The 72,089-nt window shown below is 34.8% G+C and overlaps 1 protein-coding gene, 1 long non-coding RNA gene and 1 other non-coding gene across 3 annotated transcripts; all 3 read right to left on the bottom strand.

The window, feature by feature from the left end:
* Positions 1–49,196: 49,196 nt before the first annotated feature.
* Positions 49,197–56,455, bottom strand: LOC108476795 (cytokinin riboside 5'-monophosphate phosphoribohydrolase LOG5-like). Its single transcript, XM_053030990.1, has 5 exons — positions 56,336–56,455; positions 49,794–49,891; positions 49,657–49,687; positions 49,452–49,557; positions 49,197–49,342 (listed from the first exon to the last, which is right to left on the bottom strand). The coding sequence occupies exons 1-5, from the start codon at positions 56,453–56,455 to the stop codon at positions 49,197–49,199; spliced, it is 501 nt and encodes a 166-aa protein (XP_052886950.1).
* Positions 52,316–53,681, bottom strand: LOC128295566 (uncharacterized). The gene is made up of 4 exons (XR_008286088.1): positions 53,409–53,681; positions 53,212–53,274; positions 53,076–53,130; positions 52,316–52,471 (listed from the first exon to the last, which is right to left on the bottom strand). It is a non-coding gene; the product is annotated as an uncharacterized LOC128295566 (long non-coding RNA).
* Positions 56,456–64,401: 7,946 nt separating the features above from the next.
* On the bottom strand, positions 64,402–64,508 carry LOC128295985 (small nucleolar RNA R71). The gene has a single exon (XR_008286533.1). It is a non-coding gene; the product is annotated as a small nucleolar RNA R71 (small nucleolar RNA).
* Positions 64,509–72,089: the final 7,581 nt, after the last annotated feature.

Below are 72,089 nucleotides of genomic sequence, written 5' to 3'. Positions count from 1 at the left end.
TGTGGTCACAGGGTCGATCGCGTCCTCGTCTAGAAAAGCCCGAACGCCTCTAGACCGGCTCGCATCATCTCGAAATCTCTTGATGCTTGTTGAAGAGACTTTCCGAGGACCTCTTCGAATTCTCCGGTTCCCACATCAGCTTTTTGTTTCTCTTTTCTAAGCTCTTCGGCTTTACAAGCTCGCTCAACAAGTACTACGAACTCTCGTATCTCGAGAATGCCAACAAACATCCTTATATCATCATTCAGCCCATCCTCGAAGCGTTTACACATAATAGCTTCGGACGAAATGCATTCTCACGCGTACCGGCTAAGCCTCACAAACTTTTGTTCGTAGTCGGTAACGGACATAGAACCTTGCTTAAGATCAAGAAATTCCCTCCGCTTTTGGTCGATGAATCTCTGACTGATATACTTTTTTCGGAACTTCGGTTTGAAAGAATTCCCAAGTCACTTGCTCTCTAGGCACCACAAGTCGAGTACTCCACCAATAGTAGGCGGACTCATGTAGCAAGGAGATGGTACACTTTAAGCACTCATCGGGTGTACAAGATAGCTCATCGAGCACCCGGATAGTGTTATCCCACCAAAATTCAGCTCGCTCGGCATCATCATCATCCGTAGCCTTAAATTCAGTGGCCCCATGTTTTCGAATCCTATCGATTGGGGCTTACTTGACCTTATTTGGTCATCACCGGAGGTATTGTAGGTCGGGGTTGCATTTGTCGGGAATGGAGGTTGTGGAACAGTAGTGTTAGTTCGAATGTATTGATTAAACCATTCGTTCATCACACTATAAAAGGCTTGCCTAGCCTCGTCATTCGGATTGTTGGCCATAGGTTGAGAGTCCGCCGGCACTGTCCCTTGCGCGGGAGCGGGCGCCACACTCTCCACATCATCAACTATCGCTCGGTTGGGATCGGGATCCATTGCTATAAACAAACACAAAGTCAAATTGTCAGAAATCACCACACTATCGATTCATCATTTAATGGCATGTATAGCTAGCCCCAAACACATCACGGTAGTCCTAGAATCGACTAAACCGTGGCTCTGATACCAATAAAATTGTAACACCCCGAACCCGAGACCATCGCCGGTGTCGGACACGACGGGTTAACAAGCCAAGTTCACATGTTTTGCCCACCAATTTGACATTTCCAGTCAGGCTGGAAAACTGCATCACTGTCGCCTTAAAAATCATATCTCGAGTTTCAAAACTCAGAAACTGGTTTTGTAAATTTTCCCTGAATTTAGACTCATATATCCATCCATGGATTTATTTCTAGAATTTTTGGTCGGGCCAATTGGTACAGTTTATTAGTTAAATTCACCCATGTTACAGGGATCGACTGCTCTGACCTTCGCGCGTTATAACTTGAATATCTCTCTGTACAGGGCTTTAACACTGGTGTCTTTTGTTCCTAATGAAACTAGACTCAAAATGTAATCTGTACATATAAGGCATGACTCCTAATTCTTTCTGGATAATTTATAGTAAATTTTTAAAGTTGCGACAGGGGACCCAGAAACCGTTCTGGCCCTGTCTCACAATAGCCTTAATATCTCTTAACATGTAACTCCTATGACCATTTCGTTTCTTCCATATGAAAATAGACTCATCAAGGTTCATTTACATAGCTTATTCACTATTTAATACCATTCCTACAAATTTTGGTGATTTTTCACATTCACGTCACTGCGGCTGGCAGCATCTGTTTTAAGGTAGGTCTTACCTATTTGGTAGTCTCCATGAACCAACTAGTCTTGCCATACATAGGTTCATATATGATCATTTTAACCATGCCAATGGCTGATCATGTGACCAACATTCCCATTTCCAATCCATAGGCACATCATGACACCAAATATATACATACAAACCACAAATAGTCTAAGTTCATGCTTCCTTTTTGAGCCATTTTCGCATGGCCGTACATATATACATCACAACATATTTAACCAACAAGGGGTAGTCCTATACATGCCATCTCAAGTTCAACCAAAATTTATACCAAAATGGAGGCTTGATAGTGTGGATGACTTCGACTTCAACGATCCCAAATCCGATTGCTTGACGAAATCTAGAAAACCGAGAGCCAAAGCAGCGGGTAAGCATTTTATGCTTAGTAAGTCTCAAGGAATATAATCAACTCTAATTACAGCAATACATTCACATAGCCAAATGCATCATTTCATTAATACACATTCTTACTTCACACTTCATCATTATATAATTTCACAAAGTATCAATCAATTCAATAACTGAAATTCATTAGTCGATTGAGCGAATGTTGCTCAAACATGTCGACTTTCCAATGCACATATAAACGCATACCTCATTCTTTGGGCTTTTGAGTGTACTCATTGAATTTATTACAGCAACCAACACTCACCTCCAGCCCAAGATTCTTGAATATAACCGGATATAACCATGTGCACAAATGCCTTGGGTCTTAGCCGGATAGAATGTCTCGCACGAATGCCTTGGTCTTAGCCGGATGTAGCCACTAGCACAATTGCCTTGGGTCTTAACCGGATATAATTTCCAGCATAACTGTCTTGATTTAGCCCGGATATCATTCAATTTCCCATGAACACATACATCAATTATCATTGGACATACATAATTCATTTTCGTTACTAAGGCTCAAACACAATTATAGTCACAAGCATATTCGCCTTCGGGACTTAGCCGGGTAGAATTCAAATACTCATGCACACATAATCAATAATCAATACACATCCATACTTTATTTCACACAATTCAAGTAGGGTCACTTCTTGAGGACTTACCTCGGATGTTGTCGAACGGCTTTTTCGGCTATTCGATCACTTTCTCCTTCCCTTGTCCAATTGTGGCCCTCTAAGCTCTTGAGCTAATTCAAACAAATTCAATTTATTAAAACCTCATTGTGCTAGCTTATGGCGAATATGACAAGGAGTTTAAATGGTCATATGGCCACCCTTTAGCTTGAATACACAATGGTCATGCACATTTTATACTACATCAAGCAATTCAATACAATTTATTCGAGCATCAAGGAAATGCTAAGGCCTTCAATAGGCTACCCAAGGCGAATATTCATGTACATATTGAGGCCAATTATGCACTTAATACCTCACAAAAACAGCATGCATTTTACTAGTTAATGCTTTGCATATTGTGGCTCAAAACTTATAATATAGCATCAAGCACTTATATGTGTGCTAGGCGAATTGTGCTTGCAAATTTCACAATTATTCTTCAACATCTTCTTCTTTAAACAAACTTATTCATCACTTCCTTCATAACCAAAACATCATGTGCAAACATATATATACATATATGAGCATGGCAATTTCAAGGTGTCCATAGCCATCCAAAACACAAATTTTAACTAACATGCAAGAAGCATGAACCATGCTCATGAATGCATCATGGCGAATATGACAATCATGCTCCTTTTCAACTTCAATCATGATAAAACAAAAGAAAGCTCAAAATCTTACTCAAGAGTAGACAATCCATCATTGCATGCATCATCATCAAGCTTCACACTTAGCATGCAATGGCTTTATCACCATAACAACTTTGGCCAAATACCATTTCCATGGCTTAACAAAGATTTGAGCCATGGCTAACATGCACATCAAGTTAGCAACCAAAACATGCATGAAACTCCTAACATAACCTCATACATACCTTAATCTTGATGCAAACTTAGCCAAATCTCCTTCTAGATCTCTTCCAAACCAAGCATGAAGCAAAAATCCTCCTTCTTCCTTAGTTTTGGCTCAAAGAAAGGATGAACAAAATTTTTTCTTTCCTTCTCTACAACTCACTAAGCAATGGGGGGAATGCCTCACTCACACACATTTTTTTCATTCTTTTCTTACCCATACACCTTTGTTTATTATTTCTCCCTAATGCACCAACAAAACATGTTTCATGACATGTTTTGCCCATCCTCTCTGCCATGGCCGCCACTTCATGTTGGGGGAATTTGACATGCAAATCCCTTATTTTTGCATGCATGAGCAACTAGTCATCACACATTTCCCCATCATACTTTCAAAGTTCACTACTAGGTCCTTTCTAGTGAAATTCGCATTTATAACATTAAATCGAAACATCAAAAATGTCACACACAAATTAACACATATCATAGGCATCAAAATAAATTTTAAATTATTTTTATGCCTCGGTTTTGTGGTCCCGAAACCACATCCCGACTAGGGTCAATTTTGGGCTGTCACAATTTGATGGGGAGATCATGTAGTTTAATGTTTACAATGCTATTAGTCATCCAAGCGAAATCTTGAGTGTAAACCGTGTTGACATAATTGACTCATTAGTAGAGAAGACTTTTGAGTCCATTTATGAAGATAAATCTGAATTTATATTTGATGATTATGAATCTGTTAATGAATTATTGTCTCATCAAACACTAAACTTTTACCTTCTATTGTGCAGGCTCCAAATTTGGAATTAAAATCGCTTCTCGAACATCTTAAGTATGCATTTTTTGGGAAAGGTAATACCCTACCGATCATAGTTTCGAATAAACTCTCTATACTCGAAGAAAAAAGTTAGATCCAGGTGCTAAAAAATCATAAGGAGGCGATTGACTGGACCATTTCCGATTTAAAAAGGATAATCCCTTTGACATGCACACAAAGAATCTACTTGGAGGAAAACACAAAACCAAGGCGAGAGGCACAAAGACGGTTGGACCCAAATATGATGGAGGTGGTAAAAAAGAAAGTAATCAAGCTGCTAGATGCTGACATAATCTACCACATTTCTAACAGCAGATGGGTAAGTTCGGTACAAGTTGTGCCCAAGAAGACAGGCATGACAGTAAAGAAAAATGCTGAAGGTGACTTGGTACCAACTTGAGTGCAAAATGGTTGGCGTGTCTGCATTGATTACATGAAGTTAAATTTTTACACTAGAAAAGATCATTTCCCTCTTCCTTTTATAGATCAAATGCTTGAGCGTTTAGTTGGTAAAACTCACTTTTGTTATCTTGATGGATACTCAAGTTTCTTCCAAATCTCTGTTGCGCTGGAGGACCAGGAAAAAAACCACTTTTATATGCCCATTCAGCACATTTGCTTACAGAAGGATGCCATTCGGACTTTGCAACACACCGGCCACCTTTCAGAGATGTATGATGAGTATATTTTCTGAATATGTGGAAAAAAATTATCGAAGTTTTTATGGATGATTTTACTGATTGTTTTGATGAATGCCTTAAAAACCTCACAATAATTTTTAATAGGTGCATAGAATTTAATCTTGTCTTGAATTATGAAAGGTGTCATTTTATGGTAGACAAAGGTTTGATTCTAGGTCATATAGTTTCAGCTAAGGGAATTGAGGTCGATAAAGCTAAGACTGACATTATAAATTCTTTGCCACATCCCTCTACTATAAGGGAGATACGTTCTTTCCTTGGCCATGCAGGATTTTACAGGCGTTTTATAAAGAACTTCTCCAAAGTAGCTAAAAACTGTGCGAGTTATTGCAGAAAGATAAGAAATTCGAGTTCAGCCCAAAATGCAAGGAGGCTTTTGATACAATCAAGTAGAAATTGGTTTCCGCTCTTATAGTTCAACCACTGGATTGGAACTACCCCTTCGAAATTATGTGTGATGCAAGTGAACGTAGTGTGGGGGCTGTGTTAGGGCAAAAGATAGACAAAGAGCTTCATGTCATTTGCTATGCCTCAAAAACCCTAGATGTTGCACAAAGCAACTACACTACCATAGAAAAAGAACTCTTAGCTGTTGTATTTTCTTTGGATAAATTCTGATCATATTTATTGGGATCTGAAGTAATTATTTTTTCTGAACATACAAGTCTCAAGTAGTTGATCACGAAGAAAGAAGCAAAACTAAGGCTCATTAGATGGATTTTGCTACTCCAAGAGTTTGACATCGAGATTCGAGACAAAAAGGGGTGCGAAAACTTGGTAGCCCACCACTTGGGTAGGTTAAAAATACATGAAGATGACATTCTTATAAAGGACGAGTTCCCTGATGAAAGCCTATTTTTGACCGAGGTGCATTTCCCATGGTATGCAGATATGGTAAATCTCCTACCCACATGATTATTGCCATCAGGGTTAGCACTCTCCGTGAAGGACAAGCTTAGATGGGAGGCTCGATATTACATTTGGGATGACCCATACTTATGGAAACACTGTTCAAATCAGATAATAAGATGATGTGTTCCAAAAATCGAGGTAACCTCTATCCTTACTTTTTGTCATGCAGAAGCTTGTGGAGGTCACTTTGGCCCTAAACGGACTGCTCACAAGGTATTGGAGTGTGGGCTATATTGGACCACAATTTTTTGGGATGTATATAATTTTTGTAAGTCTTGCAATAAATACCAATATACAGGTAACATCACTAAACAAAATCACATGCCCCTATCCCCGATTCATGTATGTGAGATTTTTGATGTATGTGGCATTGATTTCATGGGCCCATTTATTTCCTTATTTAGAAATGTATATATAATTCTTGCAGTAGACTATGTGTCTAAGTGGATAGAAGCAAAGCTTACTCGTAATGATAATGCTAAAACTGTTATGGATTTTTTAAAACAAACTATTTTTTCTAGGTTTGGCACACCTCGAGCTCTGATAGTGATCGTGGCACCCTCTTTTCCAATAAAGTCATGAAGGCACTATTGACAAAATATGGAGTTCACCACTGTATAGCTACAGTTTACCATCCCCAACAACCAAGCAGAAGTATCGAATAGGGAAATCAAGACTATTTTGGAGAAAATAGTTCAACCCAACTCAAAGGATTGGAGCCTTCAGCTTAGTGACACACTTTGGGCTTATCAAACAACGTCTAAGGCACCAATTGGTATGACCCCGTATCGACTTGTTTTTGGCAAAGTGTAACACCCCTTACCCATGTCCGATGTCAGAATAGGGCATGAGGCATTACCGGACTTAATTGTTCACAAACATGTAAAAATTGGGCTACAAAAATTCTTTTAATTCAAAACTTTTCATACACATGCATAATGTCCTATACACGGGCCTACGAAGCCCTAAACATGTATTGAAAGTAGTTAGGGACTAAATCGAGAACCTTAGCAAATTTTGGGAAAACTTAGAAAGTTTTTTTCCACGAAACAGGGTCACACGCCCGTCACATAGGGACAAGCCCGTGTGCCTTCGACACGCCTGTGTCCTTAGACCGTGTAACTCTCTGTCTATGACATCAGCGAATAGTTTGAACCACACGGCCAAGCCACATGCCCATATGCTAAGGCCGTGTCCCCCACATGGTTGAGACACACAACCGTGTCTCGACCCGTGTAGTCAACACTTAGGCTATTTTCCAAGTCTTCATGTTACCCATAAACCCTTACAACCTTATACATATTTAAACCACAATCCATGGCATCATTTTAGTGATTAAACACTCTTTATTAAGATGTATTCATAACATTAACATGTCCCCTTATAAGCAATGTATCTACTCATGCAATACCAAGTCTAGATTCCTTAATTCACATTCATAAGACTTTTCATTTTGATGATCACTTTTACCATTATACTAGGGTTACCAACTTATCCATCGAGCACTCATGTTCAACCATTATCATGTTGTTTTTATAACGTGCAATTACTACATGGCTAGACCACCTCAATTGGTCATAGAGCATATATCCAACACACATGTCATATTCCCAACCATGCATGGCAAACAAACATAATCATATCATCAACCTTAGACATGACATGAATAGCTAGGTTTACAAGCCATAATGAATATGAGTCACATCTCATGGCCATATATATATAACTCAATATAATCCAATACATTTTGCCAAAGCATAATAACACATGTCAATAAACTAGATCCCTATACATGCCACTCACTTGAAATTTCTAATATATGCTTCATTATTCCAAAGGTAGTGACTTGATAGTGTGATGCTACCTCTGAAAATCTCCAACCCCGAGCTAACCCGTCAACACTAAAGAAAAGGAAAGGAAGAGAGTAAGTTTTATAGCTTAGTAAGACTGTATGAAAATAATAAGCAATTTATCAACTTGCTTCTCAAGGTAATACAACCATATTTGCACTTTTACTTATGTTCATGTCAAGTTGTTTTCTCGAGTCACGGTCACTAAATTATTTATATCTTGAGCTACGGAACTCCAAATTAAGATCTACTAATTTTTCCTGAAACTAGACTCACATATCTTCTTACCATAAAAATTTTCAGAGTTTTTGGTTTAGCCAATTAGTACAGTTTATTCTTCAAATTCACCCCTATTCTACTACTTGACAGCTTCAACCTTACTTTACTAAAAATTAATTATCTCCTCACATAGGATTCAAATGATGTTCCCATTTATTTCTTTTGAAAATAGACTCATCAAGGATTATAATAATATAAATTGTAATCCATAACTATTTTTTTTTACAATATTCAGTGGTTTTCTCAAATCAAAATAGGGGATTTCGAAATCATTCTGACTCTGTCTCACAGGAATTTAAATATTTCATAATATGAAACTCTTTTGCTTAGACCGTTTCTTTTATGTGAAACTAGGCTCATTAAGATTTAATTTAATATTTTATTCAGCCTCTAAATCAATTTTCACAATTTTTGGTGGATTTTCAAAGATGGACTATGGTTGCTGTCCAAAATTGCTTTAGTGTAAATTAATGATACTAAGTTTATCACACCTTATTAATTTATTTCCACCACATTGGTAAAGATACATATTTATACATCATAAGTATAGACTTATAATCACAAGATCATCACAAATCATTCTCATAGGCATGAGTTACCTACTTACATCTTTACCAAATGTGCATCATGAAACGAAATCATTTCTCATGAGCTTGACATACATACCTATGTTACTCAACATGCTCATATTCATTCCTTACTAATCATACAACATGAATTGAATTTACATTTCATTAATTTCATGTAAGTACCTGTACTATTCACAACATAGTCATAAGCTGTAAGCCTTAAATTTCTCATTGAACTATTTGGAATACCACAGGATAATCACTAAGCCTCAAACATAGGGTACAATGCCGATGCCATGTTCCAAACATGGTTTTACATTGGCTTACACATCTAAGTTGATGCCATGTATCAGACAGGTCTTACACTGACTTCCGTATATCGAGGCCGATGCCATGTCCCAGACAGGTCTTACACTTATCACACCTTATTAATTTATTTCCACCACATTGGTAAAGATACATATTTATACATCATAAGTATAGACCTATAATCACAAGATCATCACAAAATCATTCTCATAGGCATGAGTTACCTACTTACATCTTTGCCAAATGTGCATCATGAAACGAAATCATTTCTCATGAGCTTGACATACATACCTATGTTACTCAACATGCTCATATTCATTCCTTACTAATCATACAACATGAATTGAATTTACATTTCATCAATTTCATGTAAGTTACTGTACCATTCACAACATAGTCATAAGCTCTAAGCCTTAAATTTCTCGTTGAACTATTTGGAATACCACAGGATAATCACTAAGCCTCAAACATAGGGTACGATGCCGATGCCATGTTCCAAACATGGTTTTACACTAGCTTACACATCTAAGTTGATGCCATGTCTCAGACAGGTCTTACACTGACTTCCATATATCGAGGCCGATGCCATGTCGCAGATAGGTCTTACACTAGCTCTCATCTATCGGTGTTGATGCCATATCCTAGACAGGTCTTACACTAGCTTGTATATCTAGAGGCTGATGCATGTCCCAGACATGTCTTACACTAGCTTTCGTCTCAATGTTGATGCATGTCCCAGACATGTCTTACACTAGCACATATATAACCCAATGTCATGGCATGAATATCCAAATCTATTCCTAATGTTCAACCGGGAGTCTTTATTACATTAATTCTATTCATACATACTCATATTCACAATCAACAATTTATGCTATAACAATTCAATCACATATGTTAACAATGTAGTTGCGTTATTGACACCCAACTTACTCGTTTCAATGAAATATCATATTCCATCAAATTTCCAATGTATTCAATCAGTACCCAAATGTTATTAACATTTGGCATCACTTTCTTATGTATAATATCATCAACATATAATTCAATACAATGATAGCAAGATAGGTTTAAAGTATATTAATAATAACATGGATATCATGCTTATTTAATCACACGGACTCACCTCGTTAGGACAATCAGTGAAAAGGACTTATTCGTCATACTCTTTGTTTTTCCCCCCATTCTAAGTCTGAATCTCGTCTTCCTTGATCTATTACAACACATTTAATTTATTTACTCACGATGCTACTCAAATTTGCCCAATTTCACTTTTTTGGTAAAATTACATTTTTACCCCTAAACTTTGTCATATTTACGCTTTTACCCCTAGGTTCGCAAAATGAAATTCATTCAATTTCTTTGTTACCTATGCCTAGTCGAATCTTTTTCATGTTTATAGTAACCCACATTTTCATTTATTTAACATTTCAACCACTAAATTTACACATTTCACAAATTAGCCCCCAATTGCATTTTCATTAAAAATCATTTAACAAAACTTGTATATCTATCAACAAGAATTCATAATCTATCAAGAAACTTCACAATACATGCTTATTCATCAATGGAATCTTTTAAAATCTTTAACAGTTTAGACATTGAAGATACGGGCTAACTAGATTAGGTTGCAACGATCTCAAAAACGTAAAAATTATTAAAAACTAAGCAAAAACTACTCACCAATTAAAGCACAAAGCTTGGCCGAATGTAGCTTTCTCCATGGTTGCCCATTTTGTTTTCATATTCGGTTCAAGAAGAAAAGAGAAAAAGATGATGCCTTTTTACTATTTTTGTCTTATTATACTTATTAACTTAATTACAAAAATAACCTTTGATCAAAACATAAAAAACAAAATTCACTATTTCATGTTCTGCCTAACTGTCCACTCACAATATCAATGGCATAATTACCATGCAAGTACTCCACACTTCCTTTTAATAGCCATTGAACACTTTTAGCAAATAGAATGCAACTTTTGTATTTTACGCGATTAAATCATTTTATCAAATTAAGCACTCAAACGGTAAAATTACTTTACGAAATTTTTAGATAATAATTCCATCATGCTGTAAACCTTAATAAATTAATAAAATAAATTTTTTGAATTGGGGTTTGTGGTCCCGAAACCACTATTCTGACTAGACCCAAAATCGTACTGTTACACAAAACTTGCCATCTTTCGGTAGAATTGGAAGATAAAGCTTATTGGGCTGTTCGACAATGTAACATGGAGTTAGAGCCCACAGGAAAGACAAAGAAATTAGACATCCAAGAGTTGGAGGAAATTCGTAATGATGCCTACGAGAATGCTTGCATTTATAAAGACAAGACAAAGTTGTTTCATGACAAGAAAAATAGCTCAGAAGCATTTTTCGGTAGGACAAAAAGTTTTGCTTTATAACTCCGTATTAAAATTATTCCTAGGTAAGCTTCGGTCTCGGTGGCAAGGACCTTTTATTGTGACCAAAGTAGTCACACATGGTGCGGTTGAAATAGAGAGTGAAGAATCAGGAAAGCGGTTCATAGTTAATGGCCAACAATTGAAGCTATTTTACGAGAATTTTCAAGGCCACACGGTTGAAAAAATTCATCTGGAACCACCATAGAACTATTCACGGGTCAAGCTAATGACGTTAAACAAGCGCTTGTTGGGAGGCAACCCAACCAATATTTTTATTTATTTTTCTTAATTTCTATTTTATTTTATTATTTGTTATTTTATTTTATTATTTATTATTTATTATTTTATTTTTGGACATTGATAAAATTCTCTTCTTCTGTCAAGGTAAACCGAAGCAAAAATAAGGAGAAAAAGGAGAAAAACAAAAAAATTTGCATGCAAACAGCCCTTATCCTACTACTATTCCAACCAGAAATAACCTATCCCTGCTCCATGACTACCCTAATCCTACAGCCAAACGCCCACCTTTTAGCATAATACAACCCCAAACCCTAAAATTTTTTACCCATTTTTTTCCACTTGCCGCCGAAACCTCTCCCTCCCACCTCCCATCACCGATTTTTCATGTCCATGGTGAGAACCCATAGCCTCGCTGCCGCCAAGCCACCTTCCATCGTCAACTCACGTCTGCGCTGTTTCTTCACCCACTAAACCGTTGATTTGGCTGACAGTGTGTCATCCTCATCGCCATCTTTGCCACATGACTCCTCTCCCCTGTATGACGAAGTGTCCTCCTCCTCCTCTTCCTCTTCTTCGATTAACCCGACTGGCACAACGACACCTTCTTCTCTAGCCGACTCGCGCAATTTGCCCTCTCCCTCCTCTATTCCACCACGTGCGACACCCGCGCGCTATTCTTCTCCACCACACACCGGCCACACACCATCACATTTTCTTTGCCTTCCACCACCGTTGCCCCCACCCCTTGCTTCGCACGCCCCGATGCTACAACCAGATTTGACCCCCGAACCTTCGCGACGCCGGTGCCTTCAACATCCAACACGCCCCTCAGTCTAACCAATGCCATCAATTGTCGGTTCTTCCTCCAACACCACTTCCAACACTCCAAAATAGCCCACACATGCCGACTGCTCTGATAATCCCGACGAGCACCCGCCCAATACCTACACGTGGCCGAACCTACCGTTCTAAAGTGAATATCCTGCCACCGGAATGCCATTTACACAGTAATCTCACATTTACTTCCACTACCAATCGGGATAGGTATGATCGTCTCAGACATAAACAGATAGTGCCTTGCAAATGTTTATCAATATCTGTTTTGGTTGCTTTGAACATTGAAAATGCTGTTATAGATTATTTTTGCAATATTAGTCGGGTTGGAAATTTTGATATTACTCACTGTGCTTATTACGAACTAGTTTTGGAGTTCTATTCTACTTTTCATTTTTAGCAGCACAGAAACGTTTCATTGGACACACCGGGTATTATAAAATTTTGGTTGCTTGGTACAACACATAGTTTATCCATCACTGATTTTAATAGTGCCTTAGCTTTTGTTCAGACGATTTTGCTATGTCCGCCGATTATGCGAACAACCTATGTACTTTTCCTGCAGAGTTTAAGGCTGTCGAGGCCTTTGCTTTATTAACAGATAATATCGAGACCATGTAGAGCCCTAAAACATAAAATGATTTATGGTTTCGTAACCCTACCTTGTGTTACATACATCGTTATTTAGCTTATAATTTTTCAGGCCAACGAGATGCTCCGGCTACCGTCTCAAAGATTAAATTATTCTTATTATGGTGTATGTACACTGGTCGTCCGGTAAATTTGGCCTATTGGTACACACTTCAATTTGAACATGTTCTAAATGCAAAGCGTCCTCTCATTTTAGGTTGTTTTATTACACAGCTGTTATTTTCTTTACATGGATCTAACGCTACTATTTCAGACTTACATGTTGCTTGCCAGGCCGATCCATTAGATGCTCGCTACCTCGACTCAATATGATTGCTTCTTGGCTGTAACACCCCTTACCTGAGACCGTCGCCAAAGTCGAGCACGAGGCGTTGCCAAATTTATCTTACTTGTTCGGGGCATAAAAAAATTTACATTTTTAAAAAAATTAATTCGCTCACATTCATCCAATAAATCCCTAAAAAGGGCCCTCGAGGCCCTAAAACATGCAATTAGAGCGGTTTGGGACCAAACCAGGAACATTAAAAATTTTCCGATTAGTTACACAAATCAAAACAATTTATTTCACTATTCATAATAAAACTGTCCATCTGCATAACAGTCACTAAATTAATTATAACTCGAGTTACGGAACTTGAAATTTAAATCCGTAAATTTTTCCTGAAACTAGACTCATATATCTTCTTACCATAATTTTTCTAGAATTTTTGGTTAGGCCAATTAGTACAGTTTATTCATTAAAAGTTCCCCTATTTCGCAATTCAGTGGACCTGACCTCTCTTCACTAAAAACTGATTATCTTATTATACAGAAATCAGATAACTTTCTATTTGTTTCTAATGAAAATAGACTCACTAAGTAACCTAGAAATATAAATTATGACTTATAATTCTTTTTGTACAATTTCTAGTTATTTTCCAAAGTTGGAAGAAGGGATCACAAAGTCACTCTGAACCAGTCTTACAGAAATTTAAATATCTCAGAATATAGACTTCCTTTTCTTGCTCTGTTTCTTTCCTATAAAAATAGACTCAATAAGCTTTAATTATATAAATAGTCTCAATAAACTTTAATCTTACATCTTATTCACCATTTAATTCCATTTCTATAATTTTTAGTGATTTTTCAAAACCATGTCACTGCTACTGTTTCCTAACTGTTCCATGACCAACTCTTACTCTTTCATAGTTTCTTTGCATCAAACCTCATTTAGGCATTCATAATACCAAAACATGTTCTTATTTAGATATATCATAAGCAAATCATTACCAAGTATTCACATGTCATTCTTTAATCATATCATAAGGACATACACACAAAATAGCTAAGTCCCTATACATGCCATAACTTAAAGTATTTCTAGTCACAAAATACCAAGATAGCTTGTTGATAGTGTGAAGCCATCTCCGACGTCCTTACGATTTTTTGAGTTGGCTTTGCGATAATATAAAAAGAAAAAGAGAAAAGAAAGGGAGTATGCATAAAGCTTAGTAAGTTTGCATGTAAATAAATAACAACATTCTAAATGAATTATCAAGATAACCTGAACCTTTCGAACATGGACTTATCTTACCTTCCCTTTGGTACACTCTTTGAATTTTCCGTTGAACCATTTGGAATAAGGATACACAGTTACCTATCCTTTTTAAACTTACCATTGCCATGTCTTGACATGGTCTTACGAGGTATCTTTGCTTATGAACTTACCATTGCCATGCCTTGGCATGGTCTTACATGGAATCTTTGCCTTATAGTAGTTTATCAATGCCATGTCTTGACATGGTCTTACATGATTTCCTTGCCTTCTAAAACTTACCAATGCCATGTGTTGGCATGGTCTTACTTGGTATCTTTAAACCCTAATGTCATGACATTTGTATCCTACACATTCCTAAGGTTCAACCGGAACTTTTAAGTATCATTTCTTCGTCAATTCTTACTTGAATCATCAAGGAATAAATTTACAAAATGAATATATAGATGCTGAAAAATAACATCATTAATTATAAATAATAAAACATTGCATTTATTTACCGCAAACTTACCTTAATACAAAATATGATAAAATATTTTGATTTAGTCCTCAACCTTTTTCTTTCCTCGGACTAACCCCAAATTTCGTTCTTCTTGATCTATAATAGCAAATTTAACTTATTTAATATTCACATTTATCAAAATAGTCCTTAACTCTAACTTTGGAAAATTATGATTTTGCCCCTAAACTTTTGCATATTTACACTTTTGTCCCAAGGCTCAAAAATGAAACTTTATCCCTAATTATTATGTTTTATGACATGCTGATCATTTATTTACCTACGGAAAGATCAAATTCGCACTCTAACATGTACTTATGACCATTAGGTATTTTTACCAATTATGTCATTTTACTCGTTTTCGCTTAAAATTGCTTAGCTCAAGTCGTTTAACATAATTTCAAGCTTCATATTCTACCATAAAACATCAAAATGAACACATTTTAGCTAGGTTTAGTTTTCCAAATATGAACCCTAGGTTAAATTATTGCTCAAATAAGCTAAATCAAGTTACCGAAACTTCAAAAACGTAAAGAACATTAGATACGGAGCTTGGAATCACTTACTATGAAGCTTGGAAGCTTGACAAAACCCTAGCTATGAAGAACCCTTGAAATTTCGCGCCTAATGAAGAAGATGGGCACATTTTTCCATCTTTTTCCCTTTTTTAATCTTTTAATTACCAAATGACTAAAATACCCTTCATTAAAACTTTAGTTATTTTTATCTATGTATGTCCATTTTTGTCCATGAAAACCTAATGGTCTAAGTACCATTTAAGGACATCTATTTCAATTATACTCTTCAATTTAATCCTTTAGCATCTAAAACTCATATTTATCAACTTTTGCAATTAAGCCCTAGTAAGCAAATTAAGCATGCTATCTATAAAATTTTCCATCGATACTTCCATCAATACTCTAACACATACATCTAATCACTTGGTAAATTATAAAAATTAATCGAAATAAACTTTTCTATCTCAGATTTGTGGTTTCGAAACCAGTTTTCCTTTCAGGCCCTATTTTGGGATGTTATATTGGCACCCTTTCTTCCTTTCGTTTTGTCCCTCCAGGTGTCCACTCTTCACCGGCTGAACAAATCTTTCGGCAGCAAAATCAGCACCAAGTACCCAATCAAGAACAACCTCCTATGACCGTCGAGCAACATTTGGAGCGTAACGAGGCACGACTCGACACCCTCGGCCAGCAGATGGCTACTCTTATTGTCGTTTTGTACGAACGACAGTAATTACTTGGAGAGTTTTTCTGAACTTTTTTTCGATTATTTATTTATTTTATTCCACATCGAGGACAATGTGTTTTAAGTAGAGGGAGGCATTCCTCATTATTTCTATCATTTTAAATGTTGTTTTTATTATTGCTGCTTCTTTGATCGTTGCTGCCCATATAATTTTTTTTAAGAATATTTTACCTCTATTCATGCCCAAGAATTTGACCATGACTTGCCCAATATTTGACCTACATGCATGATTCTTGTCTACTGAGTTAGTTATGATTTTTCCTGCTTGATTTCTGGAATGACGGAAATGTGCAAGTGTACACAATTGCAACAAGTAATAAAGTGACAAGTAAATGTTGAGTTATCGTACCCACAGGGACTGTGAAAAGAATTATTTATGAATGCTATTTAAAACACTTTGGTGAAGGAAAATATTTTGTTTGAAAAGGGTTATTAATAACTAAGATTTTAAACTAAGTAAACTAAATAAATAAATCTCAAATGCACGATTTCAAAATACGATTTTAATCAAGATGACATAATTGTGTTAGATTAATCACATTTCTTAACTTAGAATTATTAAACCCATGTTTATATTGTTACGAATAAATTCACGGCAACTCAATAATTTGCTAACTTATGAACATACTTACCTACCAAAATCCATTCATCTCTTAACTATATCCCTATGTCAATTCAACCGATTAAACAAATCTTAATAGGCAAATATGTTATTACACATACATACTTATGAAATCGAAATAATCTTTTGTACATATCCTTATGTCAATTCAAACGATTAATTAAATCTAATAAGCACATAAAAGACTACGTGAGGTAAAAAAGTATCCCTACCTTGAAACAGTTTAATCACAATAGTCTTGCAAGTTATGCAAGACAAATGTATCGTCAGATACCATTGCTAATTTAACCCTCAGCTACCTTAGATGATTAAACATGCACTGATTAAGTACTGTGTCCATTAATTACAATTTCAATCCGTTTAAATAATTAATTCATTAGCTACCTCACAATTGTAATGCAAGAGTAACTTAGTCATGATTTTACTTAATCAAGCATCTTATCAAGGCCTATAACAACATAAACACAATTTTAACAATTTTAGTAAACGAAATGCAATCAACCTAACACAAATTGAATTCAAGCTAAATTGATTAAATTAACCATTCCAACAACATAAATATTCATAGATATGTTCATCATAACAACAATAAAAATTAAAGAGATAGGGAACAAGACTCAAATCCGGTGTTTTTCCGTGGCTTGACTCGTTTACTCTATTTTTCCTTTTTCGTTGTCCTCGTCGACCAAGGCTGCTATGAAAACTTAATTGCTACTCCAAATGGCTGATGAATGCCCCTTTTCCAAGAGGAGAAATCGGTAAGAGAGCAAGAGAATTTTGAATGGAAAAGAAGAGAGAAAGTGGAGAGAAGAGAGAAAAGATGTGAATGCTTGAGGTGTGTTTAAAATGAACAGCTTAAGGGGGTTTTTATAGCTAAAGAGGGCTGCTAAAAATAGCTAAAATTAGCAGCCAAAGAGCCCACCCTTAGCCGGCTACACAAGTGGCAAGTTTGATGATTTCAAACTTGCTAAATTAAGCTTGGGGCAAATCTAAAAAGCCACCATTTGTGGAGGGGTTTGAATGCTATTTGAACAAGTCTCCAAGGGCCTCTTTGCAAGCTAAATAATCAGCCAATAAGCTGATTTGGGTCAACACATGGGGAGGTTTTTGGCTGTCCATTACTTGGTCAATTCGGTTCACTCTGTTCGGCTTAACTGGACCACTTTTCATAATTTATTAATAATAATTTATTAACCGAAATTAAATTGAATATAAATTAAAATTAATTATATTATGAATTAATACACATAATTTTGGACCGTCTTAGGCTGAAAATTAATTCGCCTTAATACTTCAAATTGCTTCTCAGTTTTGTGCTTCTAGTAGTGTCTATAGAGCCATTTTTCGCCCTTTGTGCAAATCTGTCGAAAATAACCAAAATTCATAAAAATTAATATAAAATTAATTAAAATTTAACATGTTCATTTTTTAAGTACACTACAATTATTTTATAAAAATTAATTATTTTCCGACAGGAATTTTATCAAAACTACATGAATTTAAGTTAAAAAGGGTATGAAAAAGTGTGTATATTTTAAGTTTCCAATTTCATCTCCACTGTTTTATTTCTTTTAGGCTTAATAATTATGATTAATAGAGTTAACCCCACCTTGCTTGTAGTAAAATCGATTAAGTCTAAATATAAGAGGACACTTAATAATAAAATTGCATGTTGAATTTCTGTTCATAACTGTTAGGTAGTTGCGAAAACTATATTTGACACTTTATTATTTTTCCTAGTCCTCCAAATTAAAATTCTGTTCAATTATAATAAATTTTGATGCTTCCATGGTTATGAGCACAACTTAAAATGTGACTGACTGAGTAACCGGGGTAGGGTGCTTAGGTTGTCATCCTATTTCGCGTCAAAATGTTGTATGACGTGTTAGGTAACTCCACTAACCAAAATTAAATTAATTTTTAGGAATATGTTGGGCTGAGTAACCAGGGTGGGGTGCTTGGCTGTCATCTCTCTTCGCGTCAAAAGGTTCGATATGTTCTTAAGAAAAATAAATTAGTATTCTGTTAGGCTGAGTAACCGGGTGGGGTGCTTGGCTGTTATCTCTCTTCGTGTCAAAAGGTCCGATATGTTCTTAAGAAAAATAAATTAGGAGTATGTTGGGCTGAGTAACTAGGGTGGGGTGCTTGGCTGTCATCTCTCTTCGCGTCAAAAGGTTCGATGTATTTTTGAGCAATAATAATAATAAAAGAAAAAAAAAGAAAATTGCATTTGGGAGCTAAAGGTGGAAACAAATAAGGTGTCTTGGTAAGTTTAGTAAATTACCTAATTTTCATGCAATAATTCAAAATGGTTTCTTTGTGTATTAAATTGAAATACTTTTTTGGGTTTACATAAAGTAAGCTAAAAGTTTTCTTTATTTTTCATATGCATTATGCCTACTTGTTATAAAACTTGGGAGTAGTATTTCTTTCATGGCAAAATCTGAATTTCATAGTGGATAAGAACCATACTTGAGGGCAAGCATGGGCTAAGTAGGGGGATTTGATAATACTCTAGGATGACATATTTTTATGTCTTAATTATATGTTTATTTTAGGTATGATCCTACTAATTCGAGCTATTTATGGTTTTTTTATCTTACAGGGACTAAATTGGAGGTAAAAGGAAATTTGGAGGCAAAAAGCATGAATTTAAATTTAAAGTGGGCCAGCATGTGAAGTAGGAGAGAAGTGGTGCTGAAAATGCAAAGTGTGGAAGATTTTGGGAGCAAAAATGCAAAAGAAGAGATTTTATATCACAAGACTCTATTTAATTTTTAATTATATTAGGATAATTATTAAGGATTATTATTTAGATTTAATTTTAGCTTTTATCTTTATTTATCCTTATTTATCTTTAATTATTTTTATTTAATTGTATTTATCTTTTAGAATTTAATTAGAAATATACTAGGTTTTCTAAATAAGGGATGGAGTGACACAAATTTCACTCATCTTTTCTGTAAACACTCTCTCCCCCATAAAGTTTAGCCTTTTGTTCTTTCTATATTTTTCAATAAAAATTCTATTTCCATTACACTTATTTCATTTTTCCCAAAAATCATGAGCCACTAAACTTATCTAGCCAAAGGTTGTCGAAAATCCCCAGAAGGGTTCATGAGGCTTAGAATCCGTGCTTAGCTTTCTCAAACGAGTATTCATCGTTTCTCTGCATTATGGGGCTGACGCTTCCGTCCATGTCCCTTAAGAAGTGATCTTTTCAAAGTGTGCAAGGAACAGCCGCTTTGCATATTTTGGGAAGGTTGCACAATCGGTTCGTTAGCTTACTGCGTCAGAGGTTCACGAGCCCAAGAGACAAAATGGTGTGGTATTCGCCATTGAAAAGTGATGATCTAGCATAAGATGATCCTACAAAAGCGATTGTTGGCTAGAGTCAGGTTTCGCTAAATCGTAAGTCTAAAATCTTGGAGCTGGTGGTCGTAGGCGTCCTCTTCTACTATAACTGACTTATTTTGTTTGAGAAGGACCACCTAAAACCCGAGAATTGAACCCAAGGCGGATCGAGGCAACCGGAGGCTGGAATCTCTCCATAAGAACTCTTTTTGTAACGCCCCAATTTTCGGGAATTTTAAAAATGTTGGAAAAATTTAAAAATTCTGTGTCCTATTTGTTTGTCGTAGGATTAAGTACGTTAGTGGGCCTCTAGAAGGCCCAAGCTTAAGGTAAAACCCAGTAGTTTTAATTAATTTTAATTCCATAAGAAAAAGGGTTACAGTTAATTGGGCTTTTAGGTATTAATTGTGTAACATAAATCACAAGGAAGCATGTGGTAAAGTGGCTAAGTGGCCCACCGGGAATGCTATAAGTGGCGTGTGGATGATTGGGAGGACCTGTTTCAAGTCACAATGACAAAAATAAGGGATTAATTTTATGAATGGAAAAGGTAAGTAGTGGAACTGAAGTGAAAGTCTGTCAGGAGAGGATTTAGGAGTTGATAAGGGATATGATTTAGAAGTTGATAAGGGATAGGATTTAGGAGAAGATAAGGGAGGAAATCTAGGAGCTGATCAAGGAACAAGAGGTGGCCAGCCAAGGGACTTTGGCATGGGAATTTCGGCTAGGGTTAGTGCCAGTATAAATTAGGCATTAGTGGAAAGTGGTGCCGTTTCCTGACCATTCTCTTCTTTTTTTTCTTTTTCTCTTCTCTCCATCCACTTATTCTTTTCTTCTTCTTTTCCCCATAGTCGAATCCTTCAGCCACCCTACTCTATACCACCTTCCTTCCATTATTTTTAAGACTATAGCCGATTGCCTCAAATCCCGAAATCCCGAAAACTTGACTCCTTTTGTACCGATTTTCCCTAGCCAAATCTCTTATTTTTCTCATCATCTTTGGCTGATTCTCTCAACCTCTAAACCCCAGGTTTTTTTCGACAATACCACAAGTAAAAACCCTCATATTTTATCTTTCTCTACACTTTTGCAAAAAGTCAAAACTCTCACACTATCCTAGGGACATAGCCGAATACTGAGATCACTGAGGGCTCGACTTTTGTTATTGTTTAAGGGCTTAGAACTGCATCAGAATCAAGTAGGAACTAAGGGGGAACGTTGACTGGAAGAATCGGTGGTAAGTCTTTCCAACTTAGTCTATCTTGCATATTTTAAGAAAAGCCAGAATCCCTAAAAGGTTAGGGAGGTTGTCATTTTTTGGACTTGTAGCCCTAAGAGGTTGTGATAATAGTATTATTTTGGTAATAGTGTGATTAAGAGGCTGTTGATCAAGGGCTTGGGCAAGTGGAACGAACGGATCTGGATCGAGACACTATTTTCGGCAAAGGTAGGAGCGCTAAGGCCTAAGATGTTGTTGGCCGAATATAGTAAGAAGTTAATATGTAGTTCATTTCGGTACTAAGCTTAACGTGGTAGTATTATAATTGTAGGCAGTTCGTATGTGGATTCGTTAGCGAATCGTCATAAAACAGGTGTGTAACTGACACCCTCTCATAGACTAGATCGGCAAAAGCCGAAATGCCGAAAAGTTGGTATCTTGGGAATTTGCGAGCGTGCAAATGCTCGTAAGATAGTTGGGTTTGCATGTTTGGTATTCTAAAGGTAATAAACTGCAGTACGTGCAATTTCGTACATTTTGATAATGTAGGCTTAATGGGCCAAAAATCGGGTTCATGGGCCAACGGGCTCAATTTGGTAAGTATGGCGGTAAGTATTCTGATAGTACGTAAATGGATAGGATATGCATGAAAACCCTAGAAGTAGCTAAATCAGTACAATACCCTTATGTATGGAAAATTACTATGATACCCCTAGGTGTAAATGACCAATTTGCCCCTAGGGTTAATTTTGTCTGAAAAGAATGTTGATTTAAATCTGTATGATGTATGCCATGAATGAATATTTGTTGCATGGGGACATGGGTTATATTTTGGAGGAAGCGTCCTGGTGGCTATGCCACAATTATCTGATCTGGTGGCTCGCCACAAATATCTGATTCGTGGTTCTCGCCACGATTATTCAGATCTGTGACTCTGTCACATTATTCGCTCTGCACCATGCTTTGCATAATTACGTGGCGTGTAGCGGTTGGGTGGGTCGAGTAGTCTCCCACATGGTGAAAGGTTGGTAAGGGGTGTATGTGGTTGGTTATGTGTTGGGTTTTGCATATACATGAAATATCGATCGATCTGTTATGGGCCTATGGGCTTAATTTCAGATTCATGCTCGGCTAAGGCCAATTTATTCTATTTCTGTGGTTTGAGCTGATATGGGCTATGGTTGGGTTAATTTTACACACTTAGTTTCTCCAAACTCATCCCCTATTTTCATCTATGCAGGTAATCCCCAGCCATAGTGGGCTTGGAGCTGTGAGGGATTCGAGTGGCCACTGCTCGCAATATGGATTTCTTCCGTGATTTGGACTTCAATTTTCTTTACTTTGATGATTTGGGTTTTGTTATGTAATAAGGCCGCTTATGATTATTTTTAATTGGGTTTTGATTTATAACTTATCATGATGACCTTAAATTATATTAACTATCAAAATGGGCTAGATCTAGGGTTCGTTTTCCAAAAACATGAACTGATTTCGAAGTAACACGATTACAAACAAGGCTTCTGCTATGATAACGTTTTACAAACTTAAATACGTTTTATTCTAAAATAGACATAATTTCAATGGTAACCTAAAAATATACGCGATGTTAGAGTGTGGCAATGGCGGTGTGTATGTCTAGGATTGGATCCGAAAGAGCTTGGTACTTAAGCAGTCCGATGGACTCACCTCCTTTTTCTGGTTTCCTACCTGGTGCACAGCTTCCATTCACTTTAACCCTTAATGAATTAATCCTTTGAACATCAAGTACGATTTTCTAAACTTAGAACGGAAAAATATTTTTAACGTTTTTGATGTGGCACGTCGGATCCGGTCATAATGTCTAGGCCGGCTTTGGGGTGTTACATTTTGTGGTATCAGAGCCAAGTTACAACAACTCGGCTGTGGAATGGGTTTACAAAAACGAATATTTCAAAAAAATTACATTTTTAAAATCGGACTTCAAGGTGGCATTCAATCTCCTACCAAGCCTCGTAAGTATTCGAATTTTTCGAATATATTCAATTATCTATCATCTTTGAAACTTTACTAGAATACTCTAGATAGGATGCTCTTGAAATCCTAGAAAAGCTTGCTAAAAGATCAAACGTAGCTAGACATCCATTCTGCGAAAACCAACTCAATTATCATGCGAATCATAAAACATCTGTAATAAACATTGGAATGATATTAATGCATAAAATTCATAATCAGATAATACGATATGAGTATAGGAGCCACTCGTAGAAGAGGCCATGGATGTGGCTGAGGAAGGGCTCGAGCGGTATTTTCATCTTGGGGACATATGCCGGCAGCAGATGCACCGGTACCATCGGAAATAGAAATAGAGTCTCATGATCGTGGTGCCGGGGATGACGCCCTGTTGCAGGCTATGCTTCAAGTTCTGGAAAGGGTTGCCGGGGCAAGTACGGGCAACGGAGTTCGGGGGTCTATTTCAGAACGACTCCGGGCCAACAGAGTGGAGATTTTTAGGGGTGTGTCTAGTATCACTCCGAATGTGGCAGAATATTGGTTGGAGGCCACAGAACGACTTATGGATGACTTAGACTGCTTGGTGGAGCAAAAGCTGAAGGGGGCCATATCGCTGCTGCGAGATGAGGCTTATCAATGGTGGCTCACTGTGAGAGATGGAACCCCAGCTGATAGGGTTACTTGGGAGCTGTTTAAGATAGCCTTTAAAGGAAAGTACGTCGGGGCAAGTTATGTGGATGCCTGCAGGAAGGAATTCCTGAATCTGGTCCAAGGATGTAAAATTCTTTCGAGTATGAGGTTTGAGTTTACGAGGTGAGCGATCTTTGTGGGGATAGTCGCTAAGGAGTATGAGCGTAGCGTTCGCTTTGAGGATGCACTCAGAGATGACCTTAAGGTGCTGATTGCTCTGCAGAGGGAGCGGGATTTCGCGATTCTGGTGGAAAAAGCTAAGATAGCTGAGGAGGTAAAGCGTACTAAAAGGCAGAACTGTGAAAAAGATCGGAACCGTTTCCGAAGGGATTCTGGACCTTCGGGTGGAGCAAATAAGAATGTCAAAAGGGCGAGAGTGGAGGAGCCGGTTCGAGCAGCTCCGGTGAATGTTGTTAGACCGCCAATTTGTGGAGACTGTGGAAAGGTACATTTAGGTGAGTGTAAGAAACATTCCGGTTCTTGTTTCCGATGCGGATCTATGGAGCATAGAGTTAAGGACTGCCCATAGAGAGCTGATCAGGCTTAGGTTGCTGTACAGAGGGTTGTTCAACCCGCGAGAGGTGGACCACAACCACCGAGAGGACGTGGACAAGGTAGGGGCAGAAATGGAAATGGAAATGGTCAAGGTCGAGGGGCGCCTGGCAGGGGCGCCTGGCAGGGGTGCCGAAAATGCTGAGGCTCGACAACTAGCGTTGGTGTATGCGGCTCGTCGTCGAGAGGAGGGCGACGCACCTGATGTCATAACTGGTACGTTTTTGGTTTCTAGCATGCTGTATACTGCTTTGGTGGATATTGGATCTACTCATTCCTATGTTGCATGTGCCATATCTGGGTCATTGGGAGTGCATTCGAAAAGATAGTGAGTGGGGTCTCGTGTTAAGTCCTTTGGGCCACTTTCGGTTAGGGTAGACAAAGCGTATAGGATGTACCCCTAGAAACTCAAGGTAGGATCTTTCCTGGAGATCTAATGGAGTTGCCGTTCGGAGAGTTTGACCTCATTCTGGGAATGGACTAGCTTGTTAAGCATAGGTGACTTTGGATTGTGCTGCAAAACGAATGGTGTTAAGGACCATGGAGGGTGAGGAGGTTATGATGATAGGTGAGCGAAGGGATTATTTGTCTAATGTGGTGTCGGCATTGAGGGTCGAAAAGTGGATTCGAAAAGGTTGTGAGGCCTATTTGGCATTTGTAAGCCAGTCGGAAGAGAAGGGATTGACAGTGGATAAGGTAAGGACCATAAAGGAGTTTCAGGATGTTTTTCCGGAGGGTCTTCCGGGATTACCTCCAAATCGAGAAATGGAGTTTGGAATCGACTTGTTGCCTGGAACGGCGCCAGTGTCTATTGCACCGAAGGATTTGGTGGAGATAAAGGCACAAATTCAAGAGTTATTGGATAGGGGCTTTATTAGGCCAAGCGTGTCTCCATGGGGAGCACCGGTGTTATTCGTGAAGAAGAAGGATGGTACAATGAGGATGTGTATTGACTATCACCAATTGAACAAACTGACCATTAAGAATAAGTATCCACTGCCAAGGATTGACGATCTGTTTGACCAGCTTAAGGGGGCTTCTGTATTTTCTAAGATCGACCTTAGATCTAGATATCATCAGTTAAGGGTCAAGGAGACGGATATCCATAAGACGACATTCAGGACTCGGTATGGTCATTACGAATTTCTGGTTATGCCATTTGGGTTGACGAATGCTCCTGCGACATTTATGATCTGATGAATCGGGTGTTTCAACCATTTCTGGATCAATTCGTAGTCGTCTTTATTGACGATATTCTGGTATATTCTGAAACGGAAGCAAAGCATGATGAGCATCACCGTATAGTGCTACAAGTGTTAAGGGAGAAGGAACTTTACGCAAAGTTCAGCAAGTGTGAATTCTGGTTGAGGGAGGTAACTTTCTTAGGACATGTGGTCTCTGCTGAGGGGATTAAGGTGGATCCTCGAAAAATTGAAGCGATTTTGGAGTGGAAGCCGCCAAGGTCGATGTCGAGATACGGAGTTTCTGGGATTGGCGGGGATACTATAGAAGGTTTGTGGAAGGTTTTTGGTGTTGGTTGCACCTCGACTAAACTCATAAGGAAAGGGGTACCATTTGTATGGATGAGACCCAGCAGAAGCTTTTGAAAAGTTGAAGAAAGTTTTAATCAAGCACTGTGTTAATTCAAATGAGTCTGGGAAGGATTTTACTCAGACAATGATGCATCACATGTAGGTTTAGGTCTGCGTGTTGATGCAGGAGGGTAAGGTGGTTGCATATGCGCCACGACGACTTAAGCCTCACGAGGGAACTATCCTACTCATGATTTGAAATTAGCAAAGAGTGGTTTTGCACTTAAGATTTGGAGACATTACATGCGGAGAGAGGTGCATTATATACACGCACCATAAGAGTCTTAAGTATTTGTTGACTCGAAGGAGCTGAACCTTAGGCAAAGGAGATGGATTGAGTTGCTTAAGGATTATGACTGTTCAATCGAGTATCACCCAGGAAAGGCTAATGTGGTAGCCGATGATTTGAGTCGTAGAACCGTATCTGATCTGAGAGCAATGTTTACTCGTTTGAGTTTGTATGATTATGGTAGTTTGTTGGCTGAATTGCAAGTAAGGCCAACCTGGGTGGACCAGATTAAGGAAAAGCAGTTGGAAGATGAGTCTTTGGTCGCTCGTTTTCAACAAGTTAAGGAAGGGAAAACTTCTGAGTTCGGTTTAAATGGTGATGGAGTTCTGTGTTCCCGAGGAAGAATTTGTGTTCTGAAGGACTCTGACTTGAGGCAGACAATATTGAAGGAAGCTCATGGGGGACTATGTGCCATGCATCCTGGAGGGATTAAGTTGTATCACGACTTGCGGGAATTGTACTGGTGGCCTGGACTTAAGCGAGAAGTGACGGAGTTTGTAGGAAAATGTTTGACGTGCCAACAAGTGAAAGCTGAGCATCAATTACCTTCGGATTTGTTGCGGTAGGTAAAGATACCACTTTGGAAGTGGGAGAGGGTAACCATGGACTTTGTGAGTGGGTTGCCATTGACACCATCGAAGAAAGACTCGGTATGGGTGATTGTGGATAGGTTGAACAAATCGGCCCATTTCATACCAGTACGTACCGACTTTTCGCTTCAAAAGTTAGCCAAACTGTATGTGGCAGAGATTGTGCGACTTCATGGAGTCCCAGTTTCGATTATCTCTTACCGAGATCCCAGATTCACATCTCGGTTTTGGCAAAAGTTGCATGAGGCATTGGGGACGCGGTTGAACTTCAGTACGGCTTTCCATCCCCAAACTGATGGTCAGTCGAAAAGGGTCATTCAAATTCTGGAGGACATGTTAAGGGGATGCGTGATTGACTTTCGAGGTAGTTGGGAGGACTACTTACCGTTGGCAGAATTTACATACAATAACAGTTATCAGGCGAGTATTCGAATGGCACCGTATGAAGCACTGTCTGGTCGAAGGTGTCGTACACCTAGTTGTTGGACGGAGCTAGGGGAGCGACAAGTTCTTGAACCAGAATTGGTGGCTGATACTGAGGCTAAGGTCAGAATAATTAGGGACCGTTTGAAAGAAGCATCTGATAGGCAAAAATCATATGCAGATTTGAAGCGTAAGGAGATTGAGTACTCAGTAGGGGATATGGTCTTTTTAAAGGTTTCTCCTTGGAAGAAGATATTGAGGTTTGGTAAGAAAGGCAAGTTGAGTCCACGGTTCATTGGGCCTTATCGGGTTTTGAAGCGAGTAGGCCCAGTAGCTTATCAGTTGGAATTACCTGTGACACCCCTAATGTGACCCTAGTCAGAAAGTGGTTTCGGGACCACAAAACCGAGTCACAAAAATAATTAGATGTTAGCTTATTGTATGTGGAATTTGTATGTGTGAATATTTCGTGCCTTGATTTTATCAATTAGGTGCTAATTTATAAGAAAGGACCCATGTGATAGGACTTGAAAATGTGATAGGTGAAATTTAAAGTGGCCAAATAATGCGTGAGTTATTGACATGAGGGACTTGCATGTCAAATGGACCACTCTTAATTTAGTGGCCGGCCATAAGGATGGTTGATAGATATTGTATGCATCTTATTTTAGCATGATAATAGTTAATGGCTTTATAGTATGGAAGAAAGAATAATTAAAAGAATGGAAGAGTGATAGAAACAAGGTATGTTCATCCTCCTTTTCCCCCATTGCCGTACCTAAAGAGGAGAAATTGAAGTTAAGGCATTGGTCATCTTTAAGGAAATAAAGGTAAGAGTGTTCATCTTCCTTACCTTCTTGCACAGCCGAAACAAAAAAGGAAAGAGGAAGGAACTTGTCTAGGGCATTCGGCTATCTTAGAGGTTAAATAAGGTAGGAGTTCATGTTGTTTCTATTGATTTTTATGAGAATCTAGCTAGTAGTCAAGCTCTTATTGCAACCCATATGTTGATTTTTCTTTAGTTTTGGTGACAAATTGTGCATACGGTATTATGGGGTAAATGCAAAAAAAAGGATAGTGTTTTGATGTTTTGGATAGAAATATTAGAAAGGGGAAAATATGAGCTACCTAAATAGATATATGTGAATTTAAAAGATGGTATGAACAAATGTGGAGTTTTGCTAGTTTAGGATTATTCGGCCAAGTGTTTATGTGGTGGAAATTAAGTGTTAAATGAAATGAAAATGATATTATATGGGGGTATGTATATTCGGCCATATGAGTAAATATGATAGGCATGATTTGTGTTTTGGAGATGTGTTGTGATGTTGATTATATGATTCAAAAATGAGGTATGTTAATGATGAAATATAATCGGCCATGGAAGTAGCTCATTTTGGAAGTATGATTCGTGGATGTTTTAGAATTGGCCTAAGTGTTTTCGTCATTAACATATATATATATAATGCTGAAGGTATGCCTGAGGAATTGGTTAAGTACATTGTTGTTAAATGCTTGTTGTTTTGTATAATTGTTGCCTAGCTACTAAATGAACTTAGGATATTACGGATAAGTTCAAGAGTGACAAAATTGAAATGAAGTAGGCTTGTGCCGAATGAGTTTGCTGGCTAACGAAAATTGTTAAGTGCTTAGTTAATGTGCATATAAGTAAGTGAAGTTATGTTATAATAGAACTAAGTATGGCTAGTAAAGCCTATTTAGTTTTCTTGCTATGTTTGACCGTAAATATGATACATATTTAAATCTATTGTTCTAGATATAGATTAAATGATATGTGATTGCCAAATGTGATTGTTAAGTGAATAATATTAGTTAAGTACTTAAGCAAATCTATTGTTTTACTTAAGCTTAAGTGGAAAGAGGACCAAAGTTGGATAAGGAAAGGGAAAAAGTGATCGAATAGCCGCAGAGATCGTTCGACCACATCCGAGGTAAGTTTTAAGTGATTAAATGTTGAGTAAATTCAATCATAATAGGACATAATGAGTTGATTTAATAAGATATGATGTGGCCATGATATGTTTTAAACTCAAATGGTAAGTTCATAAGTGTTTGGACTTGGAAATTTAAGAGCAAATTGTAATAATTTGCTTAGGACAGCAGCAGTAACGTGATTTTAGAAAATCACCATAAATTGTTGGTGTGGAATTATAGGCTGAATAAAAGATGTAATCAAAGCTTAATTAGCCTAGTTCCTTATAAACGAGGCCGTGTGAGCAAAGAAATTTCCTATAAAGAGATATTTAAAGATGTGTGAGACGGTGTCAGAATGACTCCGAAATCCCCTGTTCTGTTTTTTTTAGAAAATCGTTATAATTTTCACAAAAATGGTTCTAAGGTAAAATTTATATGCTTAGACTCCTTAATAAGTCTAGTTTCAAATGAAATTGAATATAACACATTTTGAATTATGTACATTGAGAAATCTGATTCGTAGTGAGGAGTGGTCAGATTAGTCGAACAGTGAAACAGGGGAAAACTTTAAGAAAAATCTGGTATTGATTGGCCACACCTAAAATTCTGAAAATTTTATGGATGAAAGATACATGAGTCTACATTCGGGGAAAATTAACGGCAATTGATTTTGAGTTTTGTTGCTCCAGTTATAAACAATTTAGTGACTATTGCTTAGGAAAACTGCTTGTAGTGAATATGTGATTTTGTTGTAAACTTTGATGAAACTATTTGAGTTGCTTATAAGCTATTGCTGAGATTGATGTACAAGAAAAATATGAAATATGTATGAGATATATATATGTGATGAGGCCTAATGGCCGATGTGATGAATGTGAAAGTGTATATATGTGATAAGGCCTAATGGCCGATGTGATGAATGTGAAAGTGTGTATATATGTGATAAGGCCTAATGTGTAACACCCCGAACCCGAGACCATCGCCGGTGTCGGACACGAGGGGTTAACAAGCCAAGTTCACATGTTTTGCCCACCAATTTGACATTTCCAGTCAGGCTGGAAAACTGCGTCACCGTCGCCTTAAAAATCATATCTTGAGTTTCAAAACTCAGAAACTGGTTTCGTAAATTTTCCCTGAATTTAGACTCATATATCCATCCATGGATTTATTTCTAGAATTTTTGGTTGGGCCAATTGGTACAGTTTATTAGTTAAAGTCACCCATGTTACAGGGATCGACTGCTCTGACCTTCGCGCGTTATAACTTTAATATCTCTCTGTACAGGGATTTAATACTGGTGGCGTTTGTTTCTAATGAAACTAGACTCAAAATGGAATCTGTACATATAAGGCACTACTCCTAATTCTTTCTGGATAATTTATAGTAAATTTTTAAAGTTACGACAGGGGACCCAGAAACCGTTCTGGCCCTGTCTCACAATAGCTTTAATATCTCTTAACATGTAACTCCTATGACCATTTCGTTTCTTCCATATGAAAATAGACTCATCAAGGTTCATTTACATAGCTTATTCACTATTTAATACCATTCCTAAAAATTTTGGTGATTTTTCACATTCACGTCACTGCAGCTGGAAGCATCTGTTTTTAAGGTAGGTCTTACCTATTTTGTGGTCTCCATGAACCAACTAGTCTTGCCATACATAGGTTCATATATGATCATTTTAACCATACCAATGGCTGATCATGTGACCAACACTCCCATTTCCAATCCATAATCACATCATGACAACATATATATACATACAAACCAAAAATAGTCCAAGTTCATGCTTCCTTTTACGAGCCATTTCGCATGGCCGTATACATATACATCACCACATTTTTAGACCAACAAGGGGTAGTCCTATACATGCCATTTCAAAGTTCAACCAAAAATTTATACCAAAATAGAGGCGTTGATAGTGTGGATGACTCCGACTTTATTGATCCCGAACCCGATTGCTATCGAGCGAAATCTATAAAACAGAGAGCCAAAGCAACGGGGTAAGCATTTTTATGCTTAGTAAGTCTCAAGGAATATAATCAACTCTAATTACAGCAATACATTCACATAGCCAAATGCATCATTTCATTAATACACATTCTTACTTCACACTTCATCATTATATACTTTCACAAAGTATCAATCAATTCAATAACTGAAATTCATTAGTCGATTGAGCGAATGTTGCTCAAACATGTCGACTTTCCAATGCACATATAAACGTACCTTATTCTTTGGGCTTCTCGAGTGTACTAATTGAATTTATTACAGCACCCAACACTCACCTCCAGCCCAAGATTCTTCGGAATATAACCGGATATAACCATGTGCACAAATGCCTTCGGGTCTTAGCCCGGATAGAATGACTTCATACGAATGCCTTGGTCTTAGCCGGATGTAGCCACTAGCACAATTGCCTTCGGTCTTAACCGGATATTATTTCCAGCATAATTGTCTTCGGGCTTAGCCCGGTATCATTCAATTTCTCATGCACACATACATCAATAATCATTGGACATACATATTTCATTTTCGTTACTAAGGCTCAAACACAATTATAATCATTAGCATAATCGCCTTCGGACTTAGCCGGGTAGAATTGAATACTCATACACACATAAATCAATAATCAATACATCCATATTTCATTCCACATAATTCAATTAAGGTCACTTCTTGAGGACTTACCTCGGATGTTGTCGAACGGCTTTTACGGCTATTCGATCACTTTTCCTTCCCTTGTCCAATTGTGGCCCTCTTAGCTCTTGAGCTAATTCAAACAAATTTAATTTATTAAAACCTCATTGTGCTAGCTTATGGCGAATATGACAAGGAGTTTAAATGGTCATATGGCCACCCTTTAGCTTGAATACACAATGGTCATGCACATTTTATACTACATCAAGCAATTCAATACAATTCATTCGAGCATCAAGGAAAAGCTAAGGCCATCAATAGGCTACCTTAGGCCGAATATACATGTCCATGTTGAGGCCAATTATGCACTTAATACCACACAAAAACAGCATGCATTTTACTAGTTAATGCTTTGCATATTGTAGCTCAAAACTTATAATATAGTATCAAGCACTCATATGTGTGCTAGGCGAATGTGCTTGCAATTTCACAAGCATTCTTCAACATCTTCTTCTTTAAACAAACATATTCATCACTTACTTCATAACCAAAACATCATGTGCAAACATATATATACATATATGAGCATGGCGAATTTCAAGGTGTCCATAGCCATCCAAAACACAAATTTTAACTAACATGCAAGAAGCATGAACCATGCTCATGAATGCATCATGGCGAATATGACAATCATGCCCTTTTCAACTTCAATCATGATTAAACAAAAGAAAACTCAAAATCTTACTCAAGAGTAGACAATCCATCATTGCATGCATCATCATCAAGCTTCACACTTAGCATGCAATGGCTTTATCACCATAACAACTTTGGCCAAATACCATTTCCATGGCATAACAAAGATTTGAGCCATGGCTAACATGCACATCAAGTTAGCAACCAAAACATGCATGAAACTCCCAACACAACCTCATACATACCTTAATCTTGATGCAATTTAGCCAAATCTCCTTCTAGATCTCTTCTAAACCAAGCATGAAGCAAAAATCCTCCCCCTTTTTCCTTAGTATTTTCGGCCAAGAAGTGAAAATGGATGAACAAAAATTTCTCCTCTCTTTTCCTCTACTCACGGCAACAAGGGGCATCCAAGCTCATCTTTCTCTTTTTTTTTTTCATTTTTTTATGCTTATTTTTATTATAATACTTCCTACATAACTCACTAGCCAAACATGTTGGAAACATGTTTTCCCTTGCCCATCATACCCACCTTGGCCGGCCATTATAGTCAAATTTGGGAATTTGACATGCAAGGACAACATTTCCTAGTGTGCATCAATAGGCCACTTCAACATTTGCCTATCTCATTTCTAAGTTTTCTCACACAAGTCCTTTCTAGTGAAATTCACTTTTATATCACTAAATCAATCATCATAAAATGTCATACATGAGTACACACATATTATAGGTATCAAAATAAATTTTTAATTATTTTTATGCCTCGGTTTTGTGGTCCCGAAACCACATTCCGACTAGGGTCAATTTTGGGCTGTCACATAATGGCCGATGTGATGAATGTGAAAGTGTGTATATATGTGATAAGGCCTAATGACCGATGTGATGAATGTGAAAGTGTGTATATATGTGATAAGGCCTAATGGCTGATGTGATGAATGTGAAGGTGTATATATGTGATAAGGCCGAATGGCCAATGTGATGAATGTGAAAGTGTATATATGTGATAGGGCCGAGTGGCCAACGTGATGGATGTGGAAGTGTAAAATGTGATAAGTCCCGAAGGGCATTTGTGTTAGTACTATATCCGGGTTAAAACCCCGCAGGCTTTATGTGAGAATATTATCACCGATTAATGATCGTAGGCTTCGTGCTCGTACTATATCTGAGCTCTAATGACCCGATGACTACGTGTGGAGACTTTGTCTGGGTAAGCCCCGAACTAAAGGCTTTGCTGAAGATTCAAGTAAAGCGTAAGATTATGCGACTTCACAGTGACAATTAGTAACAAATATGCTCAATGCGTTAAGTTGGTCAGGTATGTATTTTGAGATTATATTTAAGTTTGATTTAGACTAAATCACAAGGTCGTTATGTGATGCACATGTGAGTAAAGCAATAAGACTGTTCTATGATTATTGTGCATTTGGTCAATGTGGGAAGTCAGGTAAAAATATGTAATGTACCTATGATCATAAGAGGTCACCATCAAGTGAGAATTTATCTGCCTATTACATATGATGAGATGTGCATATTCGGAAAAGGGAATGGTATGCCCGAAGGAAGAGTGAAATAAAATACGAACAACTATGTTATAATTTGATTGTTATCTGTTGACACCGCTGAAACTTACTAAGCATTGTAATGCTTACTCAGTACTTTGTTTCCTCTGTTTTATAGATCTCATTTGGAAGCTACAGGCTCGGGGATCGTCAGCAACTAGTCACATTATCACCATCCACTGTTTGGTACTGCTACGTTTTGGAATATCTTATGGCATGTATAGAATAGACTAGTAGTGAGAGGATATTTTGGTTAATGTATAGAACTACCCTTTTGTTGTAGGTCATGTACCTTTCGGTTTTGTGTAAATTTGGATAGCCATGCGAAAATGGCTTAAGTATACTGGATCATAGCATTATAATCGTTTTGTATGTCGTCCGTCGAGAGGTATGGAAATGTTGGTAACGGCTAGTCATGGGAATGGTTATTCATGATCACCTTTGGTATATGTATGACAAACTCTAGTTGATCCATGGAGGATCATGAAATAGGTAAAGTTTACCTTAAAAATAGATGCTGGCCGCAGCAGTAATGTGGATGTGAAAAATCTCTAAAAATAGTAGGAATGGAATTAAATAGCGAATAAATTATGTAACCGAATCTTGATGAATCTATTTTCATAGGAAAGTAACGAAACGATTATATGAACAATATGTTAAGAGATATTTAAGTTTTCGTGAGACAGGGCCAGAACAGTTTCTGGATTCCCTGTTCCGACTTTGGAAATTCATTATAAATTAACCAGAGATAATTAGAAGTCATGCCATATATGTATAGATTCCTTTTTGAGTCTAGTTTCCTTATAAGCAAGCGGCATAAGCATTGAAGCCCTGTACAAGGAGTTATCTAAGTCGGATTGCAGGAAGGTCAGTGTAGTTGAACCCTGTAACAGGGGAGACTTTAACTAATAAACTGTACTAATTGGCCCAACAAAACATTCTAGAAAAAAATTTGTAGATGCGTATATGAGTCTAGTTTCAGGAAAAAATTACAAAACTGATTTTTGAGTTGTGGAACTAAAGATATGATTTTTAAGGTGACAGTGACGCAGTTAGCCAACTGCCTGGAACTTTAAACAAAAAAAAATAGACTGTGTAAGTAAATGGATTAAGCCGTTAACCCCTCGTGTCCGACTCCAGCGACGGTCTCGGGTACGGGGTGTTACATTACCTCCAGAGTTGGACAGGATTCACGATGTTTTCCACGTCTCCATGTTAAGGCGTTATCATTCTGACCCTACTCATGTCGCGTCGGTTGCAGAAATTGAGGTGCAAACTGATTTGACTTTTGAGGAGGAGCCTATGCAAATTTTGGATCGAGATGTTAAGATTCTGAGAAGGAAATCTGTCCCATTAGTAAAGGTGCTTTGGTGTAATCATGGCAGAGAGGAAGCTACTTCGGAGCCAGAGGAGGCGATGTAGCAACAATACCCTCATCTGTTCGGACCAGGTAAATTTCGAGGACAAAATTTCTTTAAGGAGGGTACAGTTGTAACGCCCCAATTTTCGGGAATTTTAAAAGTGTTGGAAAAATTTAAAAATTCAGTGTCCTGTTTGTTTGTCATAGGATTAAGTACGTTAGTGGGCCTCTAGAAGGCCCAAGCTTAAGGTAAAACCCGGTAGTTTTAATTAATTTTAATTCCATAAGAAAAAGGGGTTCTGGTTAATTGGGCTTTTAGGTATTAATTGTGTAAAATAAATCACAAGGAAGCATGTGGTAAAGTGGCTAAGTGACGCCACTGGGAATGCTATAAGTGGCGTGTGGATGATAGGGAGGACCCAGGTTCAAGTCACAATGACAGCAAATAAGAGACTAATTTTTATGAATGGAAAAGGTAAGTAGTGGAACTGAAGTGAAAGTTTGTCAAGAGAGGATTTAGGAGTTTATAAGGGATAGGATTTAGGAGTTGATAAGGGATAGGATTTAGGAGCAGATAAGGGAGGAAATCTAGGAGCTGATCAAGGAACAAGAGGTGGCCGGCCAAGGGACTTTGGCATGGGAATTTCGGCTAGGGTTAGTGCCAGTATAAATTCGGCATTAGTGGTAAGTGGTGTCGTTTCTTGACCATTCTCTTCTTCTTTTCTTTTTCTCTTCTCTCCATCCACTTATTCTTTTCTTCTTTTTTCCCCATAGCGAATCCTTCACCACCCTACTCTATACCACCTTCCTTCCATTATTTTTAAGACTATAGCCGATTGCCTCAAATCCAAAATCCCAAAACTTGACTCCTTTTGTACCGATTTTTCCCTAGACAAATCTCTTATTTTTCTCATCATCTTTGGCCGATTCTCTCAACCTCTAAACCCTGTGTTTCACGACAATACCACAAGTAAAAACCCTCGATTTTATCTTTCTCTACACTTTTGCAAAAAGCGAAACTCCCACACTATCCTAGGGACATAGCCGAATCTGAGATCACCGAGGGCTCGACTTTTGTTATCGTTTGAGGGCTTAGAACTGCATCAGAATCAAGTAGGAACTAAGGGAGAACGTTGACTGGAAGAATCGGTGGTAAGTCTTTCTAACTTAGTCTATCTTGCATATTTTAAGAAAAGCTGGAATCCCTAAAAGGTTATTGGAGGTTGTCGTTTTTTGGACTTGTAGCCCTAAGGGGTTGTGATAATAGTATTATTTTGGTAATAGTGTGATTAAGAGGCTGTTGATCAAGGGCTTGGACAAGTGGAACGAACGGATTTGGATCGAGACACTATTTTCAGCAAAGGTAGGAACGCTAAGGCCTAAGGTGTTGTTGGCCGAATATGGTAAGAAGTTAATATGTAGTTCGTTTCGGTAGTAAGATTAACGTAGTAGTATATAATTGTAGGCAGTTCGTGTGTGGATCTCGTCAGCGAATCGTCATAAAATAGGTGTGTAACTGACACCCTCTCATAGACTAGATCGGCAAAAGCCGAAAAGCCGAAATGCCAGAAAGTTGGTATCTTGGGAATTTGCGAGTGTACGAATGCTCGTAAGATAGTTGGGTTTGCATGTTTGGTATTCTGAAGGTAATAAACTGCAGTACGTACGATTTCATACATTTTGATAATGTGGGCTTAATGGGCCAAAAATCGGGTTCATGGGCCAACGGGCTCAATTTGGTAAGTATGCGCGGTAAGTATTCTGATAGTACGTAAATGGATAGGATATGCATGAAAACCCTAGAAGTAGCTAAATCACTACAATACCCTTATGTATGGAAAATTACCATGATACCCCTAGGTGTAAATGACCAATATGCCCCTAGGGTTAATTTTGTCTGAAAAGCATGTTGATTTAAATCTGTATGATGTATGCCATGAATGAATATTTGTTGCATGGGGGCATGGGTTATATTTTGGAGGAAGCGTCCTGGTGGCTATGCCATAATTATCTGATCTGGTGGCTCTGCCACATATATCTGTTCTGGTGGTTCTGCCACGATTAACTGTATCTGGTGACTCTGTCAAATTATCTGTTTTGGCAGCCATGCTGCATAATTCTGTGGCGTGTAGCGATTGGGTGGGTCGAGTAGTCTCCCCACATGGTGAAAGGTTGGTAAGGAGGTGTATGTGGTTGGTTATGTGTTGGGTTTTGCATATACATGAAATATCTGATCTGATCTGTTATGGGCCTATGGGCTTAATTTCAGATTCGCTCAGGCTAAGGCCAATTTATTCTGCTTCGTGGTTTGAGCTGATATGGGCTATGGTTGGGTTAATTTTACACACCGAGTTTCTCCAAACTCATCCCTATTTTCATCTATGCAGTAATCCCCACCATAGTGGGCTTGGAGTCATGAGGATTCGGAGTGGCCACTCGTTCCGCAATATGGATTTCTTCTAGTGATTTGGACTTCAATTTTCTTTACTTTGATGATTTGGGTTTTGTTATGTAATAAGGCCGCTTATGATTATTTTTAATTGAGTTTCGATTTATAACTTATCATGATGACCTTAAATTATATTAACTATCAAAATGGGCTAGATCTAGGGTTCGTTTTCCAAAAACATAAACTGATTTCGAAGTAACACGATTACAAACAAGGCTTCTGCTATGATAACGTTTTACAAACTTAAATATGTTTTATTCTAAAATAGACATAATTTCAATGGTAACCTAAAAATATACGCGATGTTAGAGTGTGACAATGGCGGTGTGCATGTCTAGGATTGGATCTGAAAGAGCTTGGTACTTAAGCAGTCCGATGGACTCACCTTCTTTTTCCGGTTTCCTACCTGGTGCACAGCTTCCATTCATTTTAACCCTTAATGAATTAATCCTTTAAACATCAAGTACGATTTTCTGAACTTAGAACGGAAAAATGTTTTTAACATTTTTGATGTGGCATGTCGGATCCGGTCATAACGTCTAGGCCGGGTTTGGGATGTTACACTTTTTCCTCAACTCTATTTATTTCTATTATTTTAAAATTAATTTTGAATATTTCAATCAAAACTTTTAATTCTGTTTTTATTTTTTTTTCCAGATCAAAACTTTAAATTCAATTTTTTTTTAAGGTACGCAGGTTTTCTTGGGCACGATTTTGTCCAGGATTTTGAGAAACAAGCAATTGCGCAAATTCGGTCCCTGAGGATTTGGCCCTATTTCCCTTCTTCTATTATTTTTATTATTTTTATTATATTATAGGGAAAGGATACTTTTAGTGCTCTCAACAATCGCATCATGTAGTAAAACAATCATGGCACTTCTTTGATTTTTTTAAAATAGATGATTGTGACTTGCCCATAATTCTCTTACCAGAAATTCGAGTTTCTCTCTCTGCTTGCTTCTTTTCTTTACTTAATTCATCGACTTTGTGTGCTCGATCAGCCAATACAACAAATTCCCTTAATTCTAGAATTCTAATCAACAGCTTGATATCTTCATTTAAACCCTCTTCAAAATGTTTACACATATCAGCCTCAGTCGAAACCCATTCTCTGGCATATTTGCTCAACCGAACAAATTCTCGCTCATATTCAGATATAGTCATGTTTCCTTGTTTGAGATCTAAACATTCTTTCTTTTTCTGATCTAGAAATCTCTTACTAATGTAATTCTATCTGAATTCTGTTTGAAAAAATTCCCAAGTAACATTTTCTCTCGATGCAACAGAAGTTATGGTATTCCACCAATGGTAGGCTATGTTTTTTTAGTAAAGATACTGCACGTTTCAAACATTCAGCTAGTGTACATGATAATTCATCTAAAACCCTGATGGTATTTTCCAACCAAAACTCAGCCCCTCTCCGGATCATCTTCAGCAGTAGCTCTAAATTCTTCTGCCCCATATTTATGAATTTTATCTACTAGAGGCTTACCAGTTCTAACAGGTTCAACACCCTGTGGCATCTCTGGAACCGGTTGAGGAGCAGGAGGGGGAGGGGGAGGTTATTGTACAACAAGATTTTTTCTTATGAATTCCATAAACCACTTATTCATCATTTGGAAGAAGGCTTTTTTTTCCTCCTCACCTCGGCCCTTAGATTCGAGCCTTCTACTACTAGATGCAACTATTTGAACGGAAGCTGGAGCATTGCTCTCAACTTCCTCGGATTCAGCTTTGGCTTGGTTGGATGACATTACTATATGAAAAACACATTTGAAATGGTCAGGAGATATCACACTATCACAAATTATATATTGTCCCTTAAATAGACCCTCGAGGCCCAATTTAAATATTAGAATCAAGTTGGGACTAAATCGGGAACTCAGAAAGTTTTTAGCAAAATATCAAAAAATTTCTTATATGCAGGGGTCACACACCCGTGTGGATAGGCCGTGTGGCTCACACGGCCATGTGACATGCCCATGTCTCATGTCATGTAGGCATTCAATGTAAGGCACACGGTCATGTCCTAGCCCGTGTCTTTACCCGTGTCCTTACCCGTGTAACACCCTGACTTGTGGCACACGGCCTGCCACACGCCTATGTGCTAGGCCGAGTGGTCAATTTAATTTTCACAAATTAGGTGCAGGTTTCACACGGCCAAGACACACGACCTTGTTTTGGGCCGTGTAGCACACACGGCTGAGACACATGCCCGTGTCTCCACCCGTCTGCCTAATTCTGAGTATTTTGTTTCTTAATTTAGGATGCAAGGGACACACAGCCAAACCACATGCCCATGTGCTAGGCCATGTGTCACACACGATCAAGACACACGCCCGTGTGTCTACCCATGTGGAAAAAATAAGGCCATCTCCTAGCTCTATTTCTCACCCAAATTTAACCTTCAACCTAAAACAACGCTTGCATATATTTTCCAACCAATTCAAGTCATATAAATCAAGCAAACATCATTAATATATATGAAATAGTATCACATATTCATATGATCAAGCTTACCTTTTTATGATGATTTATATTTTACTCTAATTCAATTTAACCAAACCTTATACATGTATGTATTAAACATGATATAACTTTATATTATCATACCAAAATATACCATTACTAGCCATTCCAATGGCTAGATTACAAACATCCATTTACATATCATCATTGGTAAAATTAGCTCATACATGTCATTATGTCAAAGTAAGTTTTCTATTTATACCAAAACAAGTTGGAGGATAGTGTGATGATACTTCGATCGATCTCCAACCTTTACGAGCTTTCGAGCACTATAAAATAGAAAAAAGAAAACCTAGTAAGATTTAATGCTTAGTAAGTTTCGTATAACAGGAATTTGCCTTACCATATATTTACATTTAAGATAAATATACAAAAATGCATCCAAACAATTTGGCTTATAGCCTAAAACACAACTTTACCAATCATGTTATTCAAGTAGTTCACAAAATACCAAGAACATGGATGAACTCATCATTTAATAACTTTCATATACATATTCCATATTACATGAACATTTTAATAAGAAATCATTTCAAGTTCAATTTAATCATATCATAACTTTACCCGTTGAATTTATTTGAAATATCGATGGATACACTCATGAAGTACACTTTAGTGAACACTATTATAACTTGTCAATTCATATTCGAGAGTACCCAATTAGGGCACACAATCGGGAAGCACACTCTCGAGCCTTGTAACGAGAAGCTCACATAGAGCCATTTTGGGAAATTCATAAAGAGCCTATCAGGAAGCTCCAAATAGCCAATATTAGGAAGTTCAAGCGAGCACTATCGGGAAGCTCACAAAGGGCCAATTTAACGGGAAACTCATGAATAGCCTTTAATTGGGATGCTCATAAGAGCTAAGTTGTGTCCACAACAAATGTAGGATCACAACCTACCGAGAAGCTCCGAAGAGCTATAACCGAAAGCTCGCTGAACCATATAACAGGAAGATCGAGAGGGCTAATAACAGGATGCACTTTCGAGCTATAATGTGTCCGCAACATATGTTGGACTACAACTAATATGGGAAATGCAATATCCATTGACTTTCATTTATTCAAACAGGATTTGACATTTATCAAACACTATTGGATATTCAATCAATTTCACACACATAACAATTTTACAATTCACGTGTATAACATTTAATTCAAACATATAAATGTACACAATTTAGTTACACAAACTTACCTCGAAACTTATTCGTACACGAAATCTACTAATCATAAACTTTTTGTTTTTCTTAATCCAACTCAGTATTCGGTCCTTCAAGATCTTTATAAAAAAATTTAACATCAATTTAAAATATTTCATACTCAGTATAATTTAATTCACGTACATGGCAAAATTACTATTTTACCCCTATACTTTTCAAAAATGACGATTTCGTCCCTAGGCTCGGAAAATGAAATTCATGCAATTTAATCCTTATTCCAAGCCTAACCAAAATTTTCATATAAATTTTACAGCACATGTATTTCACAAAATTTAGAATTTTTCCGTAACTTTTACATCTTTACAATTTAATCCATAAATCATATTTTTATCAAAATTCACTTTGTAAAAGTTGTTTATTTATCAACAACCTTTCATTTTCTACCATAAATTTCAAAATTTCAGCATATTCATCCATGGCAAAACTTCTATACTTTGATAACTTTTCAAATTAATCCCCAAAATAGATACATTAAACTATCCCGATCTCAAAAATATAAAAATTACTAAAAACAAGACAAGAAAATATACCTAATTAAGCTTGATTAGTTTTTTTCTCTCTCTTAGGGTTTCCATAGAATTTTTGGAGATGAAGATGATATAAAATGATATTATTTCTTTTTAATTATTTATCACCCATTAATTTTTCCACTTTCCAATTTAGTCCTTGCCTTTTTCGAATTTTCCATGGATGATTCATCAAAAATATCTACTAACTTTTTTTTAATAGTCTAATTATCATTTAAGGACCTCAAGTTTTGAATTCCATAGCTATTTGATCCTTCTAGCTATTAGAATTCAACTTTTACATTCTATGCAATTTGGTCATTTCCCTAATTAAACACATAATCGGTAAAATTTTCTTATCAGAATTTTCATATAACATTTCTATCATAATGCAGGCCATGCAATAACATTAAAATAAAATTTCTTTCTGGCTAAAAATTTGTGGTCCCGAAACCACCGTTCCGATTTCAATGAAAATGGACTGTTACATTTTCATTGAATTAAGTACTTATATAATTAAATTTAATCCATAATTCATATTTATGAAAAATTATAAATTTGCCCCTAACATTTTAACTTTTCACAATTTAGTCCTTAAGTCATAACTTAGAATCTAACCATTTCAACTTAATTCAAACTTAACCCATGTTGTAAGGGACCTTAGAACAACTCCTATTTATCAACAATTCACACTAAAACCCATAGTTTTTCACTTTTAACCAATTAATCCCTAATTCCAAGTTTCATAAAAAATCACTTAACAAAACATGTTTATTTTTCAACAAAGATTCATAATCTATACACTAACATCAAAACCTATTCAAAAACATTCATGAAAAGCCCCTCAACCTTTAAAAATTTTACAAATTAACCCTTGAGCTAGCTAGACTAAGCTAAAATGAACTCAAAAACATAAAAAAAAATTTAAAAACGGGGCTTAGAATCATACCATGCAATGAATTAACCCTAGCCGAAACTTTAAGCTTCACCTCCCATGGAATTTTCTATTGAAACAAAGAAGAAATGAGGAAGATGATATCTTTTCTTAGTTTATTTTAACTTTAATTACCAATTTACTATCTTACCCTTAATAATGATAATAATAATTTCAATAAAACCTATCCATATTTGTCCAGTAACATTAAAGATGGTATAATTACTATCTTAGTCATTTAGATTTCCTTTCGATAGCCATTTAACTCTTTTAACTAATAGAATTCAACTTTTACACCTTTTACAATTTAGTCCTTTTCACCTAATTAACCATTTAAACATCAAAATTCTTAATGAAATTTTAATACAACCTAAATATAATCCTATAGACATTAAATAAATAATAAAATAATAATTCAATCGTCGAAATTGTGGTCCCAAAACCACTATTTTTGACAACACTAAAAACAGGTTGATACACTTGCAATGCATGAGAACTCAAGAAAGCCCTTAACACTAAATGAATTCATGCCACCTTTATTCAGAGATGGAGATCTTATTCTCTTTACTTGCAATCATATTGATGATGGTGGAGATTTCGAGGGTGAAGATAACTCTAACATCATGGTGTTACAAGTCAACAATCACTATAATGTACCAAAGATTAACTTTACTAATGAAAACTTGTTGTTAGGATCCACTTCTCAGAATAGGACTTTGTTCATTAATGGATACACTTCTAAACAAAAAGTGAATTGAATCTTAGTTGGTGATGGCTCAACATCAACATGTTTCAATTTTGGTCAAAATCACTAGGAAAGTATGCTAAAAACCCTCTGCGATGTGTTTGAACCATTCCAACACTTAAAAACCAATTCCAAAGTAGTTAAAATAAATTTAAAACAATTCTAGTTCAACCACATATGCATGCATACATATAAATTCTTAGTAATTCATTTTAGTCCCTACCACTTGGAACACGTTCGGCTCACCTATGTACATGTCATTCTAACCTAAAATATAATACATTCTCTCTTAACACTTGGAGATATGATGAGATATGAAGCCCACGACCTCAACTACGACCTGTCAAATGCCACTATGCCTACACGTTGAGAATAAACGTGTATGAAGACTTAGTAAGTACAAAAGGATTTAAAAATCTACTAACAATATAACTAAAATTTTCTCATTATATAAATATATACATCATATCAAATAATCACTAGAATTTATTATTTAATTAAAGTCATACTTGTATTATTTACCATTACTCAATCATTGATTTTTACTTAATATTTGATATTAGAACCCGATGTAGACTAATTGAACACTTAGGATATACAAAAATAATAAAATAATGCATTATCATGCAATTATGTAATAGTAAGCACATAGTGTGAATTTATAGCGATAAGCATTGAAGTGTAGTCTCGTAATAGTAAACACTGTAGTGCAATTCAATACGATAAGCGCGCTAGATTTCCTTTATGGCATGGCATCTATATCCTAGTAGTTCGAGACTCGTCTGCATGGGCTTTATTTTTTGGCCAAACCATTACATTTATTCATTTAACAAAAATGACATAATTTTATACTTCTCACAATTTAGTCCTTATTTCAATAATCATACTATAACTTGTATATCTTATACACATTTATCACAATAACACCATAACTTTAACATTATTTCACTTAAGCCCTCTTTCTACTTTCTACAATGTTATGACGTACCTTATTAACTTTAAGATTTAGTCATTTTTCCATTATTATTATAAATTGCCATAATTTCGTAACTTAAACTAAGATTTGTATCATCAACACTACTTTCCTCTAATAATTACTATACATAACATTACTAAACTAGTAATTAAGCTACTTAATTGACATAATTCCTAATTAGCATAGCTTAAACATAATTAAATTCTAAAATTACTACAACCAAAATTTGGGATGATGAGTTCTTCTTCTCTTCTACTCCTTAATCTTCTCTTTTCCTTTTTCTCCAATTTAATCCTCTACCTTCTTTTCTTTTCTTCAATTTCATAACAAACATATAACATTTACATGTTAAACAACCATAATCAAGTGACTTTTCTATGCTATTTAATAGAAATCAACATGTATAGCATGAAAGTTTAATCACCTCTTACCTTAACCGCTTGAAATTAAAAACCTAATTCACACTTTGTCTCTCATTTATCACATCTATGCAGAATCTTTCTTGAAACTAAGGTGCTCACTAGCCTTTTCTATTGTTTTTACTAAATAAATATCAAAGGAAATGGAGATTTTGAGCTTGGTTTTGTTCAACAATGGTGGAAGGACTTAAATTTTGATGGACAGAAATTTAGGGGTGACATTTTGGCTTGTGGAGAAACATGATAACTTTTCATATTTTCTACACATTTCTAACAAAATATCACATGATTTTTACTTAAAATGGTCAATTTTCTAATAAGTCCTCTAGCCATTCATCTTTACACTTTAACCCCTAATCATTATGTCTACAAATATCTACTTGACTAATTACCATTTTATCCTTCATCATATTTTATAATACCAAGCATGACTCATACTTTTTTAGGTAAAATTTTCTTCTTGATCCTTCTTTATTTTTCCACATTTTCCCTATATTCTCATAGTTTCATGATTTCATACTCTCACCACGACAATTTCTATACTCTTTCAATTTAGTCATTGCTTCTATTCAAGGTTTCCCGATGTAAGAAGTATTTTCTAATTTCCTATCTTGTCTAAATACTTTCTAATTTCATACTTAAAGTTCCTACTTGTTCTATTTCAAAAATCCTCCACTAATTCCTGACCCGATCCATCACTGTACCAAGCTCCGAGTTAAAACGTGTCTATTTACAATGAGAGGTGATTATCTAGCATTTTTATAAAGAATGTTACTTGCTAGTTGATAGTTTAGCTACTATCGTTACAAATCTTCCTCTTGGGTTCCATACACTAGCTATTCTCTAAATGGAATTCAATGGGCATTGGAAAGAGATTGTTTTTGGTCCGACTATTCATAGACTAGTTTTGATTTAGTTGGATCTTTTTCTTCTCTTCTTTTATAAAAAAAAATGTAATAATAGTTTATTTAATTAGACTAGATTCTATCAGGCCCACAATATGGGTGAAAGAAAATATGTTATGTTAATCTTTTTTTTTTAAATTCAATAATGAATATAGGTGGAGCGGTAATTAACTTGTATTTTAATAATGTTAACATGTGTCCTATCCTTATATTTGTAATTTATAATTCTTTTATGTAAAGATGATATAAAAACATGAAAAGATAAAATGTCACAATAATATTAATTATAATTTAAAAGAAGATATATTTATGTGATTTCATAACCACGTTAGTGTCTCAACTAAGGGTGATTATGAACACAAACCTAATAAAATGCTTAAATATAATTATTAGATAAAAACAATACAATCTAATTGCATTAATAACACTTATCTATCTATATAATATATAAAAACAAAGTTTCAGCAAATTTTAAACTAATAAAATACTCTTGATTATTTATTATATTATTAAATTAATGTCAAAACACTATTTTAATTTTATTATTAAATTTAGAATATATTTTTTTTACTAAAAGTGAAATTCCATTTGTGTTGAAGTTAAATTACACTTTTAGCTCTTAATTAAATAATACAATTTTGAGTTACACTTTTTTCATATTTCAACATTATAAAGTTAAGGCTTACTACTATTAAATATATGTATTAGTATTTAATATTTACGCTTTTCATTTAATTATGAGTTAAAAATTCATTAAAATATATTTTTTTTATTCTAAGTTTAATTATATTTTTAAGTTTTTTTGTTGTTGTGATTTCAAAATAATTAATATGTTTTAATTATTTTAAAAAATTAATAACAGTAACTACATGATATTAAAATATATTATTTAATAAAATTTAAAAAGTAAACATGTAAAATTCCCAAAATACATGTAAAACTATGGACTAGTATTATACTAAATTGGTTTTATAAATGGAAAATGGTAATATCACAATTTGTAAGTTTCAAGGGTATTGATACACTAGGGTTTTTTTCTTTTTCATATATTTTTTTAAATTTAAGATATATATTACCAAAGAGAAAACTAAAATTATTTTTGTATTGTTGTCAAGGAGAATGTGAATTCAAGTACATTCAAGCACTTTTTATCCTCCTATTAAAGAGTGAGCAAAGACTTATGAATAGTTTTAAATATTATATAAAAAAAATACTGAATAAATAAAATTCATTAAAAATATAGTTACTGACATATTCAAACTTTTTTACTTAAAAAACTATTATTTTTATTTAAAATAGTAATAAATTCCAAAAAATATCATTTACTGATAATTGTATATCACATAGAAAAGTATATATATATGAATAACCATAAAATAATAATTTCCATACAAGTGATTTTCATTTAAAGAAAAGCATATATCACTAAAAGAGTAAATCAATTAAAATTTTACATCAGCACAAAATAAATTGAATGAAAATGTATTTATTAATGTATACTTGTAATTGTAATTATAAAGAATTATAATTCCCTAGACGTGTTTAAGCGATAGAGTGTAATTATATTGGAATTCCCTATATTATGTTAGGTAGTATAAATTGTAATTATACAATTACATAATTTATATTCTTTTTAAAACTAATTACTATAAAAATTATTAATACGATGAAAGAAATTAAATGAGTAAAAAAATTGAAATCAAATCATCGTATGTAATATGTCATCTAAGATAATAGTCTATAATACAATTACTAATAAAAATAACAAGAGCAAAAAAAAAATCATATGCAATTTTATCTAATTGCTCTAGCATGTCTTATTTGTTGGGTTATTTCTTCTTTACATTTAACATAGACTCCTTAGTATCATCTGAATCTAATTTATATTATTAAAATTAACAAGATCTCGTTCTTCCTATACTATTTAAAGTATAGATTATCTTAATTCCACTTACGAATGAAATTATGAAATACGCAACATATTAATAAGAACCTTTTTATGTTATACTGAGGTGATATTAATATGAGAAATATTGTTTTAGAATGGCAAATATCTTCTCAACTACATTTCAAACTTTTTTATAATATATAAATTATTTTATAATTTACATTTTATTATAACTTTAGAATTTTTTAGAATTAAAATAATGTAATTTTTATTATAACTTCATTACAAATTGTTTTTATAATATAATTTCAGAAATTTTTATTATAATTATTCCAAACACTCGTACATGTTTATGCTTATATATAATTTTTTAGAACTTAAACTTGTATAAAATGTCTTTTAATTTGAATCATTTGTATGAGTGTTTGGAAAGCCATAGGATGACCAATGTTTGTTTGAACCGGACCGGATCAAGTAGTTGAATCAGTTGGACCGGGAATCAGTATGAACCGATTGAATTGGCTAAAAAATTGATTGAACTAGTCAAACCATATTTTTTTTTATTTTTTTAATAATTTTTTAATCTAATCGATTGAATTTGTAGATCGACAAATTAATCGCCTTACTAATTCGACAATAACCATATTATTATTCCTGATAGGTTTGTCATGTATACCCAGCTGAACCCAAGTTATCACTTCCAGTAACTCCTCCAAAGTTCGATACCCACCTGATACCTAACAAGAGAGCAAAGTAAGCACTTTTTGGTTATATTTGTTGGACAGAAAAGCTAAAGTACGTGTGAATTTGGATATTATATTTAGAAGGGTAGATGGGACTTGGTAGGGCAATAAAACAATCAGAATGGTTGGCCATTGCTTCCTTTCTTTGGTTCCTGTTGCCAATTGGTCTCACTTCCCTTACCGTTTCACCCGTTATATGTGTCTCCACATGCAACATACACTCAAGACATCATTGAAAAGCTACAGACTCATATCTGAAAAGAAAAGAAAAAAAAAAGAAGAAGAAGAAATTGATATGCGCCTCTTTCCTCATCAAGGTACTAGGAATGATACTATTAACAAGAATATAACTAAATTTTATGGTCACAAATATGAGATACATTAACCAAAACCAATAAAGTGAATAGTTGATAGGTTGATGATGAGTGATAAGTGTACCCAATAACATTCCCTCCAGCACGGTGAACAGTTTTTGAAACAATACCCATCAATATAATACTCCATCCACCATAAACAAGGTCCAAACTTCTTGCCACCTTTCCAAAAACAACACAACAGAGAAAACACTACAGCAAAACAGGTTTTTAACGGCGTTTTTTTGGTCTATAGCGGTGCTTATAAACGTCGCTAAAACTATTTGAAAAAACTCCGCTAAAAATAACGCCGCTAACATTTTGTGGCATTTATGTAAAGAAACGCCATTAAAAAACATGACCTTTAGCGGCGCTTTTCCCACAAACTCCGCTAAAGAACATGACCTTTAGTGGCGCTTTTATCACAAACGCCGTTAAAGAACATGACCTTTAACGGCACTTTTCCCACAAGCCCCTCTAAAGAACATGACCTTTACTTTTCCCACAAACGTCGCTAAAGAACATGACCTTTAGCGACGCTTTCCCATAAATGCCACTATAAATAGACCTTTAGCGGCACTTTTCTCACAAACGTCGCTAAAGAACATGACCTTTAAAAATATATATTTTAATTAAATAATATATATTTCTATGATAAATATTATATTATGTTTTATTTTGAAATTTAAACTTTAAACTATATACTTTTAAGGAAAAATAAAAATATTAATTAAATTAAATTTTCTATAAAATTTTAACTTTAAAACTAAATATAAAAATTAATGAATTTAAATTTAATACATAAACATTGATTCAATATGTAATTTAATACATAAAAAAAACACACACACACACACACACACTCACAAAGTATTACTATTTCTAAAACAAAATTCATCCTGGTGAGAAAGGAATGTCAAATCATCATCAACTCTCATTAATCAAAGGAAAAAGATCAGAAAAGAAGAAGAAACAATATACAACAGAGGGCTGGTTCAAGCTTAGATGAAGCCAAAGTATTGCAATGCCTGCATATAATTTAGAGAAGTCCTCCGCAGTGTGAGCTATCTCAAGACTGTCTCTAACCTCTATTGCCATTTGTAACCTCATCTGAATTGCTACTCAAGGAACACGCACAAGCAAAAAATTAAAAGAAATTGACAATTCTTTCAACGTTTATATTCATTTTACAAGAGAACCAAATAGAAAACCAAACAGAGAATAAAAACATGTATATATTTGGCTTCATGAGCTGAAATCACAAACAAGTTACATCAACAAAGAAGCAAAAAAATGTCCAACTAGAGAATGGATGAAAACCTATTTTCCATAAGTAATTTGTAATAATTGTAGTGCACAAAATAACAATTATTGCAGTGCATTTCTTCTCTACTTTAACCATCCTTTCCACCCCATCAAACCTAAAATTTCCCCCCTGTCCTAGGAATATATAGAACTATAAGATTCCACAGAAGATAAGCTTAAATGCTATTTTACACGTCAAAATAGCTGTTTTCAACATTTTCACAACAAAACCTACACTTCGTGAGACTTCAAAAATGAACAAGAACAAGTTCCAACAGAGTTACATATTTGAAGGATTAGACATGAAAAAAAGAAGACTCATAAAGAGATTATATACTTTTAGTCAACTATTCACTCAAGTTCATTCAAACCTATATTATATTTCTGTCTCGAATGTCATTAACACAAATGAAGGGCTGTGTTAAAGGCTGTCACTATATTGTAAACCATCATTACAGCATTATGTATAGTAGAAGAAAAGTTCCATAGAGATCAGTTCATTTTCCTGCAGTGCTATTAACCCTAACATAATCACTCAGTTTGAAACAAAATTTGCTATTAAGAATAAAGGTACACTTGAAACAACCAACTTTCTATTATTTCCCTAGACACAATTGTTACATCTTCTTATTCAGCTTAGAATAAAATTTCAGAAGAATAGGTAGGCTAAACATTCATGCAAGCAAACTTTAAAATTGAAGGTAGCAAATTCTCATTCATCTCCATTTTTAACAAAAACACAAAACTGGAATTTGGAATGATACCCTTCAAGCTCAATACTCAAAGCTTTTCAGCTGACATAAGAAACATAAAGCATAATAATAGGGTCCAAAATTGATCTAAACTTAAAAACTAAACATACCCAGATTTCAAATCTAGAAACTAATCAACATCCGATAAATTGAAAACAGAACACCTAGAGTAGCAAAAACAGTTGTAGGATTCTTTTAAATATTAGCACTAGAAACAAATTTGCACCAACATTCAAAGAGGTAATAATCCACAAGTCTACAAATTAGCTAAGGTAATTATCTTTCACCCATAGTTTTTGCCTAATAAAATTATGCTCCCAAGCAAATAAGTAATCCGATTCAAACACATAATTTCACCTAAAATTACGCTGATCATCAAACCTCGGAATACTGATATAATGACAAAAAATAAAAAAGAAGATTAAATTTTCCACATAAATCGAAACGAGGAAAAACAAAAGGAAAAAAGCACCGTTGAATCTAAAAACGTAAAATTTAAGAGCAGAATCGAAAGTAAGGAAAAGGCAAAAACAGAAAGTACCATAAAGCAGTGTAGGAAGAGAAATCAAAGGCAGAGACCATGACTACAATGGAAGCAGCAGGAAATGCACATTGATATATCCTTAGCATTAACCCACTCACCATTCCTGGACTTCCTATAGACACCTTCATCTTATTCCTTCAAGCTAAGGGCAGATATATTAGTCTGAGCACAAAGACATTAAAATACTTACATCAGCATGCAGTGAAAAAGCTTTCTCATATTGCCCATTAATAAAATAATAAGTCAAGATTATGTATATGATATTATGTATATGATATTAATACCATATTTATATAGATAAATAGAAATATAATCACCCTGTGTCATGGGCAAACAAAAATAGATCAGTCCTGGTAAAGAAGGCTATTCTTTTCTATAAATTCTCTGTATCAAACTCCACTATATCACAGGTATATTAGAGAGGGAACAGCTGAAAAGAATGTGATGTGAAAGGGAAAACGTAATGCCTCTATACACAACAAAAAAAAAAAGAAAAAAGAAAACTTATATTAAACCGAGTACGTTTACAGACTTTAAACCAACAGCTAATACAGATTTAAAAACCAATAGCTAAATATTTAAATACATTAAATATTTGAATTTAATAAGTTTTACATTTTAATAGATTATTTGCATAAAAAGTAAACAAATTCAAAGAAAGATTTGTATCTATTGCAGACAATAACTATAATATTCAAATCAAAATATTATTATACAAATTTAGAAAAAAATGAGAAAAAGGATTAAAAATCCAAACCTGCATTACCTTATATCTAAAAGGAAATCATGAACCCGTTTCTGATCCATTGATTTAAGGGCATCTTAAACAAAACAAGAACATTGATCAAGTTAACTAAATTTTTCCTCATAAACATGGCTTCATCCAAAACAAAACCTCATACCATTACAATTTGCCTTTTAAGCAGAAGCTGCTGCAACCTTCTTCCTTGGTGCTGTTTCAGTACCTATACATCACCCCCAATAAAAATTAAGAACATTTTGAAAGAAAAAAAAACCCAAAATTTCTTACAAGAACAGGAATACGCATTGGAACTAAAATCAGAAAGCAATGAGCCTAAGGACATTAGCATTTTCCTACCTTTCCTGAAACCTGTCTTGAACCTGCGAGGAACGTGGCGAAGATACCTCTATACATCGGTGATGGAGATGTTAGCCTCATCTAATTGAAACCAACATCTAGAAACACAAATAATCACACAAGTTTAAAAATCCAAAATAACCATAAGACAATGATGCTTTGAACCCTTGTGAAATTATCAAAACAAAAGACAAAGGCGATATTTGCAAAAGACCAATAAATAAAATCCCTTCTTCAATCTTCCAGCCACCAAATCAAAGGGAAAAATTTCGTTACTTCTTAATACAAATTTGTCAAAACAACATAAATGAATCATTATTTCAGAAACCTAAAAAAAGCAAAATTATAAAGCATTAATCCAAAATTAAAAGAAGGGAAAAAAGAGAGAGAAAGATTTACCTAGAATTAAAAGAAACCCTAACAGATTGAAAGAAAAGGAGTAGCTATGGTGGGTGGATTCAGTGCAGTGAAATGAAAAGGAAAAAGAAGTGTGATTGGGGTGGCGATGGAGATGAGAAGAAGAGGGAGTAACGAGCGGGTAACCAAAAATTATTTTTTGGGAGTGAGCGGGATTTTGATTTCCCCTTTTTGGTATAAAAAATAATGGTCTTTTGCGGTGTTTTCACCAAAAACACCATTATAGCTCAATTTTTTACAGCATTTTTGCCAAAAACGCCACTATAGCTCAATTTTTTGTGGCGTTTTGCCCAAAAACGCCACTATTGCTCAATTTTTATTTTTTTCATTTTTAACATATTTTTTCTATTTTTCCTTTCAAATTTTTTGGAATTTTTTTAATTTTGAATATTGAACTTTTAACTGAAATATGTACTAAAATATTAAATATTAAATTTTTAAGTTTCTAAGTTTTATTTTTTATTTTTAAATGTCAAAATTTTTGAAAATTTTTATAATTTTTAAATTAACATATAAAATACAAAAGGAAACTTTAATGAAATAAAATGGAATCAATGAATTAAAAATACAAAATGACACAACAATACAAGCATTATTCTTTTAAGTATGGTCGCATTAGTTGTTTAGATTTTTATATAAATGGCATTTAATTATATGTATACTCCTAAATTTTGATAGAGATACATCTCAAAATTATATATAAATTTTGGTTTAATGTGTAATTGTAGACGTGAAATTCTAATTGTGGTTTAAATGTATAGTTGAAACTTTAATTTTGATTTAATCATACATATTTTAAAAATAAATACACCAATATATTTTCATATTGAATAAATATAAATATTTATGTATGCAATATATAAATATAAAATGATGTTATATCAATAATTGTGTTAATAATTTACAAGAACTGGATCAAATTAAAGTTCATGTATACAATTGCACACTAAACTATTGTTCATGTATGCTTTTGGGATTTAACCCATTTTGATATATATATATATTTTAAAATAATAATTTATATTTATCTTATTTAGATTTATATTATAAAAATCTAAGATACACAAGTTAAGTAGTTCACCATATTTACCCCTAAACACTAAAAATTAAACTTTAAACCCTAAACCCCAAATATCAAACCCCAAATCCTAGCCCATAAACCCTAAATCATAGACCATAAACCTACACCCTAAACCCTAACTATATAATTACCAATCCATAACAATCATTACTTTATTTATTTATTTATTTATTTATCAATTTTTTAAATCTAACATTTAAATATATATATATGAAATGGGTTAGATTAAATATTTTTAAATATAAAAGCATTAATTGATTGTATAAAATTTCATCATTTAACAAATCTCAAGTAAACTTTAAATCTTAGACCATTTAATATATATAAAGTTTATCTATTATCTCTTAAATAATTTAAACTATAATCATAATTTTAATATATTAAAATTAATATTATCTCTTTACAATTATATAAAAATTATTTAATATATAAATTAAAAACACTAATTAATATAAACCCTAAACCCCTATCCCTATCCCCTAACCCCTATCCCCATAAACCCTAAATCATAAAATATAAACCATAAACCCATAACCATTAATCCCTAACTCCTAAACCTTAAACCCCAACCCTTAAACCATAAACCATAAACCATAAACCCTAACGATAATTAATTAATATTTTAAAATTAATACTATCTATTTTACGATTATATAAGAAATTATTTAATATATAAATTAAAAACAATCAGTCATATATCCGAAAAACTTTAAAATTATTTTAAATAATAATATTTTATTTTTTCATTTTAACAAATATTTTCTATGTTTTTACTTCCAAATTTTTCTACGTGTCATTATTTTTTTGAAGAATTTAAGTATTCAATTAAAATAAATTGTATCCTAATTAATATAAATAAACTAGTTAAATAATAAATAGACAGATAAAATGTTTTTTACGGCGTTTTCATAAAGCGCCGCTAAAGCTCGATCTATAGCGGCATTTTTCAAAAAGCGCTGCTAATGGTCGACCTATAGCGGATTTTTTCAAAAACCGTCCCTAATGGTCGACCTATAACGGCATTTTTTTAAAAACAGCCGCTAATGCTCAATCTATAGCAGCGTTTTTCAAAAAGCGCCGCTAATGCCTCTAAAGCTCAACACAAAACAATAGCGTTGTGCTAAATTTTTTTGCAGCGTTTTTCAAAAAGCGCCACTAATGCCACTAAAACTCAACACAAAACAACGGCGTTGTGCTTAATTTTTTTGTGGCGTTTTTCAAAAAGTGCCACTAATGGTCGACCTATAGCGGCATTTTTTAGAAGGCGCCGCTAATGCTCGATCTACAGCTAATGCTCGATCTATAGTGGCGTTTGGACAAAAAATGCTGTTAAAAACTTGTTTTGTTGTAGCGAAAAAAAACCATTAAGACGAACAAAAAGAAAAGATACAGGGTTGAGAGAGATGTCAGGGAGAAGATTAGGGTGTACCAATTGTTGGGCTAATTCAACAGCAACATCTGTATAACATTTCCTCTTGCCGGTTCTGCTTCCACAGAAAACACATACACTCTTGAATCTCAATTTCACAACTTCCCCTTCCATTTCCATTTCCAGAGATTCTTGTCAAGTTCCCTTGTTTGATTGATTCTTGTTAAGTTCCCTTGTTCGATTACTCTACACAAAAGATGGCTTACCAAGAAAGACAGAGAAGTGTAGGTCAAGTTCGTTAATATACTCACTCCAGCAGGAGGTACTGTGGGTAATTGATGTGAGTTGATTGTTGATTGTTTATTTGCAGCCCACCCACCCCAAGCATTCTTTTTTTAAAAAATTGACTATAACTTTAAAAATTATGAAAATAACCCATTTTCAAAAGAAAAGTGTTCCAAATAAGTCTATTAAATGTCATTCAGAAAGCAATAGGACTTTAATTTATTTTTAGCAAATTTATTTTTTCTTTGTTTCTTTTGTTGTTTGGTTTTTCAAAATGTCATTTAAAGCTGATGTTAAACAACAATAACTGTGAAATTTAAAGTCCTATTTGGTTGCTGAGAAATGCTTGGAAACTAGAAGATTAATTCGAGTATTGTAGTCAAAAGTTTTACCTATTTGGAAATTAATAAGAATTGAAATCCTAATAATCGATAGAAATCCAGAAATATAATGAAACAAATTAGGTTTAAATAAAAATAAGAAAAATAATAATTGAATAATGAAAATAAAATTATCACAATTGCTCTACATTTGGTCTTAACAACTTATCAATACATACTTATTTTGCAGTAATTAAGGTATTATTCCTTCAACTCTGGAGTAAGAACAATTGGTAAAAACATAAGAAAAATAATTATAATGATTAATGTGAAAGAACATATGCCTTAGAAAACTGACCTTATAATTTTAAAAATTAGGAAATATTTTAAAATATTTTAACTAGATACAATTTTAACTCAATTCTTAAATATTTTAAAGGTTATTTAAGGGTTATTTAAATTTAATTTCATGTGAGTAATTAATGTGAGTTGATTGTTGATTGTTTATTTACAGCCCACCCCTCCCAAAGCCCTTTTTTAGAAAACTGACTTCATAATTTTAAAATGAAAATAACCCATTTTCGAAAGAAAAGTTGTCCGAATAAGTATCAAACGTTATTCAGAAAACAATAGGCCTTTAATTTATTTTTAGCAAATTTATTTTTTCTTTGTTTCTTTTGTTGTTTGGTTTTTCAGAATGCAATTTAAAGTCGATGTTAAACAACAAAAACTGAGAAATTTAAAGTCATGTTTGGTTGTTGAGAAATTCTTGGAAATTAGAAAATTAATTCGAGTATTATATTAAAATTTTTTACCTATTTGGAAACTAACAGGAAATCAAATCCTTAATAAAATACTCATCGATAGAAATTCAAAATATAATGAAACAAATTAGGTTTAAATAAAATAAATAAAAACAATAATTGAATAATGAAAAAAAAAGTACTTTGCAAAGAGTTGTAATATTATTTGACCATGCACAATGATATATCACTCAACAGCTGCTGGATTAGTAGATATAGAACATGATCATCCTTCTTGAATTCAGGCACTTTTTTTATGACATCATTGAAAGAGAGGCATGATACTCGAGTTTGGTTCTTCAACAATGTAATAATGCTTATTGCAAGAATTGGAGTTTTGAGCACTGGTTCAAACCAAGAAATATATTATTTTGATTATTTGCCAAGTCTATCTCATGTCTGTCCTGATTGATATGAAAATCATGGATGATCCAATTCTATCGGTAGTGAGGACTTTGGTGTTGCCATAAGAAAAAACTTTGGTTCTCAACAAGATTACCTCTCAGTTTCACTTGTCTAAATCTTCCCTTAGAGTCATCAATTCCAAGTTTTAAAGTTCATTAGGTTTAGTTCAATTTATTACAATTTAATCCCTTTATCCAAAAATCAGCTTACCACATTTCTATCAACCAACCCCTTAAAATTTAGTTACCCATTACATTATTTAAGCCGAGAGAAACACAAATCATAGACATAAATTTCATAAAAATTTGAGCTTTGCAAAGAAAAGAGTTAAAGTTTGGGCTTTTAATCTAGAAAACTTAGAAAGAAGATGAGCATAAACATTCACCAGCATAATAATAGTAACATATTTGACTTTGACTTAGAAAAATCAAATTATTATTATTAATAATAGAACACTTTATAATACTAAAAAACCTTGTCATATATATGATAGTAACATATTTGACTTTGACTTAGAAACCATTACACTAATATATAATAAGCACACTTTCAATCATGAGCCCACTATTTATAGGTAAAAGGTTAAAGGATTTCCACACTTAAAAATACATGTAACACTTTTAATTTGTCTCCATTGTCAGTTTAGGGTTACAGAGTATTATAGTATAAATTAAAATATTTAACTTCAAACAGAAACTATTATTCAACTTAAATCGAGCATACAGGGCCTTAAAAATAGATTGGGAACATTGAGGGACTAATTTGAAAAAAAAGAAAAATTTCTAGAAAAATTAGAAAATTTTGGAAATAGGGGTCACACGACCATGTGGCCAAGCTGTGTGACAAAGCCAAGGCTGTGTGGCTTGAAGACATAGTCATGTACAATTCGAAGTATGGGACACATGGCTGTGTCCCAGTATACGACCGTATGTCTGCATATCCGCATCTGTTTGTATTAGAAGTGAAGCCATACGACTGTGTGGACCAACCTGCCCCTAAAAATCAAAAGACATACGGCCGTGTGAGGAGACCATGTGTGACACACGGTCGTGTGATAGCTCGTGTCTCAGGCTATGTGTCCCAAAATATACCTTCAAAAGCAAGTTTACCAAATTGTGTTTACTTGAACCACATGCATACCCATTCAAAACACATCTAAACAAGCCCAAAACATGCCAAAACATACACATATCATTCAATCTAAATGCCTATCCAATGTGCCCTCATTGGTACCACAATTCATATACCAAATCAATACAATCTCAATCTTAAAAGACTAACCTTAAACATACATCACACATACTAATTGACCATTCCATTCACATCCGAATTCTACCATGTGTCACCTACTTCGAAAGGTATGAATCAATGACCAAAGAAACAAATTTGCATAGACATTTACAAGTCAAAATCAATGACATATGTATATATATACAATTAAGCTAGGCATAAGCTTAAAACATATCATATTGACTAAATAGAATAAAAGCTCCTATTACATGCCATTTATAATCATCAACATAATAACCAAAATCTATCAAAGTAAAGGACGGATAGTATGTATGTTATCTGACTAGGTTCCAACCGGTCGAGCTTTCTGATAATCTACAAACAAAGAAAACAACTAACGTAAGCAAATAGTGCTTAGTAAGCTCGTATAAAATCTTAAACATAAACTTACCAAATAGGCTCTATTTATATAATTCATACATAATTTATTTGACATGCTTAAGAGATTATTCATTTCCTATTACAACACCTACCTCACAAGTTAGTGAGTTTAATAATGAAACATCAAACATCCATATGAAGAAACATATACTGAGAGCATATCCATATACATAACATTCATCACATCTCTAATATGTAACATTCATACCTTCAAAGATCTTACGCCAACACTTTACATTCCATCTATTATAATTTCATATCATTTTATATAATTAAGTTTATTTGTTTAAGCCTTTATTACCTATTGAACCAAATGAAGCAACATCGGATCCACAAGAGCCATGCTCACACAAAGTGTGTCTATATATGTAACTGTAAACATATCTGTAATGCTCACACGAGCTGTGAAGTGGGCCTACTCACATGAGCTATTTGGTTAAGAAAAATCAATAGCATACAACTTTTACAATTTTTACGATTTAGTCCTTTCTTCTTTAATTAACTATCAAATCATTAAAATTTTCAAACCAAACTTCAATTTACCTCTATAATAGCTCCGTAACTATTTAATAATAATATTACGAACTTGGTTTACAAAAATGAGAGCCCAATACCTCACTTTCTAAAATCACTTTACTTTAGGGATAAATCACTTGAAATTAACTATTCGTCCAATTAACAAAAATCATTAAATCAAATTTCAACATAATTCTATAATTGACTCGTAAATATTAAATAATAATATTTACGGACTTACTCGTTGGATTTCTGGCCTTGAACCCATCATTTCCCACACCACTGAAAAATGGGTTGTTACAACTCTCCTCCCTTAGAAAATTTTGTCCTCGAAATTTCTTACCTGGAATAAGTTTGGTTATTGTAAACTCATAGGCTCTTTTGTCTTCCAAGTCAAACATGTCTCCTCTAGTTTGTTCTCGTTCAATTCATAGAACTTGATGATATATCACTATAATATATATCCTCCAGAATCTAAATCACCTGTTTCAACTTTCCATCTGTTTGCGCCATAGCTTCGAGAATTTAGGATACATACAATTCAACTAGCTTTCAAACGAATAACCTGTTCTAATTGGAATAAAAAAATGAGTTATTTTCATTAGTCTGACAATAATAATCCTGATTGATTTTTCTTTTCTCAATGTCAAAGATAATACAAATACGGAATCCATCAACTCGCCTTTATATACCATCAAAAATTTCAAAAATTCGTAACAGCTCAGATAAGATTTGATATTCAACTTTGACATACTAGATATCTCAATACAAACTCTAAAATTTCACATTTTCTTCCCAGTTATCAGTAACTTTGTTTCAAGGCATTTCACAGTTTGTCACATTTGACTGATTCACCCAATCACTACAATATGCCTCTCGTAAGATGTCTTGTATAATTTTAAAATTGTTCAATACATATATTTGATTTCAGAAATATAAACTATTATCACAATCCGTACTAAAATTAGTGATATGATCATTCTGAATCTGTTCTCATTAAGCTAATAAATTCTAATATTCTCTTCACATCTCACAATTTATCTGAAGAATTAATGATATAACTCTCAACTTTGTAATAATTGACCCAACATGATTTAAGGTCATCTGAATGAAGAATTACTATAAACAATGAATTCTTTACTAGATTTAGGCTAAATTAGTACAAGAGCTTCTGTCAATAAAGTTTTCAACTTATTAACACTATGTTGTAACTTATCTAATCAAACAGCTTAAACATTCCTAAAATAGCTTCTTCATCAGCAATACAATTATCAAGAAATTCTTGTTAATTTGTTTCTTGAGATATAGCTGAAAAACTCGATTCATCATATCCATAAATGTCACAAGAGTATTAAACAATCTGAAAGGCATTACTAAAAACTCGTAGTGTTCATAATTAGTTCTGGATATTATCTCCGATACATCCATGTCTTAATCTCACAGTCGATAATAACCAGATTAGCTATCTATCCTCGAGATCACTGTATCACTTTTCAGCTAATCGAATAAATTATCAATACGAGGCAAAGAATATTTACTCATTATCGTGACTTATTCAACTATTGATAATCTATATACAATCTCATCAACTCTTCTTTCTTTTTCACAAATAGAACATGTGTGCCTCAAGGTGATACACTCGGTCGAATTAAAGCTCTACCAATTAATTCTTGCAACTAAGCTTTTAATTCTTTTAATTCAGTTGAAGTCATTCTATACAAAGCGACAACAATCCCAGAAGTCTTGGACACTAATTCTATAACAAGCTCGACTTCTCATTCTGGTAGTAAACTCAACAATTTCTTTAGATAAACATCTGTAAACTTTCAAACTATCAGTAATTGATCAACTTTCATTTCAAATACTCTAGAACTCAAAAATTAGGAACTAAAAATAAACTATAGAGTTTCAAATCAGTTTCTGTGCGGATATCACCGAAATCATATTTAAAATACAATTAAGCTTAGAAGATTCAATAAAAATCAATACCTTGTTCTGACATCTCAAATCAATCTGTTCTAACTTTAATGCACTACTACATCATGAATAATCAACTAATCCATTCCTAAGATAGCCTTAAAATTATAGACTAAATTAAAATATTATTATTTTGAAAAAAATAAAATACTCAAAAATAATATTGGCCTTGATAAACCATAAAAGTAACATGTTTTAAACCCATGCTTGGCATGTTTTTGGATGATTTATTATATAATTGAGTGAATTTGATGCTCCTAATCCTTTAATTTCATGTTTCTATACTTGGAGAGCATAGGGGAGCAAAAAGAGTAAAAAAGGGGGTCAAAATTGGACAAAATGAGCTATTTTTAGGAACCACATGGCCTGGGCATTCCTACATGAACTGAGCAATACCCGTGTGAGCCACAAGGGCTGGCCACACGGCCATGTGATAGCCTATGTCGATTTCAAACCCTATTTCCCTAACACGCGAAAAAAGCCAATTTTTAAGGTTTCTGAGCATTCTAAAGTTTATAAATACATACTAGAAGAAGACTTAAGGGAGCACGCAGAGTAGAGCACAAAAATTACCCAAAGGACGCCATCAGAATCAACTTAGAAGCAAGATCTCCTTCAGGATTGAATATCTCCAGTCAACTTCTCTAGAAGTTTTTGGGTTTCTTTATTTTTTTTGTTTTCTTAATTTTGAGATGTTTTCCTCCCAAAGTATGAACTAAATTCCCTAGATACCTAGGGAAGATGAAACCTATGATGGATCTTGTTATTTAATTTTGAATTACATGATAAATACTTGATTTCTTGATCTCAATTATGTGTGCTTATTCCATGTTTTAAAGTTTTCAGGATATTAATTCTTGATTGATGTGCTTATTTCAGTGGAGCAAAAGTCCCTACTTAAGAGTAGATCTGGCATAATTTAGTGGAGTTGCATGCAATCCTAGAAATAGAACGACATAAGTCTACCGAATTAGAGTCAAATCTAATACAAGAATCCATAGATCGAGTTAATGCGACAATAGGGGTTTTAATTAGAAAGAGATTTCAATTAATCAACCTAAAGTCAGTTATTTTTACTCTTGAAAGAGATTAATATAATTTAGGGATTTCTACGAATCAGGCAAGTGAATAAATCGTTTAATTTAGATTCAGAATAATAAGTGAAGTCTAGATGAATTCTTTCCTGGGTATTGTCTCTTTCATTGGTTCATTCGAATATTTTCTTACTTAATTCTCTATTGTGTCTTAATAATTAATTTAGATAATTTTAGATTAAAAACAATTCCTTCAATTTATCAGCTAGATAATAAAAAGATAGTAATTACTAGTACTTTTAGTTCTTGTGGGTATGATATTCCCGACTCACCATAACTATACTGCTATTCGATAGGTGCGCTTGCCTTTGTCATGATTTTAGTTAGTTAAGTGAATCATCATCAAGTTTTTGGAGCCGTTTCCAAGGACTAAAATATTAGGAACACTAGATTTTTATTAATTTAACGATTTTTACTTTTATTGCATTTTAGTTTTTATTTTTGTTTTCTAAATTCTTGTTTTGTTTAGTTCTGGTAGGTTCCTTTAGTATATGACTAGAATAGACCCGTCCGAACCTATAGTATTTGACAATGAGATTGAAAACACAGCTTGTAGAAATCGTAGAGAAGTAAGGCAGAGTCAACAGAGTATAGTGGAAGTGCAAGAAGATGTTATTAATATCACTGAGGAGATGGTTGAAAATCAGAATAATCAGCTACCTCCTATGGTTGCTAAAAATCCTATTTCTCGTACTATGTATGACTATGCCAAGCCTAATTTAACTAGGGCTAAATCGAGTATTGAGAGACCTGCTATTGTTGCAAATAACTTCGAACTGAAGCCGAGCACTATTCAGATGATCCAACAATTTGTTCAGTTCGATGGTTTGCAAGATGAAAATCCAAATACTCATTTGGCCAACTTTTTGGAATTCTACGATACTTTTAAGATAAATGATGTTTCTAACGATGCCATTTGATTATGATTGTTTTCCTTCTCATTGAGAAATAAGGCTAAATAGTGGTTGAACTCTCTACTACGAGGTTCTATCACCACATGGGAGCAAATGACTGAAAAGTTCTTATTAAAGTATTTTCCGCCTGCTAAGACAACTAAGTTGAGGAATAATATCTCCTCCTTTGTACAAATGGATTTAAAAACTCTATATGATGCATGGGAGAGGTATAAGGACTTATTGAGAAGGTACCCTCACCATGGGTTACCTTTATGGCTACAGGTTCAGACTTTCTACAATGGTTTCAACCCCTCAACTAGGTAATTGATCGATACAGCCTTCGGTGGGACTCTGAATAATAAAACTCCTGAAGTAGCTTATGAGGTTATAGAAGAGATGTCACTGAATAATTATCAGTGGCAAGTCATGAGAATGAAGCCGATGAAAGTAGCCGTTGTTTTTAACATAGATACGGTCACCATGTTGTCAAATCAGGTACAAGTTTTGAATAAAAAGATTAATGGTTTATATGGTTCTATGCAGGTACATCTGGTGATGCAGTGCGATACAAATGGAGGAGGGATGAATAATCCAGAATGTCTATCCTACAACCCTAGCATAGAGAACGAACAAGTCAACCATATGGGTAATAATTCTAGACCTTAGAATAATCCTTATAGTAACACTTATAATGGAGGATGGAGGAGCCATCCTAATTTTTCTTAGGGTGGTCAAGGAAATCAAAGACAACAACCCCCTCCAGGCTTTCAACAACAACCATACTAGCAAAAGAAGAAGCCAAACCTTGAGGAGATGCTGACAAAGTTTATTTCAGTGTCAGAAACCCGTTTCTAAAACACTGAAATCGCACTTAAAAATCAACAAGTGTCGATACAAGGACTCGAGAACCAGATAGGACATTTTGCAAAGATGATTTTAGAGAGACCACAAGGTAGCTTGCCTAGCAACACTAAAACTAACCCAAGGGAGCAGCTTCATGCAATTACGGTTGAGGAAGGGTTAGTTGAACCAGAACCAAAACTAAGGCAGGAAAGTGTGGTAAGTCAAGGTAAGGTTGAGGTGAGCCACAGTGTACAAAAACTGGCAGGTAAGGAGTATAAACCTCGTGTGCCATACCCAAATGCGATAAAGAAAGACCACATAAATGAAAAATTTGGTAAATTTCATAAACTTCTAAAAAAGTTGCATATTAACTTACCGTTTATTGAAGCTCTTTTGTAGATGCATAATTCCGTAAAATATTTAAAGGAGCTTTTAGAAAACAAATGGAAGTTAGATGATTCGTTGCACATGAAGTTAAATGTAGTTTTTTGCTCAGCTATCTTGCAAACAAACTACCCAATAAGTTGAAAGATCTAGGGAGTTTTACTATTCCTTGTTTAATTGGTAGTTTAAATGTTAGTAATGCTTTAGCTGATTTAGAGGCGAGTATTAATGCCATGACTTATGAAATGTTTAAACAACTAGGTCTCGAGAAACCCAAACAAACTAGGATGAACATTCAATTGGCAAATAGAACTATTAGATTTCCTAGGGGTATTGTTGAAGACGTATTTGTTAAAATTGATAAATTTATATTCCCAGTTGATTTTTTTGTTTTAGACATGGATGAGGATAGTGACGTACCTTTAATTTTAGGACGACCCTTTTTAGCAACTGCTAGAACTATCATTGATGTTGGTACAGGAGAATTAATACTTCGTGTAGGCGATGAAATGATAAAACTCCAAGCTCGTGATTTTCCTAAGTTATCTAGTAATCAAGATGATTATATGAGTCCTATTAATATAAGTAACCTTGTGGCTCAACCTTCTTTGCAGGAAATCTCTCAAAAAAATGTGATAGAGCCACATTCCACCTCATGCGACAAAAATAGAACAACTCATGAAGCACGAAGGCTACAAATCAATGAACTAGATAAATGGCGGATACATGGCAAGGAGAAACCAATAATACACAATGCAGAAACAAAATGAAATTTTGACGAGCATGTGGATGGAACACACCAATTTATGGTTGGGGGCCAGGTACTGTTGGATAAGAAGTACCCTCGAATTGCCACTTCAGAGCTTAATGCGAACGGAGCAACCCCTTTTATGGAACTCAATGTCTTCCTATACGGTACAATCGAAGTAAAGCATTTTGAATTCGGCACTCTCAAGGTAAATATTACTCGACTCAAACTTTATTTGAATAAAAGAATTGATAGTGAGCAAAAAGAGTCCCAACTCCGCGAACTACCATGACTGTGCGAATACGAGGTAAGTCGAGCTTAGATAAATAAGAGCTTCTAGGGAGGCAACCCGAGTGCTAACACGACTAATTTCTTAAATTTATATCATAATATTTTTTATTAAAATTAAAAAAATTGATTTTTAAAAGCCACACTGCCTGGACAAACGGCATGTTCTTGGCCGTGTAGATCTTTTGACTTAGTTTTAAAAATTGAAGAAAATCGACAGTGAGTTACATGGCCGAGCGACACGCCCGTGTAATCCACATGGCCTGGACATAAGGGCATGTCCTTGGCTGTGTGGAGCCTGAGACTTAATTTTTCTAAAACTCGACAGAGACACGGCTTAACATAGTCCACACAGGCGTGTGACACGGTTGGTGGACCACAAGGCCTTGACACACGGGCGTGTCTTAGGTTGTGTGAAACCTAGAGCTTAATTTTTCAAATTTAAAACAAGTCAGAAAGTTACACGGGCAAGACACTTGGCCGTGGGGGAAGGCACACAGGCGTGTGATAGGTCACAAGGCGTGGGAGAAGTGAAAGAGATTGTACACGGCCTGGACACATGGGCGTGTCCTAAGCCGTGTAAAGACTGAGCTTTCATTTTTAATTGACACAGGCTGAACAGGAGACCACACGGATGTATGACACGGCCGTGTGGCCCAACACGGGCCTCACACAACCGTGTTACCTATTAAATCCCTAATTCATTTTCAATTTTTATCTTTTGTCTTCTTCTCAAACTCTTCAACCCTAGCCGCCGCAACACCCTCACGCCCCCATACTCCGGCTGTCGTTAACCATCCCTCACCCCTATTGTCCCCTTACTCGAGCCACAGACGCACCTTCCAACTCTGAATAACCCCCTTCCCTCTCCTCTTCCCTTTTCTTTACACCCCATCTCCCTTCCTTCAACCACCACGCTGAAAATCCCCTTTCTTCAGCCACTGTTCTTTACCATGCACACAACCGTTGAACCACCCTCAAACCACTGATCCCCGTCCACCGCCGCGTGATCCTCCGACCACCACTTGTATCCCACCGTCAATTTTGTCCCCTTTTACCTTTTACCCTTTTACCCTTTTCTTTATCTTATTTAATATTTATTTGTTTATTTATTTCTTGTTTGTTATTTTATTTTAGTTTTAGTTTCTTCTTTGTTTTTTTTTTGTTCTTTAGTTTTCTATGTTAGTATTTGTCTTATGTTCCTTATTTGATGATATTGATTCCTATTTAGTACGGTTAAATTTGATAGCTATTATTCTCATGATTATTCTTATTGTTATTGACTATATTATATATTATTCTTACTTGGTTCTGCTGCTATTCTTCTTGCTAGGTTACTTCTTTATGATTCTTCATGCTTATTATTAGTTTTCATTTAGTAGTAGCATGCTGTTTCTTAGTTTCATTATGTTCAAAGTCTATTTCTGTATTATTTAAATTGTTGAGCTTAACTTAGATTTTGATCTTCTCTTAGCTTATTTCCATTTAATTAGTTCGTCAAGTTAATTTATTTGATCACTATATTGTAGGTACATTATGACAAACACACGCAGTAAATCTAAAATCGCCATCCCCGCTTCAAAAAAGTAAAAGGGCTTCGAAGCGATCTCCTCATCGAGTGCATCTGCTAAGGCTCGTCACCCCTACCTTTGATTTGTAGCAGGCCCCCAAGAGGATTTATATCAGTTCCTTCGAGTTCGTCCATTTAGCCTAAGCCGTTGCATTGATTGGGCCGCGTTGGAGCAGGTCCGACTCGCCGATGATATGATTGCTATTATCGCTACAGCTCCGTGGGTAGATTCTTTACCATCATTGAGCCCACTTACATGGAGCTAACATTGGAGTTTTGCTCAATGTTTCTAGTACAATAGGTCATGACATTTCATGATGAGCCAAGCACCATCAATTTTCGACTTGGTGGTTTGGTGTGCCATATAAGCGTCCCTGAGTTTGGTGCTGTTATGGGACTTTACACAGAGCAATTTATGAGCGTTGAAGAGTTCCTTATACTTCATAGGCACATCTATCACTCACCATCACATTGTTGGACTGATCTTACAGAGAGCCAGACACTATATGATTTGAGTCGCTCGAAGGTGACTTCTCTCTCTGGCCTTACGGTACATTCACGCACTTTTAGCTCACACTTTGACAGGTCACAGAGAGAGCACCAAAGTCATTAGCACTCATGAAACTTATTTCCTATAGAGCATGGCACACGGGCATATATTTGATTTGACATATTTCATCGCTCTAGCCTTCCGCCGTCAGACTGACCGCCACAAGAAGGGCCCCATCTATTTAGGCCCTTATGTGACTTGACTCGCTCAACACTTCGATCTCCTCGACACACTAGAGTAGTCCTCTACACTCACACTAGTTAGCTAGATGTCCCCTCAAGGCATCTCGAGCATGATATACATGAGGATGATCGAGTGGCGTCGCGGAGTGGATCCTCCTCAGTACCGATTGTTTCATTCTGACGCTCAAAATGGACCCGAGAACTTCCCTAATGATGTTCCTCCCTATCACATGGGCCCACCATAGCCTCCACCTTCGAGTCACCGACCTGTACCTTCTACTGCTAGCTTCCTAGGAGTATCCACTGAGGAGTTCACTAACTTTCGTCAGTACTGTGTTCAGAGGTTCGATAGTATTGATGCGACATTGTAGTAGATTTGTCAGCATTTCCATATTTCTCTTCCAGCGCCAACAACTCATGATGCTGATGTGTCTGATGATGAGGACCATTGAGTCCATTTATTTTTATTTTTAGTAATTATTTTTATTTTTCTATTTATTTGTATTTTCCTGGACTTTTTTCGCTTTTATATTTTGAACTATATTTTATTATGGTTGCTTCTAATCGAGTAACCCTTTAATCTTCTTCAGCATTGTGTTTATTTTCTTATCAGTTGCTCATAATCATGCACTACATCTATATTTATCTACAATTCCGCATTTCACTATTCTGGGAATTTCATCCAATGTTCAGGGCAGTTTCAATTCTCTCCCTCTCTTATGATATCTTGTCTTTACTATGATTATTTTTATTTGTACATTGAGGACAATGTAGATCTTAAGTATGGGGAGGTTATTTATATGATTATTAGAAAATCCCTGAATTATGCCTTGTGTTTAAGTAATTTTCTCATATTACTATTAGAATGAATTCTTATCGATTTGTGATTATCATTGATATGTTTTAAATTAAAGTATAGGTAATTGTGCATTGATTGTTTAAACTTTAAAACATGAGAGAACCAAGCATGATAAGTCTATTTTCAGAATTAAAAATTGTTAGGTTATTTTTCCTGAATTGAGGTATTACATTGAAGTTTGATATTTGCAAGATTGATATCAAAAACCATAATTTTTTGTGAGATTTTGAGCCTTAAGAGCATACACTTTTCTTGCTCATTTTATTATTGGTTATGAGTGTGTCAATATTGATTGGTTATTCTAGAACTTGCTTCGATTATGCATGTCGAGACCACACCTTTCATTTGATATACAGAGATGATAAAGGCTTAAGTTTTAGCCCACTTATCCTATAAAAAGCCTACCTTCATAATTAACCCTTAGTGAACCCTTTTGAGCCTAATAAACCGTTTCTTGATTTACCCATTAATGTTAACCTATGACTCAATTTTGATTCGTTGAGAATTGTTCCCGTTTTATTGACTCCTTTTTTGTCGTGATTTGATTTGGTGAGTTGCCTAACTATGTTATTTTGTTTCAGTTGTTAAATTATCTCTTATTATCCATTGTTCTCAAAAGAAAAAAAAGTGAAAAAAGTACATATTTATTGATTATTACTAGTTCTATGAGCTTAAACAATTAATTTCATATTTTCGAGAAGAAGCTCATGTTATTCTTGATAAGTTTTCAATTGATGTAATTATTCAACATTAGTTTATTTTTCTAGTTTGACAATTTATCAATTCAATCTCGATTTTAACCCCCTTTTTCAGCCTTTATCTATACCTTTAACCCAATTCCCATTACAACCTGTTAAAGACCTTTTAATTTATGTATCATCTTATTTTACAGTGGTGGAGATTCAATTTTCATCCAAGCCTATGGTAATGACTTTTCATGTTTGACTATTGAGTGCTTATTTTTGAACCTTAAACACTTTGAGTGATTTGAGTGAATCTCTAGTGAGAATATTGATTCTTGAAGATTTTTGAATTAAAGGTAATTACTTAGATAAGGGGAAATACCTATGTTTTCATGCTTTAAAAATGTTCGACTTGGATTGCTTGTGTCTTTAGTACTCTTTTAGTTGAATTATCAATGTGTGATTATTTGTGAATTATAATAAAACATTACTAATGAGAATTATAAGTTGGGAAAGATTAGTTTTAATTGTGAGTTGAGGATTTTTCTTGAGGATAAGCAAACGCTTAAGTGTGGGGATATTTGATAAACCATAAAAGTAACATGTTTTAATCTCATGCTTGGCATGTTTTTGGATGATTTATTATATAATTGAGTGAATTTGATGCTCCTAATCCTTTAATTTCCTGTTTCTATACTTAGGAGAGTATAGGGGAGCAAAAGGAGCAGAAAACGGGTCAAAATCAAACAAAACGAGCTATTTTTAGGAACCACACGGCCTAGGCATTCCCACACAGGCTGAGCACACGCTTGTGTAAGCCACACGGGCTGGCCAAACGCCCTTGTGCCAGCCCGTGTCGATTTCAAACCCTGTTTCCCTAACACACAAAAAGCCAATTTTTAGGGTTTTCGAGCATTCTAAAGTTTATAAATACACGCTAGAAGAAGACCTAAGGGAGCACGCAAAGTAGAACGCAGAAATTACTTGAAGGATGCCGTAGGAATCAACTTAGAAGTGGGATCTCCTTCAAGATTGAAGATCTCTAGTGAACTTGTCTAGAAGTTTTTGGGTTTCTTTATGTTTTGTTGTTTTCCTAATTTTGAGATGTTTTCCTCCCAAAGTATGAACTAAATTCCCTAGATACCTAGGGAAGATGAACCTATGATGGATCTTGTAATTTAATTTCTGAATTACATGATAAATACTTGATTTCTTAATCTCAATTATGTGTACTTATTCCATGTTTTAAAGTTTTCAGGATGTGCTTATTTCAGTGGAGAAAAAGTCCCTACTTAAGAATAGATCTGGCATAATTGAGTGGAGTTGCATGCAATCCTAGAAATACGACGACATAAATCTACTGGATTAGAGTCAAATCTAATAGGGGAATCCATAGATCGAGTTAATGTGACAATCGGGGTTTTAATTAGAAATAGATTTCAATTAATCAACCTAGAGTTAGTTATTTTCACTCTCGAAAGAGATATTAATATAATTTAGGGATTTCTACGAATCAAGGCAAGTGAATAAATCGTTTAATTCAGATTCAGAATAATAAGTGAAGTCTAGGTGGATTCTTTCCTAGGTATTGTCTTTCTCATTGGTTCTTCAAATATTTTCTTACTTAATTCTCTATTGCTTCTTAATAATTAATTTAGATAATTTTAGATTAACAAAAATTCCTTCAATTTATCGGCTAGATAACAAAAAGATAGTAATTACTAGTACTTTTAGTTCTCG

This window comes from Gossypium arboreum, chromosome 7 (assembly GCF_025698485.1).
Source record: "Gossypium arboreum isolate Shixiya-1 chromosome 7, ASM2569848v2, whole genome shotgun sequence".
NCBI lineage: Eukaryota > Viridiplantae > Streptophyta > Magnoliopsida > Malvales > Malvaceae > Gossypium > Gossypium arboreum.
Note: the sequence above shows the minus strand (reverse complement) of the source record. Positions and strands in the feature narration are given on the sequence as shown.

Bases quoted from the DNA above. Each gene is read 5' to 3' on its own strand.
- LOC108476795 (XM_053030990.1), bottom strand. From the start codon at position 56,455: ATGGAAATGGAAGGGGAAGTTGTGAAATTGAGATTCAAGAGTGTATGT. The intron at 49,892-56,335 runs GTACACCCTAAT...GTTTTTGGAAAG, and splicing joins TTGAATTAGCCCAACAATTG to GTGGCAAGAAGTTTGGACCT. The intron at 49,343-49,451 runs GTCCCATCTACC...GTTAGGTATCAG, and splicing joins TTGTTTTATTGCCCTACCAA to GTGGGTATCGAACTTTGGAG.